This window comes from Lampetra planeri, chromosome 47 (genome assembly GCF_965212315.1).
Source record: "Lampetra planeri chromosome 47, kcLamPlan1.2.h2, whole genome shotgun sequence".
NCBI lineage: Eukaryota > Metazoa > Chordata > Hyperoartia > Petromyzontiformes > Petromyzontidae > Lampetra > Lampetra planeri.
Genome location: NC_136153.1, coordinates 3,072,599 through 3,144,687, shown reverse-complemented (window position 1 = coordinate 3,144,687; position 72,089 = coordinate 3,072,599). Strand labels below are relative to the sequence as shown.

The window sequence follows — 72,089 nt, the reverse complement described above, 5'->3', positions numbered from 1 at the left end:
ACTCACTCATCCACTCACTCACTCACCACACAGCAGGTCATCATCTCACTTCTTTCTCTCTGCCCCTTCCCTCCCACTGCTCCACTGTAGAATCTCTTCCACCCACCACCACCATCACCACCATCGTCTCTTTTGCCCCCAAGCTCAAAAAAAATAACGACAACCTTAACTCACTGCGAGAAGCGCTTGACACTAGTCCAGGCTACTACAACTTTGACGGTCACTGTTTGTTACTGGCCGGTAACACGTGGCTCGGCGTGGAGCAGCTGCCTCACATTTCTGATATGCAGGGAGGAGGAGGAGAAAGGGGGCAGCAGATACCGCGTGGTAGACAGCCAAGGGGGCTGCAGAGCGATGCGCTCACAGAATCGCAATGAAGGTGTCACGGGTTTTTAGAAATCCGCGGAAGCCCTCATCGCAATGTAACGAATCTGCGCAGCGCGATGCGATGAGCAAAAGAACACCCCCCCCTCTCTTTCTCTCACCACACCCCTCATCGATTTAAAGTAATCCGCGGATGCTCTGATTTAAGGAAAAAATAAACCCGCGTTGCGAGCTGGAGTGGAATTGCAACAAAAAGGTTCCCCACAAAAAATCCGCGTCAGCCACGATCACAACGTTCGCGTAAACACGCGAGGCGCATCAGGCTTAAGAAATCCGCGGAAGCGCTGAGCGCTGCGCGCTCATGATATTGAAGTAAATGGTCCCAAGCTTTAGAAATCCACGGAAGCCCAACATCGCAATTATACTCATGAGAAGACGTACGGGTGCATGTGGATTAGATATCCGCAGAAGCCCGAATGAGAGAAAGAACTCGCAAACAACGCGCGCGACGCGATCGCGACGCTTTCGGAATTGTAATGAACGGATCCCCAGGCTTTAGAAATCTGCGACAGCCCGAACCGCAAGGTCAACACGTGCGGCGCGAAGCGCGCTCGCTAAATCTCAATGAAGTTTTAGAAATCCGTGGACGCTCGGATATCAACCTACTCGTAAACCCACGTACGAGCACGACGTGGCGCTCGTGTGATTACAATGACCAGCACCCAGATTCAGAAATCCGTGGAAGCGTCAATGGCAATACACGTAAGCAGGGTCCATGATGAATAAACACGCGCACGTCAACTCGCCTTCCACGGATTTCTACTGACTCGATGATGAGTACGCGTCATGATATGCACCCTCCAGCCCCCCGAACCTGAGTGCACCCCCCCCCCCCCACACTCCAACCCCCTCCTTTCTCCTGTAATTGTCTCTTGAGAGGCGAGGCAAGATAGGATCGACGGAGAGGTTGGACAGGCTGCCACGCACGCGCAACAACCAAAGCCTTACATGATGGGGGGCCTCAAGGCCACGGTCATCATCATCATCCTCAGCAGCAGCAGCAGCAGCTGCGGCTGCCACGTTCTATCCACCGCTGGTTGAAAGCATCGCCAAGCCACCGGTTGTAGCTTACACGACCTCCGGTGCTTTGCAAAAATCCACCCTTAGAATCTCCCCAGATGTGTAGAGACACAGCTGACTCTGGAGGTGCATCATCTCGATAAAGACAAAGACCCCCCCCCCCTCCCCGTATAGTCTTAACAGACTGTTGGGGCAAGTGCTGTTCGCGAGTTGCGATTTTGACACGGCACACCAGGTTCTAATGATTTGAGGCTGAGTCGACCTAGGGGAATCCCAGGGCCGATTCGATTAGTCGTCACTGGTGCCGGCCGTGAGCGCAAATCGAACTCGGGTGGCGGGGTTCGTAGCGCAGCGCGCTCACCCCTAATAACGACGGTTCCCAACACACAGACACCTTAACATACTCGATACTTAATTATTATTAACTTTTGCAACAACGCACGCGCAGTGGCGAGCCGTTACGACCACATAATCGATATAATTCATCGATGCCACGTCTTTGTCACTCACGCCGCTGGATGCTCGAGGTAGCGGCATCTCGAATGGGGGGGGGGGTGCCTTGGGCGGGCCGGTCCGCCCCCCTTCCAGCCCCCCACGATTGGAGAGGAGAGGGCGGTAGGAGCCACGCATCTCAATCCCAGACGTCCGCTCACCGCTCCTTTTGACCCCACGAGGTGCAGCGCTTTGCGCTATTTCCCAAGAGAGCACGTGATCACAGAGCACGTGGGGGTCACTGATCTGAGCTGATCCCCCTCCCCCCCCAACTTCTACCCCCTCCTTCCACCACCCCCCCCTCCACCACCCCCCCCCCCCCACTCTTCCCCACTTGCCTACCTGTCAATCAAACCCTTCACTTGTCTTGAATCTCGTCGCAATGAATTCGGGTGTCAGCCACCTTCGATTAAACCGGCGTATCGAGCGCAGCGAGTTGACGATGGCCTCAGGCCGGTCACCAATGATTTAGACAGAGGCCCATCGACTTACACATACACACATACACGTATAGAGAGACCCATAGACGTACAGAGACACATATACTTACACAGAGGCCCATTGACTTACACCGAGACCCATAGACTTACACAGAGACCCATAGAAGTATACTGCACGTGTTACTATTTCTATTAAACGTATTTAGCCAGGAAAGCCTCACTCAGTCTCAAGACTCTTTTTCAAGAGGGTCCTATCGAGTATGTCTGAGGAGGTGATGTTGCTGCTGCTGCTGCTGTGTGATCACAGTTGAGTCATTGGCAGGCAATGTTTCAGCTTTGGGTTGTTTTGGGCCGATACCACGGGGAAGGGGAGAGAGAGAACACACAAACTCTACACAGAGAGCAGAACCCGAGTCGGGACTCAAACCTAGGCCCTTCTTGCTGCGTGGCACTGCGCAAACTCTACAGAGCAGTGGTGCTCATCCACTAACTCACCACACTGCAGGTCACAATAACACACTCACTCATCCACTCACTCACTCATCCACTCACTCACTCATCCACTCACTCACTCATCCACTCACTCACTCATCCACTCACTCACTCATCCACTCACTCACTCATCCACTCACTCACTCGTTCAGTCACTCACCACACTGCAGGTCACACCAACACACTCACTCATCCACTCACTCACTCATCCACTCACTCACTCTTCCACTCACTCACTCATCCACTCGCTCACCACACTGCAGGTCACAACAGCACACTCACTCATCCACTCACTCACTCATCCACTCACTCACTCATCCACTCACTTACTCGTTCATTCACTCACCACACTGCAGGTCACAACAACACATTCACTCATCCACTCACTCACTCACTCATCCACTCACTCACTCAGTCATTCACCACACTGCAGGTCACAACAACACATTCACTCATCCACTCACTCACTCATCCACTCACTCACTCGTTCAGTCACTCACCACACTGCAGGTCACACCAACACACTCACTCATCCACTCACTCACTCATCCACTCACTCACTCGTTCAGTCACTCACCACACTGCAGGTCACAATAACACACTCACTCATCCACTCACTCACTCATCCACTCACTCACTCATCCACTCACTTACTCGTTCATTCACTCACCACACTGCAGGTCACACCAACACACTCACTCATCCACTCACTCACTCATCCACTCACTCACTCGTTCAGTCACTCACCACACTGCAGGTCACAATAACACACTCACTCATCCACTCACTCACTCATCCACTCACTCACTCGTTCAGTCACTCACCACACTGCAGGTCACAATAACACACTCACTCATCCACTCACTCACTCATCCACTCACTCACTCATCCACTCACTTACTCGTTCATTCACTCACCACACTGCAGGTCACAACAACACATTCACTCTTCCACTCACTCACTCATCCACTCACTCACTCGTTCAGTCACTCACCACACTGCAGGTCACACCAACACACTCACTCATCCACTCACTCACTCATCCACTCACTCACTCGTTCAGTCACTCACCACACTGCAGGTCACACCAACACACTCACTCATCCACTCACTCACTCATCCACTCACTCGTTCAGTCACTCACCACACTGCAGGTCACAACAACACACTCACTCATCCACTCACTCACTCGTCCACTCACTCACCACACTGCAAGTCACAACAACACACTCACTCATCCACTCACTCACTCGTCCACTCACTCACCACACTGCAGGTACTGCAGCCTTGCAACCTGTACTGCAGCCTTGCAACCCTTTGGTTCTCAGTCATTCAAAACAATTACAATGTTAATAAATGTATAGGGATTCATCTTCTTGGTTCTTTCGGTAAAGTCACGTAGAAGGGAAGTAATAAAATAATAAAAATAAAACATAATAAAATAAGAAGATGAATCCCTGCAGTCACGAAAGCTTTAAATCGAAAAATATATAGGGGTTTGGTGAAACAAAGTAAGTTGGCACTGAACGTGCCCGTGTTCAATTTGTGTTGTCGATTCTTCTAATAATTAAACTTCTAATAAAATCTGGCCATCGTCTCGCACCCCCAGAAAGGGCATCTCGCAACCCCAGGGGGTGCGTGTACCCCCAGGTAAAAAATAACCACTGCTATCACCCCATAGAAACACGTGGATTTACATAGAGACCCCTTGATGGCGAGATGTTAACTATTTCGCCTGGTATACAGGAGGGCGTGGGTTCGATCGCGACCCTGACGCCTACTGTATATTTGGAGTTTGCGTGTCTCTCATTCATCATCATCACGGTGGCTAGGATATGTTAACTACCTCGTCTGGTATACAGGAGGTCGTGGGTTCGATCCCAACCCCTGATGCCTAGTTGATATTTGGAGTTTTCGTCTCTCTCTCTCTCCCCGTGGTGGCCGCGTGGATTGTTCTTCAGTTCCTCCTGGTTTTCCACTCCACATTTAGACTCAGCATCACGCATTTAGAGTGTTGGGCTGCTAAACATTTCCACACGACTTCGTTGAGCTTATCATTTGTGGCCAGATCGCTTCTTGAAAAAGAGCTTATGCAGCTCAATTGGGCCTCCTTACCAAGTAAAATAAAAAATATATAGTTTAGTTTTTGTTTTGACACGCATACCCATCCACAGCCGAACACAGAGATCCATCGAGTGTTAGATAGAGAGGCCGAGCTGGGACTAGAACCCGAGTCGGAATCGTGAGCTGACGGTTTCAGTCTGGTCACGTATTTACGAACCCCTCTGAGATACAAACAACAATAAAAACAAATTTAATACGTCCCTGCACGCGTGTGCGAGAGTGCGATACAGATAACCGAGGATTGCCGAAACGACTTTAATCATATTCCTGTCGCGGAAAATACATATTCTACCCTGATTTATCCATCCCAATTGCAGAAGTGGAACAGAAATCCATGGAAGTTCCCGCGCTCGAAAACAACCAAAATTCGCCCCCGACTTTTTGCACCGAGCAGATCTTGCTCGGCATTTGCTGAGTTGGCTAGTTTAACACGTGGCAGGCTTTCGCAACCAATATTTCCATATATAAAAGGGAAATGTGTGAATATGCGTGTCTGTTCGAAATGTTTAGCATACTTCCCAACATGCAACAAACTTGAAAATTGGCATGTGGGTAGCTTGCAGACTGTACACAATGCAAAAAGTATAAAAATGTTTTGGATTAATACACGGCCCACGCGGAGGGTGGTGGGGGGGATGCGTGACGTCAGCAGGCACACTGCGTGACGCTGCCGCATGTGGCGCCGCAGTTAGCGCACCGCGCATTGAACCTGGCGACGTGAGTTCCCCTTTTCTCGTCCACGGCTGGCATCAGTGGCGCGTGATGTCCGACCCGGTCGCGGGGTGACCCCCACCTTCATCACGGTGGCTAGGAGATGTTAACTATCTCGCCTGGTGTACAGGAAGTCGTGGGTTCGATCCCGACCCTGACGCCTGCTGCTGTATATTTGGAGTGTGCGTGTCTCTCTCTCATCATCATCACGGTGGCTAGGAGATGTTAACTATCTCGCCTGGTGTACAGGAAGTCGTGGGTTCGATCCCGACCCTGACGCCTGCTGCTGTATATTTGGAGTGTGTGTGTCTCTCTCTCATCATCATCACGGTGGCTAGGAGATGTTAACTATCTCGCCTGGTTTACAGGACGTTGTGGGTTCGATCCCGACCCTAACGCCTGTTGTATATTATTTTTCCCTTTACATTTAGAATCAACGGCTGCTACAAATTTGCACGTGATACGCCACTTGCGTTGAGACATCGTTTGTGTCCAAGGTCGCTTCTGAAGAAGAGCTACAGGGCTCAGTGGGCTTTACCTGGTAAAAAATAAAAACAACATAGCTTCATCAACCAAGCCGCACTTGACCAGCGTGGTGAAGTATGGTCAAGCAAACCCCAGGCCGTGTCGCTCGTGGGGGAGGCTGTAAATCCACGTCGCGTGAATGAAACAAACTTCCGTATTGTCCGGATGATAACACACACCTCCTTTATATAACACATTCCTCCTGCGGAGGGAGCTGGTAGGAACGTTGGGTTGCTCGGTCAATGGCCAGGGTCAACGGCGGCGTGGTGTATTCCGCAAATATGCCCGACTGTGAGGGCGGGCACAAGCCGGCGTGAGTAGGTTAAACGTTTAGGTTTATAAGGGCACCACGGGGTGACCAGCCCCTCCCCACCCAGCCCCACCCCTCCCACCCCCACCTTCCCCACCCAGCGCCTCCCCACCCAGCCCCTCCCCACCCCACCCTCCCCACCCAGCCCCTCGCCACCCAGCCCCTCCCCACCCAGCCCCTCCCCACCCCCACCCTCCCCACCCAGCCCCACCCCACCCTCCCCACCCAGCCCCTCCCGTCCCCACCCAGCCCCTCCCCACCCAGCCCCTCCCTGCACGACGGAAACAATAATCCCCTGTGGGCTGGTGTAACCAGGAGGTTCCTACCAGTAAAAGCACACGTTTGGATGCGTCTTATTATCCAGTAGGTGAGCCTCTGTGTATGCGTGCGATCAGATTTGTAATCACTTTATTGGCACCTGGCATACGATTTGGCGCTGCGTCTTACTTTCCGGAGCGTATTATAATCGGGGGGCAATACGGCAAATGATCACGTATCATTGGGAACTCACGCGACCTCTCACGCATTCTCACACACGGAGCTCAATTACCACGCACTCCAGGTCTCCATGGCAACCCTAAGCCTGCACATCGCTGGGGGGATGGGTGGGAATGGAAGTTGTGGGGGGGGGGGGGGCGCTGTGGTACGGGGGTGGGGGGCAGACGGGGAGTGAAATTGCACTCTGCACATTTTAGCGAAAGCGGTGCAAACGCGTTCATTGGCCGATCGCCCTAATTGAACTACGCGCAGACCACGTGATGCACCGGAGCAACCTCGCTGTATGCAAAGGAGCGAAGGACCAACGCAATCCACGTGGCCATCGGCCAATGAGAAATCCGCGGAAGTGATTCCCCCCCTCCAACACCACCACCACCACCAGCCGCCCACATCCACCATTGCAGGAATGCTGCCACCTTGCTGTTGAGGGTCAAGGGACCACATTGGCCCTTGACATTCGTGGGGAGAGTCAACTTGAGTGCACTTCGCGGAGGTTGAAACAACGATTGGAAGTTGCGATTGTTTTTTGATGCCGTTGTTGGTGGTGGTGGTGGTGGTGTTTTTTTTCAAATCGTCCCCGCCTCTGTCCACCACCCACAAGCAGAGTGCATGCGTCTCTGCACCCACCACACTTGTTAGTAGATTGGTTGGTAGGCCGCTAGCGGTGGGTGTCAAAGTGTGAGTAACTACCCCACCCCTTATTCTTAGGTTTTTTTCGGTAAAGTCACGTAGGTAAAACATTAAAATTTATAAAAGTAAAATAAATAAAAAATCACGACGTTTCGGAGGCAACACGAGCTTCCGTCTGTGTTGCCTCCGAAACGTCGTGATTTTTATTTTATTTTTATTTTACTTTTATTAATTTAAAATTTTTACCTACGTGACTTTACCGAAAAAACCTAAGAATATGAATCCTTGCAGTCACGAAAGCTTCAAATCTAGAACCCCACCCCTTTATTCCGATAGACGTCTGTCCAGCTTGGAAGAGGAGGCCAAAATCCCCATCTCGGGTGAGTAGGGGGGCTCAAGGTCAGTCGCGGTGGCGTACAGAGGCAATTTTCAGGGCTGCGCCTTTTAACCTTCATTGCCTTGCAACACCTCTGCGTCTGCCCGGTGGAGATTGTGGGGTTTGTTGGGTGGTTGTGGGCTGGGGGAGGGAGGGGGGTGAGGAGGCTTCCGCTGATTTCTAGCGTCAGCTGAGAGTCGATGTCTGGAACATTCTCATCTGAACCGCGTTGCTCTTCTTGCTGCGGATACGATCATTTTTATTTATTTATTGTTCCATCAATTATAGAAGCCGCAGCCACCCCCAATTTCCCTCCAACATAAAAACTCAACTCCATTGTTCAACACGAAATCATCAGAGGGAGGGCTCCCCTTTGCTTTTAGATTTGAAGCTTTCGTGACTGCAAGGATTCATACTCTTAGGTTTTTTCGGTAAAGTCACGTAGGTAAAAATTAATAATAAAAATAATAGAAATACAATTATAAACGTCGTGATTTATAATTGTATTTCCATTATTATTTCTATTATTTTTATTTTTATTATTTATTTTTACCTAAGTGACTTTACCGAAAAAAAACAGAATATTTCTCCCCTTGCCTATAATAAAGATCTGGGCAGCTCACCAGCGTCGGATCAAGCAAGCCGCCTGACACTGCTGATGAGACAGTGAATGGCGAAGCTGATTCTTCGTCTATAAAAAATCTGACAATTCGCCCAGCGCTGATGGAAGCAAGCAGCCTGACACTGCTGATGAGACAGTGAATGGCGAAGCTGATTCTTCGTCTATAAAAAAAAATCTGACAATTCGCCCAGCGTTGATGGAAGCAAGCAGCCTGACACTTCTGATGAGGAACTGAAAGTCGAAGCTGATCCTTCGTCTGTAAAAATCTGACAATTCGCCCAGCGCTGATGGAAGCAAGCAGCCTGCACTGCTGATGAGACAGTGAATGGCGAAGCTGATTCTTCGTCTGTAAAAAAATCTTACAATTCGCCCAGCGCTGATGGAAGCAAGCAGCCTGACACTGCTGATGAGACAGTGAATGGCGAAGCTGATTCTTCGTCTATAAAAAATCTGACCATTCGCCCAGCGGTGATGGAAGCAAGCAGCCTGACACTGCTGATGAGACAGTGAATGGCGAAGCTGATTCTTCGTCTGTAAAAATCTGACAATTCGCCCAGCGCTGATGGAAGCAAGCAGCCTGACACTGCTGATGAGACACTGGTGGGGATGCGTTGCTGATGGGAATGCGTAACAAAAACACTGACGATTACTTTACGTCAGGGGTGGGGAACGTCCGGCCCGCGGGCCGTATAAGGTCCGCGAAATCATTTGGTCTCTGGCCCTGCCAAGGCAACCGCAGGCGGGACTCGAAATTCAATAAATCTAGGAGCAAACCTGGAAAAGCAGTTGCGAGTTAGCAACATCATCGATATCAGCTAACATCACACGCCTCGCCCAAAGAGAAGCAGTTCCAGCCATCACATTAGGGGTGAGTTAATTTAATGTTTGACCAAATATAACAGGATAATTTTTTATTTGATAATTTTGTATGGCCCGCGAATGATGTTATAAATATCCAAATGGCCCTTGGCAGAAACAAGGTTCCCCACCCCTGTTTCACGTGCACGGGCATACTGTGGAGAGGACGGGAATTGTCCGCTTCAAATATTGCGTCCCATGCTCTTTGATACGAAAACAAACGCACCGTTAATTAGCGATTACTTAAATGTCCATCCGCGTGCACTCAACGGCCGGTGTGGTTATATCGTGGCCGCTATAGTTGTGGGCACGATGCCGCTGTAGTTGTGGTCATGATGGTTGTGGTCATACTGTGGCTGTTGTGGTCAGTGCCGGATGAAACTAGTGCGGGGCCTGTAGCATATGTTACCAAGGGGCCCTAAATTAATTTAAAAAAACACAAATATTAAAACACAAATTTAGTAACTTGCATAGTAAAGTAATTGTATTTTTTCATTTTCTATGAAGCCAGATAACACGACAAATCGCTAACCTTAAACACCCGGTCGTTCATAAAAGTTTAAGGCGGTATAGTACTATAGTAATAGAGCAAGTGCAGAATCACTGAACCGGAATTGATAGCTCGAAAACATTTAGCGCGGGGCCCTTGAAAGTTCGGGGCCCGTAGCTACTACATGTGTAGCTACTACACGTGTAGTAGCTACACGTGTAGCAGCTACTACATGTAAAGCACACACACACCCACACCACACACACACCACATATACACACCACACACACAGACCACACACCACATACATACACCACATACACACACGCACACACACCACACACGCACGCACACACACCACACACACACTCACCACACACACACTACACACACACACCACACATACACACCACATACACACATTGCACACATCACACACACCACACACACATTACACACACATTACACACACACATACATTACACACATCATACACCATACACACACACAGACAGATGATGAGCAGACACACGTGGCACATTTTAATTACCCTCTTTTGCACAGCAATTTGACATTTTCATAATCACCTGTCCTCAAAGGCCACACAAGCTTTCTGAAAGGGGGCGCATTGTAGAGGCGATGCCTTCTCAGAGAACGAAGTCAACACGTTGTGAATATCGTCAGTAAATAAATAATAACTACCTCGCCTGGTATGCAGGAAGTCGTGGGTTCGACCCCGAGCTTAACGCTTGCTGTATATTTGGAGTTTGCGTGTCTCTCTCTCACCATCATCACGGTGGCTAGGAAATGTTAACTACCTCGCCTGGTACGCAGAAGGTCGTGGGTTCGATCCCGACGCTGACGCCTGCTGAATATTTGGAGTTTGCGTGTCTTTCTCTCATCATCACGGCGGCTAGGATATGTTCACTGCCTCGCCTGGTACACAGAAGGTCGTGGGTTCGATCCCGACCCTGACGCCTGCTGCTGTATATTTGGAGTTTGCGTGTCTCTCTCTCTCTCATCATCATCACGGTGGCTATGAGATGTTAACTACCTCGCCTGGTACACTGCATGTTGTACGTTTCGATCTCGACCCTGACACCTGCTGCTGTATATTTTGAGTTTGCGTGTCTCTCTCCCTACGGTCGCGTGCAATTTTCTCCAGGTCTTCTGTGTTTTCCCTCCACATTTAGAATCAACATCACGCGTTCGGAGTATTGGGCTGCTATGAATGTCCACACGATGATATTCCACTTGTGAAACAGAACACTATAGCTCAGGAAGACCCTCACCTGGTAAAATAAATAAAAAAACACTTTCGTTTTCGTTTATATGGCGCTCTCCATTCCGTGTGTGCGTCAAACCAATGAGTCACTCCACAATCAAGCCGTATTTTTGGATAATCAGAGATGATTATCTTCGAAATGACACCCCGCGTGCGTTATATATATAGAAGATTATTACGGTTGGAGCGGTGGCGCAGTGGTTAGCAGCAGAGTCGGGCGGCTTACGGAAACCAATGTTAACATCAGCGGCGAGTGATTTCAGCAGAACCCTACCGATTAAAGTCTTTACGGTCGAGCGAGTGAAGCTTTCCTGGGTAAACACCAGCCTCGCTCAATCCAAGAACACGCGTTAAAACGTATCCATGTATAGCTTAGAGAGCGCTGTTCGTTGCTGGCCGTTTGACGTCTTGGGCCCGTGTTGTGCAAATAGCCGAGAGGGGGTGGTGGTGGCCGTGAACGGGAATCGAACCTCGGTAGCAGGGTTCGTAGCGCAGCGTGCGCTAACCATTGCACCACCGCTCCCCACGTAATCTTTTTTAAATCGCCCACTGTGCATTAACGACACCACCTGCACACGCCTGACCTGGCCGTGGTGGTGGTGGTGGCTACGCTGCACGTGACTGCCCGTGACCCCCAGCACTGCTGACGCAGCAGCAGCAGCGAGGGGTTGGTGGACCACCGCACGAATGTTGTGGAACTCGCTTCTTCTACCCGTGGGAGTCGAGGAGGTGACGTGGCCCCCTGGCTCGCCACGAGAAGGCGGTGCAGCGAAGTGTGTGGACGAATCTCCGTAAGGGGATGGAGCGTTGTTGTTGTTGTCGTTGTTATCGTTGTTGTCGTCGTCGTTGTCATTGTTGTTGTCGTTGTTGTTGTCATTGTCGTCATTGTTGTCGTTGTTATTGTTGTTGTAGTCGTCGTTGTTGCTGTCGTTGTTATTGTTGTGGTTGTTGTCTTCGTTGTTGTCATTGTTGTTGCAGTCGTCGTTGTTGCAGTCGTTGTTGCTGTCCCCTCGCGCAAGGCGTGGGGTTTTTTTCCGAGTGCTCCGGTTTCCTCTTCCCACGTGGAACAACAACAGTAACCACAAGCACTCATCACACACACGCAGGGTGCTTGCCACAAACGAACCACAACACCTCGCTTGATCTCGCCAAGGAGCAAGAACACTCCACGCGAGCTCCGATCATCCATCGCAGCAGCAGCAGCAGCCGCAGCAGCAGCCGCAGCAGCAGCAGCCGCAGCAGCAGCCGCAGCAGCAGCCGCAGCAGCAGCAGCCGCAGCAGCAGCAGCAGCCGCAGCAGCAGCAGCAGCAGCAGCAGCCGCAGCAGCAGCAGCCGCAGCAGCAGCAGCCGCAGCAGCCGCAGCAGCAGCCGCAGCAGCAGCAGCCGCAGCAGCAGCCGCAGCAGCAGTAGCAGCAGCAGCCGCAGCAGCAGCAGCCGCAGCAGCAGCAGCCGCAGCAGCCGCAGCAGCAGCCGCAGCAGCAGCAGCCGCAGCAGCAGCCGCAGCAGCAGCAGCCGCAGCAGCAGCAGCCGCAGCAGCAGCAGCAGCAGCCGCAGCAGCAGCCGCAGCAGCAGCCGCAGCAGCAGCAGCAGCCGCAGCAGCAGCAGCAGCAGCCGCAGCAGCAGCAGCGGCTTCTGGCTCAGCCGTCGAACAAAGACGGCGCTCACCGCATCGCGCGGCACTTTCAGATGCGCTGCTTCTACGGCCGTCTGGAACGCTCTTCCTTCCGATATTAGGAAGCCACTGGAGCTGTGCACTTTTAAAACACATTCCTCCTGCGGAGGGAGCTGCTAGGAACGTTGGGTTGCTCGGCCAATGGCCAGGGTCAACGGCGGCGTGGTGTATTCCGCAAATATGCCCGACTGTGAGGGCGGGCACAAGCCGGCGTGAGTAGGTTAAACGTTGAGTTTTATAAGGGCACCACGGGGTGACCAGCCCCTCCCCACCCAGCCCCACCCATCCCACCCCCCACCCAGCCCCACCCTCCCCACCCAGCCCCTCCCCACACTCCCCACCCAGCCCCTCCCCACCCTCCCCTCTCCACCCAGCCCCACCCCTCCCATTTGTGGATGCACAACGGACGGACGGACACAATAATCCCCTGTGGGCTGGTGGAACCAGGTGGTTCTTACCGGTATAACGTAGATTAAAATCTCATTTCTGTAGAACGACTTTTTTTCGTGTGGTGAGTTTCTTGTCCTTCCCCCGCACCCTTGGCTACGGGCGGTGTGAGAAAGTTGAACGTACACACATTCAGTGGCTGAAAACACCTTAAGATAAACATTAATGTAGCGGCAGCAGCAGCAGGAGGACCCACCTGAAATAAAGAGTCATACGAGTCAGCGCGTAATTCATAGCGAAACGAGTGTATTGCATCTTCACACGGTCGTCCAAGCGTGCGCTGCTCCGATTGAAGGCCCTCCTGCCACATTGCCGATTGAAGGCCCTCCTGCCACATTGCCGATTGAAGGCCCTCCTGCCACATTGCCGATTGAAGGCCCTCCTGCCACATTGCTGATTGAAGGCCCTCCTGCCACATTGCCGATTGAAGGCCCTCCTGCCACATTGCTGATTGAAGGCCCTCCTGCCACATTGGACTCCAACCCGAGGTTGCCCGGCGTTCATGGCCGAGGCAATAATTTACGATGCCGGAGGGTGGGTGGTCGGGTGGATGGATGGGTATGTGGTTGGGTGGATGGGTGGGTGGGTGGATGGGTGGGTGGGTGGATGGGTATGTGGTTGGGTGGATGGGTGGGTGGGTGGATGGGTATGTGGTTGGGTGGATGGGTGGGTGGGTGGATGGGTATGTGGTTGGGTGGATGGGTGGGTGGGTGGATGGGTATGTGGGTGGGTGGATGGGTGGGTGGGTGGATGGGTATGTGGTTGGGTGGATGGGTGGGTGGGTGGATGGGTATGTGGTTGGGTGGATGGGTGGGTGGGTGGATGGGTATGTGGTTGAGTGGATGGGTGGGTGGGTGGATGGGTATGTGGTTGGGTGGATGGGTAGGTGGGTGGGTGGATGGGTGGGTGAATGGGTGGGTGGGTGGATGGGTAGGTGGGTGGGTGGATGGGTAGGTGGGTGGGTGAATGGGTGGGTGAATGGGTGGGTGGGTGGATGGGTAGGTGGGTGGGTGGATGGGTGGGTGAATGGGTGGGTGGGTGGATGGGTAGGTGGGTGGGTGGATGGATGGGTGGGTGGATGGGTAGGTGGGTGGGTGAATGGGTGGGTGGGTGGATGGGTAGGTGGGTGGATGGATGGGTGGGTGGATGGGTAGGTGGGTGGGTGGATGGGTGGATGGGTGGGTGGATGGGTATGTGGGTGGATGGGTATGTGGTTGGGTGAATGGGTATGTGGGTGGGTGGATGGGTAGGTGGGTGGGTGGATGGGTGGGTGAATGGGTGGGTGGGTGGGTGGATGGGTGGGTGGGTAGATGGGTGGATGGGTAGGTGGGTGGGTGGGTGGATGGGTGGATGGGTGGGTGGATGGGTAGGTGGGTGGGTGGATGGGTGGATGGGTAGGTGGGTGGGTGGATGGGTGGATGGGTGGATGGGTGGGTGGATGGGTAGGTGGGTGGGTGGTTGGGTGGATGGGTGGATGGGTAGGTGGGTGGGTGGATGGGTGGGTGGGTGGATGGATGGGTGGATGGGTAGGTGGGTGGGTGGATGGGTGGATGGGTGGGTGGATGGATGGGTGGATGGGTAGGTGGGTGGGTGGATGGGTGGATGGGTGGATGGGTGGGTGGATGGGTAGGTGGGTGGGTGGTTGGGTGGATGGGTGGATGGGTAGGTGGGTGGGTGGATGGGTGGGTGGGTGGATGGGTAGGTGGGTGGGTGGGTATAAGGATGGATGAGTGAGTGCCTGGGTAGCTGGATGGGTGGGTGAATGGGAATGTGGTTGGGTGGGTGGGTGGATGGGAAGGTGGGTGGGTGGGTGGGTGGGTGGATGGGTGGGTGAATGGGTGGATGGGTGGATGGGTAGGTGGGTGGGTGGATGGGTGGGTGGATGGGTAGGTGGGTGGATGGGTGGGTGAATGGGTGGGTGGGTGGATGGGTGGGTGGGTAGATGGATAGGTGGATGGGTGGGTGGATGGGTGGATGGGTGGGTGGGTGGATGGGTAGGTGGGTGGGTGGGTATAAGGGTGGGTGAGTGGGTGCCTGGGTAGCTGGATGGGTGGGTGGATGAGTTATGTGGTTGGGTGGGTGGGTGGATGGATGGGTGGATGTATGGGTATATGGGTAGCTGGATGGGTATGTAGGTGAGTGGATGGCCACCCACCCCCTCGCGTGCCGTGCCGGCCTTCACATTTGCTCGCGAACAGCACTTGCCCCAACAGTCTGTTAAGGCTATACGGGGGATCTTTGTCTTTGTGGTGGATGGGTGGATGGGGGGAGGGGAGGGGGGTGCTTGCCTTGTGGAAAAAAATGGCCACGGGGGTATTTGACAGAATAGGACAAAAAAATGAAACGGGGGGGAAGATTGGATTTTTTTTAGTGCAGATATCCAACAAACAAAGAAATGAAAATAAAACTGAACGCGTTCGTCAACAACGAACTCTGCATTCCTCGCACACGCCGGTGCGACCACCAGCCGAGTCAGAACCTCACCAGCAAGGCCGATGCGCGACGTCTCCTTCACGAATTGAAAATCAAAGACGCGAGAGGCCACGGGTCGCGCGAGTGTGGCCCAGACTATGGACCGTGGAGTCAGCCCACCGTGGGCTACAACTCCCTGCAACGGAGCAGGGAGGAACGGCGACGCCAACTCTCTACGGCTCTCTCGATGCTGAAGCCCTCTCCTCGTAGCCAGCAGCAGCAGCAGCAGAATCTCAGCTTTGCAAATGCCCGTTCTCGACCCAGTGACGGACTAGGGACTTCCACGACTTGGGACTTCCACGAAGCAGTGACGGACTGGAACTTCCACGACTGGGAACTTCCACGACTTGGGACTTCCACGACTTGGGACTTCCACGACTTGGGACTTCCACGACTTGGGACTTCCACGACTTGGGACTTACACGACTTGGGACTTCCACGACTAGGGACTTCCACGACTTGGGACTTCCATGACTTGGGAACTTCCACGACTTGGGACTTCCACGACTTGGGAACTTACACGACTTGGGACTTCCACGACTGGGGACTTCCATGACTTGGAACTTCCACGACTTGGGAACTTCCACGACTTGGGACTTCCACGACTGGGGACTTCCATGACTTGGAACTTCCACGACTTGGGAACTTCCACGACTTGGAACTTCCACGACTTGGGAACTTACACGACTTGGGACTTCCACGACTGGGGACGTCCATGACTTGGAACTTCCACGACTTGGGAACTTCCACGACTTGGGACTTCCATGACTGGGAACTTCCACGACTTGGGACTTCCACGACTTGGAACTTCCATGACTTGGGAACTTCCACGACTTGGGACTTCCACGACTTGGGACTTCTTCCACGATTTGGGACTTCTTCCACGACTTGGGACTTCCACGACTGGGAACTTCCACGACTTGGAACTTCCACGACTTGGGACTTCCACGACTTGGGACTTCCACGACTTGGAACTTCCACGACTTGGAACTTCCACGACTGGGAACTTCCACGACTGGGAACTTCCACGACTTGGGACTTCCACGACTTGGAACTTCCACGACTTGGAACTTCCACGACTGGGAAATTCCACGACTTGGAACTTCCACGACTTGGATCTTCCACGACTTGGGACTTCCACGACTGGGAACTTCCACGACTGGGAACTTCCACGACTGGGAACTTCCACGATTTGGGACTTCCACGACTTGGGACTTCCACGACTGGGAACTTCCACGACTTGGGACTTCCACCACCCAGTGACGGACTGGAACTTCCACGACGCGGTGGTGATGGTGCTGGAACTAAAAACATTCGGCGCACCCATTATGTAAACACAACAAGGCTCACATCGCCGCGAGATCTACATTGGCCTCCGTTTGGGACTGGATCCAAAAATATAAATGGGCCCCTGGCGAGGAAGAATGTTTGGGTCCGCCGAATACGTGGGGTACTTAATGAAACAACACCACGCCCGGCCGCCTTTGTGCCCCCGGTGCTGACGTTTACACACCAGGTACTCATTTTGAGGCTGAGTGGACCTAGAGGAGGAGGCCCTGGACCGGTTCAGAATAATCGTCACGGGTGTTGCTGGCCGTGAGCGGGAATCGAACTCGCGTCGCCGGGTTCGTAGCGCCAAACCGCTGCACCACACCGCTGCACCACACCGCTGCACCACACCGCTGCACCACACCGCTGCACCACACCGCTGCACCACACCGCTGCACCACACCGCTGCACCACACCGCTGCACCACACCGCTGCACCACACCGCTGCACCACACCGCTGCACCACCGCTCCCCACACACACACACACAGAGAGAGACACACACAGAGACACACACACAGACACACACAGAGCGACAAAGATAAAGACAAAGATCCCCCGTATAGCCTTAACAGACTGTAGGGGCAAGTGCTGTTAGCGAGCACCTATGAAGGCCAGAACGGTACACGAGGGGGTGGGTGGGCCAGCACCACGCCCGACCGCCTTTGTCTCCCCAGTGGCGATGTTTACACACCGCACCAGGTACTCATTTCAGGCTGAGTCGACCTAGGGGAGGCCCAGGACCGGTTCAGATAATCGTCACTGGTGTTTGCCGTGAGCGGGAATCGAACCCGGGTCACCCAGGTTCATAGCGCAGCGCGCTAACCACTACACCATCACACACACACACAGAGAGAGAGACACACACAGAGAGAGCGACACACACAGAGACACACACAGACACACACACACACAGAGAGACACACACAGAGACACACAGAGAGAGCGACACACACAGAGACACACACACACAGAGACACACACACAGAGAAATACACAGAGAGAGCGACACACACAGAGACACACACACAGAGACACACACAGACACACACAGAGACACACACAGAGAGACACACACACAGAGACACACCCACGCACACACACACAGAGAGAGAGAGACGGATCCCGCAAGCGACACTGCCGTATCACCTCCCACTATGCTAATCGCCTCTCCCACGCTTCGGTGTTGAGTCAGGCGACACAGCAACAATTGCAGCAGCAGCAACAGCAGGCCACGTGTTCTGCTCATTGCATCGATGCATTATCAACTCCGCATTCCCCGCTGCCCCGGGAGGGGGGGGTTGTGAGGTTGATAGCAACAGCGGCGGATTTCTTGAATCCATCTGTGTGGTGCGCTCGCTGCACAGCAGGTTCACGGTGCCTCGCACCTCGCAACATGCTCGGCTCCCCCCCCCCCCACCGTCAACACCTTCCTCCTAATTCTAGATTTGAAGCTTTGTGACTGCAAGGATTCATATTCTTAGGTTTTTTTTCGGTAAAGTCACGTAGAATGGAAATAATAAAATAATAAAATGTTCTTTCGGTAAAGTCACGTAGAATGGAAATAATAAAGTAATAAATTGTTTTATTTTTTAATATGAACCTTCCTCCTACCCACCCCGCACCGCCGACCAAGAATCGGCGAGTCCATGAGGCTCCCCAATGATTCACGGTCCCTCTCCCTCCCTCCCACTCCCTCCTTTTTTTATACTGCCAAGGAGTGTTTTAATTGCAATTAAAGATCATCACACAACACAGACAACCATCGTGAACTCCACCCACACGGCCACCGTGAAGAGACACGGGGAGACACGGGGAGAGAGAGACACGGGGAGAGAGACACGGGGAGAGAGAGACACGGGGAGAGAGAGACACGGGGAGAGAGAGACACGGGGAGAGAGACACGGGGAGAGAGAGACACGGGGAGAGAGACACGGGGAGAGAGACACGGGGAGAAAGAGACACGGGGAGAGAGACACGGGCGAGGAAGATGGCTCCCTCTCCCTCCCTCCCTCTCTCGTCGTCGGCGGCGACGATGGCGATGACGACGACGATGACGACGGCGGTAGTGACAATGATGACAGCGATGGCAACGGCGATGACGACGATGACGACGGCGATGACGACGATGGCGGTGGTGGTAACGACGACGGCGTAAAACGCGTCTCGTTATAGCGCGAAACACGCTCCCGTTATAACGCGAAACGCGCCTCGTTATAACGCAAAACGCGCCTCGTTATAACGCGAAACACGCTCTCGTTATAGCGCGAAACACGCTCCCGTTATAGCGCGAAACGCGTCCCGTTATAACGCGAAATACGCTCCCGTTATAGCGCCAAAACACGCTCCCGTTATAACGCGAAACGCGCCTCGTTATAACGCGAAACACGCTCCCGTTATAGCGCGAAACACGCTCCCGTTATAGCGCGAAACACGCTCCCGTTATAGCGCGGCTTTCTAAACGGTATACGGCGAACTACTTTCTTGAGCTGCGCGGCTGAGCGGTGCGATGCAGTACGCGGAATGACGCAGTAACGTGGCAGCAGCGTGCCCTCAGTTAGTACGACTGTTACGTCCCGCCATCTTTCGGTGCGAATGCAGAAGCGCATAGTATCTCGACAAACTTTGTCGTTACATCACGTACGGCCAAATGGTTGTCGCTCAACGCGGCACTTTTCAGGAACGCATCTACCGCGTTAAACGAGGACTTGCTGTGCAGGTTTCCCTGGCTCTGAGCGAGGTTCGGTTTGTGTGATTTCGCGCATATGCGGCTAACCTAATTCTACACAAGATTCTCTACATCATGCATGTTTAATGAACTCCACATGCGGCTAAGCGGTCGAACGTGGGACACATTGATTGTGTGTATTGTGTGTGTGTGTTGTGTACTGTGTGTAGTGTGTGCGTACTGTGTGTACTGTGTGTGTACTTTGTGTGTGTACTGTGTGTTGTATACTGTGTGTGTGCTGTGTGTGTATTGTGTGTGTACCGTGTGTGTACCGTGTGTGTACCGTGTGTGTATACTGTATGTGTGTACTCTGTGTGTGTGTACTGTGTGTGTACTGTGTGTGTACTGTGTGTGTGTGTACTGTGTGTATGTGTACTGTGTGTGTACTGTGTGTGTGTGTACTGTGTGCATGTGTACTGTGTGTGTACTGTGTGTACTGTGTGTGTGTGTACTGTGTGTGTGTGTGTGTGTACTGTGTGCGCGGGAGGGGAGTACACGGTCTTTAAACTTTAAACTACTTTTTATTTTATCAGGTAAGGCCCACTGAGCCTACAAAGCTCATTTTCAGAAGCAACCTCGCCATCAATGATAGCTCAACGAAGTGGGTTACCACGTTGTAATGCATAGCAGAAGCAAAATACTCTTAACGTCCCGTGTGAGCGAAGTTGTACTAGTTGTAGTATTCTTGAACTGTTAATACGATCTCGCAGCAATGGCCAGGGCAGCCGGTCGGATTCGAACCGCGACCCTCCGCAACCCACGACCCCCTGCATGCCGGGCGAGGTGGTTAACATCTCGCCTCCGAGTCAAGGAGGTAATGGATGGGAACAAAGAACGGAACGGGAGAGGTAAGAGAGAGAACGCTTCGAGGAGGAAGCGGCGTCTGTTCTCACAGTGGGCGGGGTGAGGGGAGGAGACTCAGAGTGGGGGAGGGGGGGGCACAGACGTCACGTGGTTTGCGGGAGGCTCCAGCTGATTTACATAAAGGCACGTGGAATGTTTTCCTTGTATTTTCTGCAAATGTTACCCCAAGTTCAAGTTCAAGTTCATTTATTAGGTATAGCCCTGTGAGCCATTCGGCTCTTGAATCGGGTGCAACCGCAACAAACAAAAAACAAAAACATGAACAAAAAAAATCTTAAAGTGAATATGTGACTGAGTGCAAACAGAAAATCCAAGAAAAGACAGCAAAATATTGCAGAAAAAAACACCGTACACCAACCCTGTGCAAAAATCCCAGTGGGATGCAAGTCAAACAACCAACAACAACCACAAGACAACTTAGATTAAGGCCATCAGTCTAACTCTGTACTACAACAAACAAACATGGCTAAACCAACAAACATGGCTAAACATGGCTAAACCAATACCCAGATTTGTGTTAACGCGAAGGATTAACCCCCATCCCCCGCCCCGCCCCCCGGCGTGACGAGCTCTGTTTTTGAGGACACGTGACGTCCCAGCACACGCGCACACGACTGTACTCCAGACCACGTGTCCAAATCCACTGCTGGATGACAGCTTCTATCCACGCCGTGCGGGCCCGTGTGTGTGCGGGGCTTATTCAACCGGAATAATCATAACCGAGCACATTTTGGTATTCGCCACGCGGAGGAACATCGCCGTTGTGTTTCACAGACACAGCCTGCAGTAGTGTCACAGCGGGGGGTGGGAGGGGAGGGTGGGGGGTGGGGGATGTCACTTGCTGTGCGGAATCGCAAGTGACCAATTTGTGTCGTGATTTTTAGAACGTTGGCACATTTGGGGCGGGCAAGCCAAGGTACATCATGGCCAAATCTCGTTTTCGAACTCCGCCAAAGGCGATCTTTAACGTCGTCGTAGCAGCGGCAGTCCTGTTGATACGGTTAATATGGTCCCTGCGGCAATGACCAGGGCGGCCTGTGGGATTCGAACCACAACACGAGGCGACTGCTGAGGCTGTATCGCCGCCCCATACTTCACACCGCACGTGGAGTGACGCCGGCGGCGGCGGCGGTGATGATGATGATTGCACCATGAGTTGTGAAGAGGAGTTGATTGTTTGGGGTGTGTGTGTGTGTGGTGGTGGGGGGGGTAGAGTTATGGGTATAATGCAGTCTGCGATGTGGTGTCGTTCCCGTGGGTGTCTCTCTGCCGATCTGCTGGTCCTAATGAATAGCCATTAGATCAAGGCGGGTGACATGCTCGGGCGCTTAATGCTGCTTGCCCCTGCAGGGCGATGAGCTCAGCCGCACCGATAAAGATCCGCGGAAGCGTCGTTGCGAGCAACGCGTAGATTTTTTTTTTTCTTCCGGCGAGTTTAATTAGCAGTGGATAAATAAAAAAAATATAATATACGATTAACACGCGTAGGCTTTCGCCACCAAATATTGGGATTCGTGTGGGGGGGGGGGGAGTGGGTGGTGGAGGGAGGGTCAGATGGCGCATGTAACCGTGTGTGTTGTGAACCCTCCTCCACCCGACACGGCCAATTGGTCAAGTATCGATGAAACGGAGGCGGATGAGAGGACATGCTTGGGATGACACCGAGAGACAGAATGAGGAACACGTGGATGAGAGGACACACGCTCAGGGCCTGATGCAGGTCATCTCGCCAGTGGTCGAGACTAACATCGGAGCGGCAGTCAACGGAGGGAACAAGCCCCACGAGAGCACAAAGATACCCCGTGTAGCCTTAACGGACTTCTGGGGCAAGTGCTGTTAGAGAGTAGCATCTATGACGGTCCGCACGGTACACGAGGGGGTGGGTGGCCAGCACCATCTCCGACCACATTTGTCTCCCCAGTGGCGATGTTTACACATTGCACCAGGTACTCATTGCAGGCTGAGTCGACCTACAGGAGGCCCAGACCCATTTCAAATAATCGTCACCGCTACCGACCGTGAGCGGGAATTGAACTCGGGTTGCCGGGTTCATAGCGCAGTGCGCTATGAACTGACTCGCTACACGTGTGTAGCGAGTCAGAGACACTATTTCGGAGGCAACGTTGATTCTACACGTTACGCAACACCGTTACACACGGGTCTAAATACACCTATTCTCACCTCTTGTTACGCATAAGACCACAATACACCTTACTTCTCTTGCATACGGGATAACTATAATCGGGTCAGAGCAGCCAACGTGCTGCCTGACCCACGATGTCGTAGACGGGGACGAAGACGTAGACGCAGCACTTGGGTTCCACTTCACCTGCAGACAGCCCCGATCTGTTCTTAAGGCTTCCCTTTTTTTTATGGTGATTTCGAAAAGTTGTTTGGTTTGGCCATGTTTGTTGTTGTTTGACTTGCATCCCACTTTGATTTTTGCACACAGCGTTGGTGTACGGTGCTTTTTCTGCAACATTTTGCTGTCTTTTCTTGGATGTTCTGTTTGCACTTAGTCACTTATTCACTTTAAGATGTTTTTTTGTTCATGTTTTTGTTTTTTTGTTTGTTGCGGTTGCACCCGATTCAAGAGCCGAATGGCTCACAGGGCTATACCTAATAAATGAACTTGAACTTGTATCTCTCTCGGCGCGGCCTGGCTCCACCCTCGGCCGTGCCCTCCGTCCAGAACTTTCCCGACGGTTCCAGGCTACACTGCACCTGTTCCTTCTGGCTCCGCCCTTAACCACGCCTCTTCCGGGAACTCTCCAGACGTTCTCAGCCCTCCCGTGCCCCCTCGTTCACCTGCGGCCCACATTCCTCACCCCGGCCCATCACGTGCTTAACCCGGTGCCGGGGTGACTCGTCCCCACATGGCCCCGACCACCAGCCCCACCCCCACCCCCACCGTACTCTTCCTGTGGCCCACTGTGATGATTCCCTGCGGCGCTGGTGGAGGCTAACCCCTTCCTGTCGGTAAGACTCATCAGGGTTCATCCTGCTAGCACCCAGGACCATGCCCCTAGCGGCCCACTGAATGGTACTGCACGGTGTATTAGCATCTGCGCTTGGCGCTACGCGCCGTAGTGATCAATTTAACGTCACTGCACATGCAAGCAGACATCAGCAAATTAGAGCTTACTATCTCATGGAGTGTGTGGGTTTGTTTTCCGGCGATCTGCCCCAGACAGCGCCGTCAACAGAACGCGGCAGAGGGCGATTTTTAAATCCTTTATATTAAGTTCGCTTGCTTGCTTAGGACCGTGCAAATATTTCGGTCGTTTTTTAACCCACTTCCCGTGATCCAATCGAGCTGACATTTTGCACACAGACTCGTTGTGCGTGACAATTAATGTTCGTGAAAAAAAATTCCTAAATTTTACATTTAGGACAAAAATATATTTAATTACCAATTGCTTAATGGTGCAATGCAATCATCTGACCCATAGGTGGCAGCCATCTCAAGCCAAAGGGCTCTAGCCGCCACGCATATAACAGATTTAAAGTGAAAAACTTTGTTTTTACGGGTTTTACTTGTTTATTTTACAGAGCGGGAGAGGGTCGGGGGGGGGGTGCGGAAATGTCACTCACTCACCGCCCTCCATCAATCATTGAGAGGCTCTGCCACAAACATTTACCTACTCGCTCATCCACCGCCTCAACCACGCATAACACAGCTCGCTCTAATCCACGCTCAGTCACTCAAACCGCTCACTGAACCACGAAGCTTGTAACTGCACCGACTCGCTCAACCTCGCTCTCTCGCTCGATCAAACCACGCACTCACAAATTCACCCGCACTCACGAAATCACTTGCTCACAAATCACCCGAAGCGCAATTACTAAACTCGTCCGCTCACAAAATCACCTACCACACGCGCTAAAGTAGCTATACTCACCACAAGAGTCGCCAAGTTCAACTAAAACCATAACGCGTAAACTCCACGTACTCACCTCGATCACTCATCCAGAGTTCACAAACTCGCTCATCCACTCGCAATCAATCCTAGCACTGGATCAAACTCACAAACCCGCACGCTCACACCCAACCAACTCGCTTCACAAACCACCTCCATCGCTCCCAAACCAACTCACAGTCCGCTCATCGACTCGCTCGCTCGCCCACTCACTCACTCGCCCGCTCGCTCGCCCACTCACAAACTCACCAGGCGAAGCCCTAGCCCAGTGTTCTTCACTCATTTTCACCGGGGAAGGGGAAGTCACTTTCGCCGACAAGACACCGTCAGTGTTATGAAACCATTGGAGGGGGGGGGGGCAGGTTTGACAGAAGCACCATGATGATAATGATGTGGGGCCTTCTCACTGGGGCCGCACTAAAGGTCACCAGGGGTCGTCCGTGGGACCGTGGGCCCTGCAGTAAAGAACCACGGGCCCGAGGTGGTGGATGTTGAGACTGTCACAGTGGTCCTTCGCTGGTCGTCGACAAGCTGTATGGCAAGACGGTGGCATCACCACCAATGACCTCTTGACCTCAAGTGTCCACCAACCCCCCCCCCCCCCCGCCTGTTGCCACGAGTCGCGAAATCGCACACCGCCACACCGCACGGTAGAGAGCTTGCAGCACCTCGTTTCGTTTTTATTTCCCCCGTCTCGTGATCGTCACGACAGTGAACACCGACAAAAATCAGCCGCCAGTGGTGCACCGACAGCACAGTCCACAAACACTCGCCGATAGCGCTGCGTGTGGCCTAAAAAAAGAGGAATAGGCGACGTTCCAGGCAATAGCCCTTCTTCAGAGCACACAAAATATATATTCCGTGCTACGAAGGCGGCCCCATTGGACAAGTTGACAACGCTGCACGAGTCTGCTGATTGCGAGAAAAAACGTTGTTTGCGTGCTCTCAAGGGCCATTGCCCGAAACGTCACCAATTATATTTCTAGTTTCGCTATTAAGGCCACACAAGTGGTAATGAGAACGGTGGCGAGGAGGTTGGTTAACGTGGTGCGCGGGGGGGGGGGGGTTCAGTGTTGGGGGAATTACACAGATCGGGGTGGGTGGGGGGGGGTGATTGTGAATACTTCAGACCTCGCGAGCCACCCTGGTCGAAACACCGAGAATTCACACGCTGCACGCACCCGATGGTTGCTAAACAGCAGCCTCAAGGCGGGGGGGGGAAGGCGGGGGGGAGCGCGCTGGCTCCAATCCCATGAAGGGTATTTCTCCGTTCCGAGGCACACAGAGTGGTTTACACCACGGCTGCACGAGCCTGATGATGGAGAAACTACAGCCCCTCACGCCGACGTGGATTCAGTGAGAGATCCCGTGTGTGTGTGTTTGCTTTGTTTGTGTACATTGCGTGTTGGGGGAGCAGTAGTGTTGCGGTTAAGAGCGCAGCGCTACGAACCCGGCGACTCGAGTTTGATTCCCGCTCATGGCACACACGTAAGTGACAATGATCTGAACTGGTCCTGGGGCTCCCCTAGGTCGACTCGGCCTCAAATGAGTAGCTGGTGCGGTGTGCAAACATCGCTAGTAGGGATACAAAGGCGGCCGGGCGTGGTACTGGCCACCTACCCCCTCGCGTACCATCCCGGCCTTCGTAGTTGCTCGTGAACAGCACTTTCCCCAACAGTCATACGAGGCTATACGGGGAATCGTTGCTTTTGTGTGTACACCACGCGTGACAAAAAAAGATCACCCGGCTTCAGCTGGTGGGGGAACATGCTGTTGGCGAGTACCTATAGAGGCGGACACCACGCCCGACCGCCTTTGTCTCCCCGATGCCGAATCGACCGAGAGAAGCAGCAAGCCCAGGACAGTTGAAAATCGTCGACGCCGATGTTGGCTGGCCATTTCGGGGAGTCGAACCCAGGCCTGTGGTCGGGTGAGCAGCAGTGCGCCGACCACTCCGCCACCGCTCCACCCATGCGCACGTGACACACACACAGCCCTCCATTACATCACGTGGAACTACTGGTTTACTCATCATCGGGCGCGTGCAACTCGTAACTCACTCGCCATTACTAAACACGTGCACAGCGGTGAGTTTGCGAACCCCTATTAACGTCTACATTTATTGACTTGAATGGTTTTTAAAAAGGCACGGGCGCGGCCCTGCAATCGCTCACTCACGTCACTGCTGGTGGAAGGGGCCTTCGCGCGGACAGAGCTCGAGAGAGACAGCCACCTATTACGAGGCGGGCGGGCGGGGGGGGGGGGGGGTGTTTTGGTCTACTCTTCCACACTATGGCCCAGGACGTATTGGGGGACAGGCGAGGGGTGGGGGGAGCAGCATTCATTTCAGCTGGGAGCTGTCCGGTGCCGAGATTCAAACAAACCAAAAAACACATCTCATGACAAGTGGAACCCCTGGCGGGCTTCAGCACCCACACTTCACCCCACCACGCGTGACCCCCCCTCCCCCCCCCACTGCTCGACTTCACTGTGGCGCAACCATTTATATTGCTGTGTGCACAGAGGGAGATGGGGGGGGGTAGGAGGGAGGGGGTTGAGGAGGACGGAGGAGATGGAGGAGGGTTAAGGAGGAAGAGGCGGGGGAGGGAGAGGGGGTGAGGAGGAGTGGGGGAGAGGCAGGAGGGAGGGGGGTGAGGAGGAGTGGGGGAGAGGAGGGAGGGGGGGGGGTGAGGAGGAGTGGGGGAGAGGCAGGAAGAGGAGGGAGGGGGGTGAGGAGGAGTGGGGGAGAGGCAGGAAGAGGAGGGAGGGGGGTGAGGAGGAGACGGAGGAGGGTTAAGGAGGAAGAGGCAGGAGGAGGAGGGAGGGGGGAGAGGCAGCAGAGAGGGGGGGGGGTGAGAAGTGAGGCAGGAGGTGGTCTAATCGAATCGAACCGACCGACCTCTGGATTACAAGTTCCAGTGCGTTAGCCATCACAGCAGCCGAGCCGGACACACGCACACGCACCGCGAGCGAGCAGGTGGTGGTGGTGTGATGTAAGAGAGACGCACGCTGGGAATGACACCACAGAGCAAGAGAGAGAGGGGGGGGGGGGAGAACGCGTGGATTGGACAACACACACACACGAGCTATCGGTCTACCAACAGATTTAGAGTCGGCGCGATTCCCTGTTCGAAAAAGTATCTGGGGGTGGAATATCCACGTTCCTATGGCAGGGGAAAGTCCATCCATAGAAGAGAACCGTTGTTGAGCGATTTTCCCACAAAGCGGCTCTCATTGTATCGATTCTGCAGAGATGGACGGCTTCAGGAGCTCCCCCCCCACCTCCATCCCCCCCACCTCCTTCCCCCCCCCCCCCACCACCATTGCCCCCCCCACCACCATTGCCCCCCCCCCCACCACCATTGCCCCCCCCCCCACCACCATTGCCCCCACAACTCCATCCCCACCCCCCCCCCCCCGTCAACCAGGATTTGAACTCGTGACCTCATTCTATGACCGCCAAACCACACGCCTATATTTCACGCAATTACCGTGCCCTACATTGCAATACAGGGGTACAATGGAAGAGTGCGTGCCTCGTACCCCAGTGGTAGTGCCTTACGCCGACGATCCCTAACCCCGAGCCAGCCGAGCAGCTGTACAAAGCAAAAAGACGACAAACCCCTCGCTTCCCAGAGCCAAGGGTGTCCCGACCTCAGAGAGAGCAACAGAGCAAACAACCCAGGACAGATGAAGAATGTCTCCATAGCGGAAGAGGTGGTGGTGCTGGTGTTGGTGGGGGGGGGGGTTAAAAAGCAAAGAGATGTTTCTCAACAGGAGTCGTCCTTGGCCCGAGCTCCGGAAAATAATCGCTCACCGTCGCCGAGTCTCGAAAACCGCTCGCGAAGCACAACAGCGTAGGAGGCGAAGATTTTTGTTGCGGTAGTCGAGTGCACGAGTACGCGAGTGTGCACGTCATCCGCGTCCAAACCCCTCTGCGCGGCACGCTGCGGCCGCTGACACTCAACCGCGACGTGGCAAAGCAACAAAACGAACCGAGCGAAAAAAGTTTCACCCAACGGACACAAGTGATCCAAAATCGCAGAGCCCGAACATCTCGTCCAATCGCGATTGGTCCCCTCCTCCCACCCCCCTCACCCCCGGGAAGGAATCCTGGAACAACGCGATGACCGCAAGCCCCGAGCAAAACTCGCGCCGCCGTTGGGGTCCGCGATTTGAGCCACTCGCACCCGACTCGGACCACCAACGTTCCACGAGTTAAAATGGGGACACAACCATCGCGTTGTTTGTAAAGACGGCCGCGCGGCTAGCTGATGCATTTTTTTTTGGTACCGTTAACGTTTGACCGCTGTTGTCGTTGCTGCTGTTATTGTTGTTGTTGTTGTCGGAACAGATTTGTTCGACGCTTCATTCGAAGCTCACACTTTCCCAACCGTTGAACTTAGCCCGCTAAAAAAAACAACAACACGGGCTGCTGCTGCTGCTGCTGCCGATGCCTTCAGGGCAGATTCAACGCTTGCGGTTATAGAGGGTTTTCCCCACAGGGCACCTCCTCCACTCCCCATAGTTCACACGATAGGAGCGAAGTTACTCTGGGAGGAAAAAAAAAGATCATTACCCAAGATCTCTACTGGATGGGGGGCGGAGGGGGTGGTGGGGGGACAAGCGATCGCCACCTCTAAATTCATCGGCCAATCGCGGTGAATTCGGACGACGGTGGTGCCGACTAAAACTCCACAATAACCCACAAAATATCTACGCACGCTTGCATATCCGTCGCAAAGCTAGCCCACGCAATGCTGGGAGCATCGATGGTTTAGAAAAGAAAATCTCTCTGCAGACGGTTGTACAATTTACAAATCGTGAATTCGCTTTCATCGTCCGCTTAAACTCTGCCCACACTCAGCAAGTGCCGGCGAAACGGCACCGCCCGGCACCGCACCACCCAGAACCACCCGGGCGATTTACTGGACGATGAGATCGAGTGTCGTGGCTTATCGGGATTTTTCCAGGACACCTCTCGATTCATCACGAATAAATGACACGAGCGCTAGCGGGGCAAGCGTGCGAGTGGTTGGGCAAGCGGGCGAGTGGGCAAGTGGTAGAGTGAGTGTGCAAGTGGGCGAATGGGTGAGTGGGTGAGTGGGCGAATGGGTGAGTAAGTGAGTGAGTGGGCAACCATAAACCTCTGCCCCCCCCCCACACACTGCTGTCGTCTCCATTACTCTCAAAAGCCCCCCCCCACTCCCCCGACCGCGTGCCATCTCGGGTCGTTCCGCGAGTTCTATACGGCTGGCTCGCTCGCTGCTCTGCTGGCTGGCTCCGGCTCCTGGCTCGCTCGCGTGCTCCGTTTGGTCACTTGGCCGAGTGTTGACCTTGACCTAGAGCTTCGCTTGCTCTTTGATCTGCTCATCCGCTCGCTCGCTCGCCAGTCCGCTCGCTCCTCGTCGCGTTTGCTCGTCCCGCCGGCTCGCTGGTCTGCTCCTCTAATCTCGCTCATCGGTCTCGCCGGCTCGCTCGATCCGCTTGCCCGCTTTAATCACGCGTCTGCAATATCAGCTCGATTTCTTGGCTGGCTCAATCACTCATTCGCTCGCTCGACCGCTCGCTCTTCTGCCTGCTGGCCGTCGGTCTTCGTCTCCCCTCGCTCGTTCGTTCGCCGGCCAACCCCCGGTGTGGCGGTGTGGTGGCCGTGGCGATATGGTGGCCATGGCGACCGGTGCCCCTAGCAGCACGACGAGGATTTGCCGCTGCGGTTGAGCCTCCCGCTGCCCCCGGGCCCCTGCGCGTCGCTGCTGCTGCCCTCGAGCGACACCGTGTCCGTGTCGTCGCGCTCCGTGCCCAGCAGGTGCTCGTTGCTGAGCACGTGGCCCACGAGGAAGCGTGCCGCCTCGTCGATGTTCTTGTTCTCCTGCTCGCGCACACGCACACACGCACACACGCACACGCGCACACACACGCACACGCGCACACACACACACGCACACACACGCGCACACACACACACACGCACACGCACACACACGCACACGCACACACGCACGCACACGCACACACGCGCACACACGCGCACACGCGCCCACAAAGACAACGGTCCCCCAGTATTAGCCTTGAAGGGGCTGCTGGGGCAAGTGCTGTTAGCGAGCACCCATGAAGGTCGGGACGATACACGAGGGGGTGGGTGGCCACCACCACCACCACACCCGACCCGCCTTTGCCTCCCGAGTGGCGATGTTTACTACACACCGCACCAGGTAATAATTTGAGGCCGAGTTTACCTAGGAGAGGCCCAGGTCCGGTTCACATAATCGTCACCGGTGTTGGCCGTGAGCGGGAATCGAACTCGCCGGATTCGCAGCGCAGCGCGCTAACTGCTGCACCACCGCTCCCCACACAGACACACACACGTGCAGATCAGCAACCATTGCCCTCCTCCCAACACCAGGCATGACCCTCATGGCAAACAGAGCCACGAGACTCTCCGAGGAGGTTCTCCTGGGTGATCAGGCGTGATCTTAGCGCCAACAACAACAACGACCACCATGGAAATAGTTCCACAGCGGAGGTGCCGACCACCGACGCTCCTTTACACAAAAGTACCGGGGCGCCGAGAATCACCTGCCCGGGAGTCACCGTGACCACAGGTCACCCCCCCCAGTCACTCAAGTCACTCCAGTCGGACACCCCAGGGGTCACAGGACAGACGGAGCGGGTTTGTCGACGCTTAGTTGGGTTAGGAACCCCACCGTGGGAGAGCAGGGAGAAGAGACGTGGGGAGGTGTGGGAGGGGGAATGGGGGGGGGGGGAGTAATGGGGGGGCGCGTTCTCTCCAATATTCCATGCCAGTTCCAAAATTGGAACGTTTGTCACCCGTGGCAATTTTCAAAAACGCTCTTTAGATCAATCAACTGGAAAACACTCGAGATGTGGGGAGAATGCGGGGGGGGCGGGTGGGGTGGGAGACGGCAGAGAAACATTCGTCCCGGCTAAAAATAATTCCGGTAATTGGACCGTAAGTGCAGGTTCCGAGATAAATAGACGGCAGAGACGATGTGCAAGCTCGCTCGCGTGTGCGGTGGGGTAAGGTGCGGGGTTGTACGCCACCGACAACCAAATCGCGGTTCCCAGATGTGCACGAAGAGAATGTTGTCCACTGCAAGCAAGAGCTGCGCAACTGCTCGCAACCGGTTGCGGACACGTGCACATCGGAGCGATTCAGTTGCGTGCAACACTCGCGCAAATGCTCACAACCGGTTGCAGATACGTCCACTCTGCGAGCCAGAGACTTGCATAGAGACCCAATTAATTACAAAGAAATCCATAGACTCGGAGACACCGACTTACATTAGAAACAGAGTTACAGTCCCAGTGACTTAAGTGTCCCATAGACTTAAGAGTGTTGTCGAATAAGTCGATTAATCGAATCGGTTGCATAATCGTTTATAGAAACAATCCATATTTATTTTTCCCAGGTAGGGTCCCACCAAGGGATGTAGCTCTTTTTAAATCCTTTATATTAAGTTCACTTGCTTGCGCGCTTACGACCGTGCAAATATTCCGGTCGTTTTTTAACCCACTTCCCGTGATCCAATCGAGCTGACATTTTGACAATTTATTTTCGTGAAATTTTTTTTTCCAAAATTTTCCACTTTTTAGAAGAAAAAAAAATGTCATATTTAATTTAAAATACCAATGTGATAAAAATGAAACGCTTACTCAAGAAAAACAGAAATGAATAATAAAATAAAACCGATGCCACGCATATAAAGGATTTATAGTGAAAAACTTAGTTTTTACGCGTTAATTTTTTCAGATGCAACCTGGCCACACAAATGACGAAGTGGCTGATCTTGGTGGAAAATTTATAGCAGCCAAATACTCGAAATCTCAAGTTTCTAAAATGTGGAACGAAAAACCGGAGGACCCAGAAACAAAATCGATGGAACGGCGGCGAGAGACATGGAAACTCCAAATATACAGCAGGCATCGTCAGGGTCGGGATCGAACCCACACCCTCCTGTATACCAGGCGAGGTAGTCAACATCTCCTAGCCACCGTGATGATGATGAGAGAGACACGCAAACTCCAAATATACAGCAGACGTCAGGTCGTGATCGAACCCACGCCCTCCTGTATACCAGGCGAGGTAGTCAACATCTCATAGCCACCGTGATGATGATGAGAGAGACACGCAAACTCCAAATATACAGCAGACGTCAGGTCGTGATCGAACCCACGCCCTCCTGTATACTAGGCGAGGTAGTCAACATCTCCTAGCCACCGTGATGATGATGAGAGACACGCAAACTCCAAATATACAGCAGACGTCAGGTCGTGATCGAACCCACACCCTCCTGTATACCAGGCGAGGTAGTCAACATCTCCTAGCCACCGTGATGATGATGAGAGAGACACGCAAACTCCAAATATACAGCAGACGTCAGGTCGTGATCGAACCCACGCCCTCCTGTATACCAGGCGATGTAGTCAACATCTCCTAGCCACTGGTGGCGGATCGAGTGTTGTTGTCGTTGTTGTTTCGGCTCCCTCGCCGGTGACCTCGAGGCAGAATTCTGGTTAAGGGGAGGGGGAGGAGCTTAATTTCTTGACTCCTGGATTTCCTCTTCACTTGATACAGTAAATTCGGCTGTGACTGTCCCACCTGAAGACGGAGACTTGTGTTGCCTCCGAAACGTCGTGATTTAATCGAGTTATTTTCATTTATTATTATTTTATCATTATTATTTTTTACCTACGTGACTTTACCGAAACAAACCTAAGAGTACGTTTGTCCTTTTGTTCGGTTAGATAACGTAAAATATAAATGCGTCGTTAAACCCTCCACCACCCGACCCCACAGCTAATCGAGTCAGGTTTTGGTCATGTAAACAGAACGTTGCCCTTTGGTTCTTTCGGTAAAGTCACGCAGAAAAGTGATAACAGATCACGATGTTTCGATCGCCACACAAGCGATTGTCCTCTATGCCACCTGAGGACGATCGCTTTGTGTGGCGAGAGGTATTCCTCGATTCATCGATTAGCATCGAATCACGATTCTAGAACAGCGATTACAGTGTCACGGGATAGTTGTAGCAATTGGCGAGATGGGTGGAGGAGGTTTCTCAAATCCACCCCCCCCCCGACTTCTCTCCACACAGCAGCATATTGCAGTGGCTAGGATATGTTAACTACCTCGCCTGGTACACAGGAGGTCATGGGTTCGATCCCGACCCTGACGCATGCTGCTGTATATTTGGAGTGTGTGCAACTCTCTCATCATCATCACGGTGGCTAGGAGATGTTAACTACCTCGCCTGGTATACAGGAGGTCGTGGGTTCGATTCCAACACTGACGCCTGCTGCTGTATATTTGGAGTTTGCGTGTCTCTCTCTCTCATCATCATCACGGTGGCTAGGAGATGTTAACTACCTCGCCTGGTACACAGGTGGTCGTGGGTTAGATCCCGACCCTGACGCCTGCTGTATATTTGGACTACTTCAGCAGTGTTTTTCTTGCTGTGGTTGTGTCCCACCTGATGACGGTCGCTTGCGTTGCGATCGAAACGTCGTGATCTATTATTATTTTTCTACCTACGTGGCTTTACCGAAAGAACCAAAGAGTATGGATTCCTGCAGTCACGAAAGCTTCAAATCAAGATTAAACAGAACGTGCCACAGCCGGTGTGCATTGTGAGAGTAAACACACTGCAACGTTTGCAATCAACGACACGTTCATGTTTACGCGATCGAACCCCTAAAAAAAACTTTTACTATGGATAATATTGGTCGCGAAAGGCTCCTGCTACGACCACCACGACGTCTCAAACTCGCGGTTGTTTTGTAATCTGGCTTCCACTTGGTTCTAAAAAAAACACGGAGCACGAAACCTTGCAAAGTGCGACTTCGGGATTAGACGGCGGCGGGGCGGGTCTCCGTCCTCAGCGGCAAAAAAACCACAGCGCTGACGACGCGTTTCTCAACACCCTCGGCCACCACCACAACCACCAAAGACAAAGACCCCCCGTATAGCCTTAACAGACTGTAGGGGCAAGTGCTGTTAACCAGCACCTATGAACGCCGGAACGGTACACGAGGGAGTGGGTGGTCAGCACCACGCCCGACCGCCTTTGTCTCCCTAGTGGTGATGTTTACACACCACACCGGGTATTCATTTGAGGCTGAGTCGACCTAGGGGAGTCCCAAGACCGGTTTAGATAATCGTCACTGGTGTTGGCCGTGAGCGGGAATCGAACCCGGGTCGCTGGGTTCATAGCGCAGCGCGCTAACCGCTACACCACCGCTCCCCACCACCACAACCACCCCCACAACCATCCCCACAACCACCACCACAACCACCACCACCACCACCGCGTGTGTGATGGGAGATAAGGGGCGCCCCTGTTTCGTGCGACGCTGCCGCCGTCTGCGCTCCATCTAGCCGGATCGCGCCATGCGACACTTTTCCCAAGTGAAGTTAAAGGTGTGCATCGATTCATAAAAAAAAAACACACGTGGAGCTGGGGGGGGGGGATTTTCGCAGACGACCATCATGACTCGTGGGTTTCGGCTGGGTTTTTTGTTGTTGGTGGTGGTGGTGGCGGCGGGGTTTTTTCCCCATCGTGTGTAAAATTGAGAAAAATAAATTAACATTTTTATCAAAGTTTTGTGACGCCCCCCCCCCCTCCTCCAGCTGATAAACCAGTCAAGAAACACGTGGCAGGGTCACGAGGTGCCTCTGCACAACACACAGGCGGTGGCGGCAGGACTGAAGCAGCAACAAGTTGGCACACGTTTGGTCGACGCGACGTTTTTACCAAGTTGCTCTGGTCGGGTGGAGGAGGGGTGGACGACACGCATCTTATCCAAACCCAAAACAATTAATTAGAAATCACCGTCTTGCTCTTTTGTTAAGCGCTTTCCCGTTCTGTAACGCAGTCGTTTTTGGCGCTCCCTCCCCATTTCGGTCGTTTCAGTGCCGATTTCAATTAAATTCGTTGCCGTGACTCTATTGTAAATAAATACAAAGAAACTTCCGATTCTGATATTGGATCGTGTCCTTTTGGTGCTGACGACACGCGCATCCTGGCCACCTGAGTTTTCACCTTGGCTAAACAAAGTCCACCGTAAATCATTACAAGCCTTTCGTCTTCCAATGGCTATACTGCCGATGACTCCACACTCCAGATTATAAAGACGCTTGAAAAGGCGGCGAGACGCACCCCAAACGTGTGCCCAGTGTCAATAAAGTCACACGAATCTGCTCGCAAACAAAGATGCATGCACGCACATTCACACATGTATGCAAGACAGACTCACCCCCCCCCCCCCCACCGTGTAGCCTCTAATAGACTGTTGGGGCAAGTGCTGCTGCCGAGTAGCAACTATGAAGGCCGGCACGGCACACGAGGGGGTAGGTGGCCTGCACCACGCCCGACCGCCTTTGTCTCCCCAGTGGCGATGTTTACACACCACACAAGGTACTCATTTCAGGCAGAGTCTACCTAGGGGAGGCCCAGGACCGGTTCAGATAATCGTCACTGGTGTTGGCCGTGAGCGGGAATCGAACCTGGGTCGCTAGGTTCATAGCGCAGCGCGCTAACCGCTGCACCACCGCTCCCCACACACCAAGACACGCTACACACGTTACACACGCGCACCTTGGCGGAGGTGTGGAACCAGCCGGTGAAGCCGTGCTCCTTGCAGAACGCGTCGGGTATCAAACTCTGGTCGCCGGGTCCGAAGCGAGGCATAGCGCTAACCGCTGCACCACCGCTCCCCACACACCGAGACACGTTACACACGTTACACACGCGCACCTTGGCGGAGGTGTGGAACCAGCCGGTGAAGCCGTGCTCCTTGCAGAAGGCGTCGAGCTGCGGCGCAGCGGCGCCGTCGGGCGCCTGGTCGCTCTTGTTGGCGAGCAGCACTGCGGGGATGGGGCCGCCGTTACTCAGCATCACCTTGGCGTCGAGGTCGCTCTTCCACTTGGCCACGGCCTCGAACGTGGAGCTGCGCGTCACGTCGAACACCACGAAGGCACCCACCGCCTCCTTGTAGTAGACGCGGGTCATGTTGCCGAACCGCTCCTGGCCTGCGCCCGTGCCCGCGCATGGAGGGAAGAGTGGGTGTCAGTCGCGGAGGGTCGCAGAAAGTCGGGGTCAAAGAGCATGAGGGTCATGGAGGGAGGGTTGGTGTCGGTCACGGAGGTCAGGGTCAGAGCATGAGGACAATGGAGGGCCAGGAGGGTGTCAGTCACAGCGGGTCACGGAGGGTTAGGAAGGATCAGGGAGGGTCAGAGCTCAGGGTCATGGAGGTCAGGAAGCCAAGCGAGGTAACAGAGGCACGGAGGAGCTGGACGCCAACGTCGGCAGGAACGACCATCGATATCGTCATCGGTCAAGGTCGAGAGGTCATCACGGACAGAGCCCCGTCGACGTCACCAGCGGACGTGCTGACGCCCCCCACAAGGTCCTCCACCCCGAGCCAGGCCGCGCCTCCCAGAGGCAGAGGGAATCCCGCGGCAGGCCAGTGGGCCCCTGGGTATTGTGGCTCATCTGTCGATTGTCATCTTTCTACGATCGGCCCATAAATAGATTTGCCCCATTAGACACCACGGGGATTTTTTTTTAATTTCTTATGTATACCCCCCATTTAGGTTTGGGCAGCATTTTCGATTTTGCACGCGATGCAGTTTGTTTCGGCCTCCGATTTGCTTCATCGCTGCTATTAGTTTTTTTTGCACGGGATCCCACGGCTTTACACGGTAGTCGGAGTAGTAGATACGTACCAAAAAAAAAAGTACGCACCAAGCGAACGCGCACCAGCTCTGGCGATATTGAGACACCACCCCGGGTAATCATTTGAGGCCGAGTCGACCTAGGGGAGGCTCAGCACCAGATCAGAAGATCGCCAGGCTCGAAGCACAGTGCGCTAAATGCTAAACTAATCTCTCCACACAACAAAGACAAATATCCCCCGTATAGCCTGCACAGACTGTTGGGGTAAGTGCTATTAGCGAGTAGCACCTAGTAAGGCTGGCACGGCACACGAGGGGGTGGATGGGCTGCATCACGCGCGGCCGCCTTTGTCTCCCCAGTGGCGATGTTTACGCACCGCACCAGGTACTAATTTGAGGCAGAGTCGACCTAGGAGAGGCCCAGTACCGCTTAAAGATAATCGTCACTGGTGTTGGCCGTGAGCGGGAATCGAACTCGAGTCGCCGGGTTCATAGCGCAGCGCAAGAACCACTACACTACCGCTCCCCACACACACACCACCACACACATCCATAAAAACACACCCAACCACACCCACATAAACACTCCGGAAACTTGCGCAATTACCAACACACGCACACACAGACCACCACTACCACACACAATCTCCCACATTTTACACACAAATATCCACCATAAAGCTTTAACCGACTCTTAGGGCAAGTGTTGTCAGCGAGCACCACCTACAGAACCCGGCACGGCGAGCAAGCGGGTAGTTGGTGTGGCCGGGTCACTACACCCCACGCCCACCAGCCCGGCCGTCTTTGTATCCCCAGCGGTGAAGTTGACATACCGCACCAAGGCACTGCGCTCATTTTCAAGGCCGAGTCTACCTAGACGAGGGCCCCAAATGCGTTCAGCACATCATTCGCCACCGACGTTGGCCGTGCGCTGGAATAGATCACGGGTCGCCTGGTAGAGAGGGGGGGGGGGGTCCATAGCGCTAACCACTGCGCCACCGCTCCCCCGCATGCTCGGGCAGGAAGTGTAAATGGGAAGCGGGGGGGGGTGACGGTTGGGGCACGGGGCGAGTCACGAGACTCGGATTAGGGGGGTAGAAGGAGGGGTGGAGGGGTAGGAGGAGGGGTGGGTAGGAGGGGTGGGTGGGGGGGGTAGGAGGGAGAGTGGGTGGGGGGGGTAGGAGGGAAGGTGGGGGGGGGAGGGTCCCTCCTTCCAAAGTCATCGCTCACTGCTCAGTCACCACAGCAAGCGCCACTAAGACCCCCCCCCCCGATCCACGCGGTGTGACCCACACAGCCGTCCCGGGGCAAAGTGCTGGGTTGCTGCCGTCCGCACCGCCGCTGGACCCGGCATTCAAAATCGGTGCTCGTTCAGGGTTACGGTGCAGGACTTGCCCCAACATCCATCCACAAAGACAAAGATTCCCCCCCGTATAGCATTAACAGACTGTTGGGGCAAGTGCTGTTCTAGCGAGCAGCGCCTATGAAGGTCGGCACGGCACACGAGGCAGTGGGTGGCCAGCACCACGCCCGGCCGCCTTTGTATCCCAGGTGCCGATGATAAACAGCACCTGGTCATTCATTTGAAACCGAGGCTACCTCGGGGAGGCCCAGAATCAAACAGCCGCCGTTCGCCACGAAGTGGCGGTGACGTTACCACCGCACTCGTGCCAGGCTAGGTGCAGAAGGCTCACTGCTGGCAGGCTACGTTGACAGACGCAGGTGCCATGGGTTGACCGAGATGCACCAGCTGCGCTCCCCACTGCGCCAGCCTGCTGCGTTTTAGCCACCCGGCGCGCCGCTCGTTGCTGTGAGCGTCGCTCCTCCGCCCTCCGTTGTTGCTGGAGGGCGACTGCCTCCAACTGCCCAGCAGCGTTCTTCGCGAGCCTCCTCCACAGAGGCCCATATTGTCACCGCCGGTACCAGTCATCGGCAATTCCACTCAGCTCCACATCCCTCCTGTATCACATCAGTCCATCTTTTCTCCAGTCCGTGCCGCGCCGGCTTATCCCCCTCTATCCAGCCAAACAGTACTGTGGCGCCCTGCTTTGTCATGCGGTGGCTGGGCATACCGACCGCATGACCCAGCCAACGCAGCCTCGCCTGCCAGAGGAGCCCATTGAACGAGACCGCGTCCAGATCTTTCAGGGATCTGCGAGCTCCTTAAACAATCCAGGCTGGATCCCAGGAGGCAGGCCAGCCTCAACGTTTCAAGCCGACGCAGATGTGCTGTTAAAATGGCTCCACGTTTCGCAAAGCACACACACGCACGCACACACGCACGCACGCATACACGCGCGCATACCAGCGCACGCACGCACTGGCATGTGACGTGCAAACACGCCGAGGCATGTGACATGCGCATGGACACGCACACGCGCGCGCACATTCACACGCAACATTGTCCAAGTGAAACCCACTGGGCAGATCAGACACGAAACGAGACCTATAAACGACTCCCATTATAATCCGAGTAGAAGGCAGGCATCAACGGAATTTACATTCGAATTGCCCCAGTGGTAGATCAAGCAATGCGCATCCCCCATTTGGTATCGTATTTCATCTTAACATGTTCCAAGGCCACCACCTCCTTAACCTCCTTCCGTTCTCTCTTAAAGCCTCGCCACCTCTTCTACATCGCCCATTCTCTCCCCCCCTCCACTCCCTTCCCGTCCCTCCCCTCCCCGTTCCGTGATCCCCTAAGCTATACCTCTGTCGCTGTCACTCATTCCTCAATACCTCGTAGCGTGCCCCTTCTAACTCGTTCCATTCTGTGTCACCGTTGTGTAAGCTACGTCATCAAGAGCCTTGGGTGAAGGCGCTCTCGAAAAATATACAATTCTATTAGATGTACAGCCTTTCATTAATCCACTGCTGGATCAAGGCTTCCCCCATGCTTTGTCGATCTCGGAGTGGGGGGCGGAGGGCAGGGGTGGGTTAGACCATACTTCACCACGCTGGGCTGAAGGAGCGACCCGCGATGGGCCATTTGAGACGCTGCCCACCACTGATGGTCGGCCACGTGGGAAGGCCTCATCCAGCAGTAGAGCGACCAAAGGCTAGCCCCACACGCACCTGCCGTGCTCAATGTCGCACCCCACAAGAATGTCCTGAGGCCGCCGGTCGGCTGGACTGAGAGACGGCATCAGAGGCAGGTAAACGCGGACGCGGCGAGAGGGGGGGGCGGTGCGCTCGATGCGGTGTGCCGCCGGGTGACGGAATATTTTCTGGTTCGCCGGCGCGGACAGACGCCGTGCGTGAAAAAAAGACAACAAAAATAGAAAAAAAGACGAAAAAATAGACTAAACAAGACGAAAAAAGAAAAGACAAAAAAAATTACAACAAAAATAGAAACAAAGACAAAAAAAGACTAAAATGTAGACTCAAAAATAGACTAAAACTTTTTACAAAAAAATGACTAAAACATTGCTCCTTCATGAGCTTTCCTCTTAAAGGGGTGGGGGCCTTTTGTCCAACCCATACTTCACCACGCCGTGGTCAGCGCAAGTTGGTTGAAAACGAGAGAGTCTCGGGGGACGGGCTACGCAGGTTCAGCTACCGCTCGCCACGCCGTTGGCCATGACGGCAGAACGTCGAAAATGAACGGGACAGTCCCCCCCCCCCCCCCCCGTACCGCCCTCTCTGCGGTGAGTTGCCGTTTTCATTGCGCGGTGTGCTAACCGCTGCGCCACCGCTCCACTGATGATTACCCTTCCCTCATTAAGGGGATGGGGCTGCAGTCAGGGCAGGGATTAAACGCAGAATTAGAGCCGAGGGCAAAGTGTTTATTGTTTGGGGCTGCGATAAGGATTTACTCCTAACAAGGGTTAAGGCCAGTTTAATATTCCTTAGGATTAGGATCTAGATGGCAGTAGCTATGGTGTTGCTGCAATGCCTGGCTAAAGTCACATGACGTCGCTGTTATTATTATCACTATTATTATTTCAAATCGGTGCCAACTATGGACGTGGTCCAAACTTGAGGATTAAGCGGAAAAAACAAACATCCTAAATTTGGCCCAGATCCGAAATTCGGGATGATCCTCAAAAAAAATGTTCGTTTCGGATTTGTGCGCGACTCCACTTTGCTGCATTGGTCGCCAAATGCGTGGCTGCAGAAGAAGTGATCGTCGAGTGAGTCCCGTGGTCATGATCAGGCCAAACATCTGTGTCGGAAAGAACACTTCTCCACCCCACGCGGCCAAACAATTTAAACGGTTTAAGGCCGCGGCAATGGTTGTTGTTGCCCTCGTCGATGATGTGTGTACAACTTATATCGCGCCTTACGTAGCCAAACCACGCGAATCGGAGGTGCGATGTTTCAGCGCGCTCACCGTGAGCGAGTGGAGGGACAACGCTCACCGTTGCGTTCAGCGATTTTGGTTTCGCGGCGTTTCGCCGAAAAATCCGCGGCCCGCTTCTTCAGCTACGACAAGCTCCAGAACGTCAGAACTCTGCCTCGAAGTCACCGGCTAGGGAGCCCAACAACAACAACACTCGGTCCGCCACGGTGGCTAAGAGATGTTAACCGCCTCGCCTGGTAAACAGGAGGTCGTGGGTTCGATCCCGATCCTGACGACGCCTGCTGCTGTATATTTTAAGTTTGCGTGTCTCTCTCTCCCCCCGTGGTCAAGTGGATTTTTCTCCGAGTCCTCCGGCTTTCCTTCAATATTTAGGATCAAAGAGAGTTTGTAGTATTTGGCTGCCATAAATGTCCACGTGATAAGCCACTTCGGTTGAGCTATCATTTGTGAAAGCCAGGTCTACAGAGCTCAGTGAGGCTTTACCTGGTAAAATAAAAATCGTTTGTTTATTGTTCAAATACTGCCAATGTTGGCCATGATCAGGATTCAAAATTAGGTCGCCGGTCGGTTAAACCACAGCGCGGTTTCGCTAACTAATGCGTCAACCTCTCTACAACCACCACCAAACCGCCTCCGCCCATCCCAGACACAAGAAGATAAAGATGCCCCCCCCCTCCCCCCCCCCCATGTAGCCTTGTAACAGACTGTAGGGGAAAGTGCTGTTAGCGAGCAGCACCTATGAAGGCCGGCACGGCACACAGACAAGGGGGCGGGTGACCAGCAGCACAAGCTGATAATCGTCAACCATCCTGGTCGCGAGGGGGGACTCGAACTCGCTCCAGACACACACACCAACACCTTTAATAATTTCTGAAAGAACTTGGGGGTGAGCGGGCGGGCGGGCAAGAGGAATAAATGCACGCAGAAAAATAAATAAATAACTAATCCTAGCGACGAACCGCGATCCGCTAATAGACAGGAAATGTTTGACGGGAAGATTGTGGGTAATTTTGCCGATGGGCTGTAATTGACTTGCACGTGGATGGAGGAGAGACGCTGCAACGGTTGAGTCACCGATAGCTTTTCACTGCCAATATGGGGGAGGTGGGATGGGAGGGGGGGCGAAGAGGGGGGGAGGGCGAAGAGGGGGGGGGGGGCCCTGCCCCTATCATGCGTCGGGCATTGTAACAATACCAGTCGACGTGCATCGCCACACCTCGCAAGACTCCGAGCATTGCTGCCACTCCACGGCTCGCGGCGCTCCGTTTGAAGTCTGACGCTGGCCACGAGTGGAGCCAACATCGGAACATCGGGGGGGGGGGGGGGGGGGGTTGGGGCTTGGGGTGGGGGGATGCACAAAGCGAGACGGATCGGAACCGAGGAACAACGCAGAGAGTCCCGTGATCGCGACCGCCCGGGGAGAGACGGAGCCGCCGTCTGCGTCCGCGGGAGTCGAGTTGCGGACGAAGGACGCCTGAGTTCGATTCCAGACTCGGGCGCCGCTGAGTGGAGTTTGTTTGCTTCGATACCGGAAAAAAAGGTCCCATGATGCAGCGGCTCACCCCCAGAGCTGTGATAAATGCTCTGATAGTGCATTGTCTTTGTACTGTTCGCCTTTTGGCGTTCTCTGGTCTGACGCTGGTGGTGAGACGAGACCCTATTAGAGCACGTTCACCACACGTACTCTGCTGTGTGGTTAATGCAAACTTGATGCATTGCGAAAGGTTTCTATTTGGCGTTTGAACATCTTAACACAACTCCTGCTGTTTTACTGCCGGAATGGGTCAAAACCTCTTCTTATTTTTTCATAACGGAGTGTGTTCTCACCCCCCCACCATCACCCCCCGTTTCCTCCCATAGCTGACAGAACCCCCATAACGATGTCACCGCTATCGGCCTAAGGATCCCCAGTGCAAAAGAATATTCGCCGAAAATGACGGAAATGGGAGTACGCACCATCAGCATCACCATCACCAGCATCATCATCATCATCAGCACCATCATCAGCACCATCATCAGCATCATCAACACCATCATCATCATCAGCATCATCATCAGCGTCACCTCCCGCTCCACTACCCACCCCACGTGGCAGGACCCTCCCGAAACGGAGTCTTTGAGACTCGGCGCGAGGCTTGCCTGGGTACACAAGTGGAACACTAATAATAAGCGCGTCTAATGTCACAACAACAATATTCTCGTGCGATAATAATCATAACAACTAACACGTGTAATGTGGAGCGCAAACGTGGCCCGTTTACAGGTCGCGATGCTGTTCATATCGGGTTCTTAAAACATCACTTGATGCACCACTGCTCCTGGGGTGGACCGTCAGTGGATTGATCACGGCTAACGATGATGACGACGCTGTAAATTGACCCACGACCCCACACAAATCCCCGTGGTGTGCTGGGCTGCGGCCCCAGCGAACAACCCCTCCCCCCCCCCAAGCTCCCCACAACCACCCCACGGAGGCGGCTCCGACGCAGTTACACCGCCTGCGCACACTAGAGATGCCCCTCCCCCCCCACCCCGGGCCCCGCCCCCTCCCCGTGTAACCACGCACATGAAGCCGAACTGTGCAGGCGAGACGTTTTCACCACCTACATTGTTGTTAGTGTTCAAACTCTGTGTGTCTCTGTATGTCTCTCTCCCCCATGTGTTTGTCTCTCTCTTTATGTGTGTGTCTCTCTCTCTCTCTGTGTCTCTCTCTCTCTGTGTCTGTGTGTCTCTCTCTGTGTGTCTTTCTCTCTCTCTGTGTGTGTGTCTGTGTGTGTGTGTCTCTCCGTGTGCGTCTCTCTCTGTGTGTGTGTCTGGCTCTCTGTGTGTGTATGTGTCTCTCTCTCCACGTCTGTGTTGCGTCTCTCTGTGTGTGTGTCTCTCTCCGAGCTTGCATTTATTCACACCTGATGACGGTTGCTTGTGTTGCAATCGAAACGTCGTATTCTATTAATTTATTTTATTTTCTTTCTACGTGACTTTACCGAAAGAACCGAAGAGTAATTGTTAATGTTGTTTTTTGCTTTTAAATCCCAGCTTGAATTGTTTTATTTATCGTCTACTGACATAGTGGGGTGGGAGGCGGGCGGGGTAGGGGGGCGGGGCGGTTTATCTTATTGCACAAAAAAATCCAAGGACATACAAAAGTGGGATGCAGTGAATAGCAAACCGAGGCTCAAAGACAACCGATGCAATTTGCAGAAAGCATGTGCACGCATGGACCGTGTGTGTGTGTGGACCTTGTGTGTGTGCGCGCTTGTGGGGAGCGGTGGCGCAGCAGTTAGCGCGTTGCGCAAACGAACTCCGCTCCCCCCCCCCCCCCCCCCCCAAGTACGATTCCCGGTCTTGGGCCTCCCCCCTAGGTCGACTCGGCCTCAAATGAGTACCTGGTGCGGTGCGTAAAACATCGCCACTGGGGAGACAAAGGCGGCCGGGCGTTGAGCTGGCAACCTACCCCCTCCGGGTGCCGGTCTTCATTATGTGCTCTCTAAAAGCACTTGCCCCCAACAGTCTATGAAGGCTACACGGGGGATCTTTGTCTATAGAGTGTGTCTGTCAGAAGGCCTCGCCCGAGCAAGTGTCACCATCCGCCGCCGTGATCGATCCACTGCTGGATGAAAGCTTCCGAACCATCGCCACCTCCCAAGGTCTCGTGACGCAACAATCCATCCGGCTCCTGCACACGAGCCAATTCCAACGCTTCCCCCTCTTCCCCGCTCCCCTCCCTCCCCTCCCCTCCCTCCCTCCCCCGCTCCCCTCTCTCCTTCTTCCCGCTCCCCTCCCTCCCCTCCCCTCCCTCCCCTCCCTCCCTCCCTCCCCCCTCTCCTTCTTCCCGCTCCCCTCCCTCCCCCGCTCTCCTTCCTCCCTCCCCCTCCCCCGCTCTCCTCCCTCCCTCCCTCCCTCCCCCTCCCCCGCTCCCCTCCCTCCACTCTCGCCACGCTTCTTTGCGCATTCTTGTTCAGTTTTTTTTGCCAAAATTGCACGAAACCCAAGAGTCACATGTCCGCTAACGAGGGGTGAAAGAAAGGCCTCTTGAGAAGTGGTGGCCAGACGTACGGAGTGGGGGGGGGTACCCGCTAAGCCTGCAGGGGGGGGGGACAGTTACATGGGGGGGGGGGGTTGGGGGGGGGCTGGTGGGGAGAAGGGGAAGTACATCTTGTGCAACAATTCCCCGGCAGGGTCACGAGAGAGGGTGGAGGCGTTGCCGCGTGAATGTGGAGAGCCACAATCTGACTGCGCAAGGCGGAGTGGCCCCTACCCAGAGAGCGAAGCTCATCGCTAAAACGTCGTCATCCACGGTCGATGAAACTAAACTTTAACTTTTTTATTTTATCAAGCGACCTGGCCACGAGTGATAGCTCAACTTAGTGGCTTATCACGTGGAATGTGTAACAGCCGATTGCTCTAAACGCGTGACGTTGATTCTAAATGGAGGGAAAACCCGGAGGGACCTGGAGAAAAAGCCACACGACCACGGAGAGAGAAACACAAACTCCAAATATAATGTTTTACGTGCACAATAAAGTAATTGCATTTGTTTTATTTGCCACACAGCCAGAAAATGCGGCAAATCGCTAACCTTAAACACCCAGTCGCTCATCAAAGTTTAAGGCAGTATACTAATATATAAACACGCAGCTCTGACATTCTGAGATTAACGCGGCACGGATTCTAGATTTGAAGGTTTGGTGACTGCAAGGATTAATTTTCTTAAGTTTTTTTTTAAATGTTTTTTTACCGAAAAAACCGAAGAATGCGGCACGGATTGGTTGAAGTGCGTCACGTGACCGCGAGCAAGAGACGGATGAGTGAGAGTGAGGCAGAGCCGTGCTCTGTCCACTGCGGTGGTTGTTCGGGGTCGCCAAAGGCTGTGGTGTAGTACTATAGTAATAGAGCAAGTGCAGAATCACTGAACCGGAATTTATAGCTCGAAAGAATTTAGCGCGGGGCCCTTGAAAGTGCAGGGCCCGTAGCTACTACTACACGTGTAGCTACTAGTGCTACTACTACTACATGTGTAGCTACTACTACATGTGTAGCTACGAGTGCTACTACATGTGTAGCGTCTAGTGCTACTACTACTACATGTGTAGCTACGAGTGCTACTACATGTGTAGCTACGAGTGCTACTACTATTACATGTGTAGCTACTACATGTGTAGCTACTACTACGACAATCCGTCACTGCACTGAGCGCACCTGAACAGCCCCATTGTGACAATTGGGCTGCACGCCGCTGGCGAATGTAGCGCGCGCCTATCCGTTGTATGATTTCGAGACGGAGGGCGTCGCCGTGACGAGCCAGGTTATTGTAAATGGTAGAGCGGATAATCAGCATCGCGGCACACACCAAAGACAAAGATCCCCCCGTATACCCTTAGACTGTCGAGGCAAGTGCTGTTAGCGGGCAGCTATGAAGGCCGACACGGCACAACAGGGGGTGGAGGTGGCCAGCCCCACGCGCCTGGCTGCCTCCATCTCCCCCAGCGACGATGGTTACACATCGCACCAGGTGGTGGTGGTGCAGGGTGCAGTGTGTGTGGTGGTGGTGCAGGGTGCGGTGCGTGTGGTGGTGGTGCAGTGTGTGGTGGTGGTGCAGGGTGCAGTGTGTGTGGTGGTGGTGCAGGGTGCAGTGCGTGTGGTGGTGGTGGTGCGGTGTGTGGTGGTGGTGGTGCAGGGTGCAGTGCGTGTGGTCGTGGTGCAGGGTGCAGTGCGTGTGGTGGTGGTGCAGGGTGCGGTGTGTGTGTGGTGGTGCAGGGTGTGGTGTGTGTGGTGGTGCAGGGTGCAGTGCGTGTGGTCGTGGTGCAGGGTGCAGTGCGTGTGGTGGTGGTGGTGCAGGGTGCGGTGTGTGTGTGGTGGTGCAGGGTGTGGTGTGTGTGTGGTGGTGCAGGGTGCAGTGTGTGTGGTGGTGGTGCAGGGTGCGGTGGCCGTGCAGGGTGCGGTGTGTGCGGTGGCCGTGCAGGGTGCGGTGTGTGCGGTGGCCGTGCAGGGTGCAGTGCGTGTGGTGGTGGTGCAGGGTGCAGTGCGTGTGGTGGTGGTGCAGGGTGCAGTGCGTGTGGTGGTGGTGCAGGGTGCAGTGCGTGTGGTGGTGGTGCAGGGTGTGTGGTGGTGGTGCAGGGTGCGGTGTGTGTGGTGGTAGTGCAGGGTGCGGTGTGTGTGGTGGTGGTGCAGGGTGCGGTGTGTGTGGTGGTGGTGCAGGGTGCAGTGTGTGTGGTGGTGGTGCAGGGTGCGGTGTGTGTGGTGGTGGTGCAGGGTGCGGTGTATTGTGCAGGGTGCAGGGTGTGGTGTGTGTGGTGGTGGTGCAGGGTGCGGTGTGTGTGGTGCAGGGTGCAGGGTCCAGTGTGTGTGGTGGTGGTGCAGGGTGCGGTGTGTGGTGGTGGTGCAGGGTGCGGTGCGTGGTGGTGGTGCAGGGTGCGGTGCGTGTGGTGGTGGTGCAGGGTGCGGTGTGTGTGGTGGTGATGCAGGGTGCGGTGTGTGTGGTGGTGGTGCAGGATGTGTGGTGGTGGTGCAGGGTGCGGCGTGTGTGGTGGTGGTGCAGGGTGCGGTGTGTGTGGTGGTGCAGGGTGCAGTGTGTGTGGTAGTGTGGCAGGGTGCAGTGTGTGCGGTGGTGGTGCAGGGTGCGGTGTGTGCGGTGGTGGTGCAGGGTGCAGGGTGTGTGGTGGTGGTGCAGGGTGCGGTGTGTGTGGTGCTCGTGCAGGGTGCGGTGTGTGTGGTGGTGGTGCAGGGTGCGGTGTGTGTGGTGCTCGTGCAGGGTGCGGTGTGTGGTGGTGGTGCAGGGTGTGTGGTGGTGGTGCAGGGTGTGTGGTGGTGGTGCAGGGTGCAGTGTGTGTGATGGTAGTGCAGGGTGCGGTGTGTGTGGTGGTGGTGCAGGGTGCGGTGTGTGCGGTGGTGGTGCAGGATGCGGTGTGTGCGGTGGTGGTGCAGGGTGCGGTGTGTGTTGTGCAGGGTGCAGGGTGCGGTGTGTGTGGTGGTGGTGCAGGGTGCGGTGTGTGTGGTGCAGGGTGCAGGGTCCAGTGTGTGTGGTGGTGGTGCAGGGTGCGGTGTGTGGTGGTGGTGCAGGGTGTGGTGCGTGGTGGTGGTGCAGGGTGCGGTGTGTGTGGTGATGGTGCAGGGTACAGTGTGTGTGGTAGTGTGGCAGGGTGCAGTGTGTGCGGTGGTGGTGCAGGGTGCGGTGTGCGGTGGTGGTGCAGGGTGCAGTGTGTGGTGGTGGTGCAGTGTGCGGTGTGTGTGGTGGCAGTGCAGGGTGCGGTGTGTGTGGTGGTGGTTGCAGGGTGCAGTGTGTGCAGGGTGCGGTCCTCGTGCAGGGTGCAGTGTGCAGTGTGTGCGGTGTGAGTGCAGGGTGCGGTGTGTGTGGTGGTGGTGCAGGGTGCAGTGTGTGGTGGTGCAGTGTGCGGTGTGTGTGGTGGTGGTGCAGGGTGCGGTGTGTGTGGTGGCAGTGCAGGGTTCGGTGTGTGTGGTGGTGGTGCGTGGTGCGGTGTGTGTGGTGGTGGTGCAGGGTGCGGTGTGTGTGGTGGTGGTTGCAGGGTGCAGTGTGTGCAGGGTGCGGTCCTCGTGCAGGGTGCAGTGTGCAGTGTGTGCGGTGCGAGTGCAGGGTGCGGTGTGTGTGGTGGTGCAGGGTGCAGTGTGTGCGGTGCAGGGTGCGGTGTGTGGTGGTGGTGCAGGGTGCAGTGTGTGGTGGTGGTGCAGGGTGCGGTGTGTGTGGTGGTGGTTCAGGGTGCGGTGTGTGTGGTGGTGGTGCAGGGTGCAGTGTGTGTGGTGGTGGTGCAGGGTGTGTGGTGGTGGTGCAGTGTGTGCATGGTGCTGCAGCCGAGATATTTTTTCGCCACCGCCAACCGTTTTTGGGCACTTCGCCCATCTCCGACAGGGCCGGGTCGGGCTGCGTTCGCTCTAGATGCGTCCTGGTGATAATAATGGCATCGCTTGTGATGGCATGGGACTGTGACGGCTGCTCAGCCGCTCGCACAAAGCCAACCCCCCCCCCCCTTCAGCACAACACTGCGTGGAATAAAAATAGCGGCCCACAAGCGTCGAAAGCCGAAATTTTACGAACAAGTAGCAGCGTGATCGCGTTCGAGTGATTGTCATTCACCACCCTTCCCCTCCTCTCTCTCTCTCGTGTTAACAATTTGTCCACTAATTTCTCAACGTAATTCGATGTCCCCCCCACCCCCAACCGATCGCGCCTCGGGTCAGCGCCACGTCGTCGTCACGAGACGGAGACTCCGTTCGGAAATCTCGAGAAGAAGCGAGCGGCATCAGCCACGCACCCCCCTCCCCTCCCCTGCCCGTGTGTTGTTAGGGGGATGGCCCACGGAACCAGATATCATAAAGCGACCGCTAAGTTTGCACCTCCCCCCCCCTCTGCCCCCCACCGTTCAAGTGACACGTCTGGTCCGTACAAAACGACCCACGGAAGCGAATATGAGACTGAAAACATATTGTCCTGCGGAGGGAGCTGGTAGGAACGTTGGGTTGCTCGGTCAATGGCCAGGGTCAACGGCGGCGTGGTGTATTCCGCAAATATGGCCGACTGTAAGGGCGGGCACAAGCCGGCGTGAGTAGATTAAACGTTGAGTTTTACAAGGGCACCACGGGGTGACCAGCCCCTCCCCACCCAGCCCACCCAGCCCCTCCCCACCCCGCCCTTCCCGATCCCTCCCATTTTTGGATGCACGACGTACGGACGGACACAATAATCCCCTGTGGGCTGGTGTAACCAGGAGGTTCCTACCAGTATAAAGAGAACCTACTTGCATCTAGACGTAGACCTTTTGTTACTGCCTGCTCATGCCCGAACGTTGGTTCTCGTTTGTTGAGATTCGCGTGCGTTTCGTTTGGTGACAACAGTGCAGCCCCCTCTCGCCAGTCAGTTGGGTGATAACTCCTCAAGAACCTCCTCCCCCCTCCTCGCTGTACTCCATCAGCGGCAATATCAACGACGCCTTTCGTCTTTCTTGTTGTTGTTGTTGCGACTGCGCTAACGCAACACCGCGGTGGCTAGGAGATGTGAACTACCTCGCCTGGTCTACAGGACGTCGTGGGTTCGATCTCGACCCCGACGCCTGCTGCTGCTGTATATTTGGAGTTCGCGTGTCTTTCTCGAATCCCCGTGATCGCGTGCATTTATCTCCGGGTCCTCCGATTTTTTTCCCCCTCCACATTTAGAATCAACGTCACGCGTTTATACTATTTGGCGGTTACACATTTGCACGTGACGATGGGGCGCTTCTGAAAATGAGATCCATAGACTCAGTGGCAGAGGTCGCAAACGGGTTTTGATTCCTTACCCGTACCCGGCCGCACCCCATACCCGTACCCTACCCGATACCCGGCCGGGTACGGGTAGCCGGGTATCGGGTAGGGTACGGGTATGGGGTACCCGATTGCGACCTCTGCTCAGTGGGCCCAACCCGGTAAAATTTAAAATAAATAGTGACAAAAAACAAACCCTTGACCCCCCCCCACCCTTGACCCCTCCCCACCCTTGACCCCCCCCACCCCATTAATGGCAATTACTACAACTCAACCGTGTGTTAACTCGCTGAATATCAATAGAATAGAAAATCGAGGGGTCTAAATATATATTTGTTTTCGATGGATGCAGGGTAGGGGTGGAGGGGGAGGCCGTCAGGATTTTAGGGGGAGCTGTGCAGATTCGGATTGGGGGTGAGAGGCGCTGTGGGGGAGGGGCTGAAAGGGGGGAGGGGCTGAAAGGGGGGAGGGGCTGTGGGGGGAGGGGCTGTTGGGGGGGGGAGATGCTGAATGGGGGGGGGGGGGCTGCCCCTTGCGCGTGAGTGAGTCACGAGGTAGCGCAGCTCGTGCCGACGATCACGATTTGTTTCATTATTTCCTTACTGCCTCTCCCCTCTCTCTCCCACCCACAAGAGCCATGGTCAATCCGCTGCTGGATGAATGCGACCTCTCCACCCCTTGCAATCCGACGCGAACTCGCGATCCCCAGATGTTTCACAATCCACCTTGCAATCCGCTCAAAGCAGGAGGGTCCGGGGCAAACCAAAATAAGAGAAAAATATTTTTTTCTCGAATTCTGAAAAAAAAAAATCTAAATTTCAAGAGCCGCAATGCTCTGTGTGGTGAATACGAGACGGTGGTGGTGGTTGGTTGGTGTTGGTCCTTAATAAAAAAACGTTGCTAAATCCTAAGAAAGCCACCGAATGCGATTCAAGGGAGGCAACGGGGGCCGACCCCCAGGGCTTCAAGCGATCTCCTGCACTCATCCCTGCCTCTCCTCGCAAAACTTGGGATCTACTGCGAGCCTGACTTGACGATCGTCATCATCGTCCACTGCTAGATGATGAACGCCTCTCACACAACCAAGTCTCCCACGAGCCTACGAAGCGGCAATGAGTCACGGCCACAAGAGACTTCAACTAAAAAAAGAAACACATCCATAATAAAGGTTTAAAAATGCGGGTGAGAGCGCATTTACGCCAACCCAAAAACAACCTATATTGTGGATGATATTGGTCGCGAACGCCTACGTGTTGAACTAAAAATAATACATTTCTTTTGCCAGGTAAGGGCCCGCTGAGTGATTAGCTGCCTTTTCAGAAGCGACCTTGGTCATCACAAGTGATAGCTCCACCACGCGGCTTGTCATTGTGGACATTTCTAGCAGTCGCCAAAGACTCTGAACGCGTGACGTTGTTTCTAAAATGTGGAGAGGGGGAAAAAAACCGAAGGACTCGGAGAAAAATCCACGCGACCACGAGATGAGAGAGACGCAAACTCCAAACATACAACAGGCATCAGGGTCGGGATCGAACCCCCGACCTCCTGTATACCAGGCGAGGTAGTTAACGTCTCACCACGGGAGAGAGAGACACGCAAACTCCAAACATACAACAGGCATCAGGGTCGGGATCGCACCCACGACCTCCCGTATAGGAAGTTAAAATCTCCTAGCCACCGTGACGCACAGAGACGGACGGTGGTCGAGACTAACGACGGAATGGCAGCCAAAGGCTGGAGCGACGCCCTCCACCCTGGAGATGGAGCGACAAAATCGATTGGCGTGCGTCTGTGCGGGTCGGGGGGTGGGGACTGATCGCGTGACCACAGGGAGGGTGGTGACGATTCGAAGATGGGGGGCGGTGCAGACGCCTTCATCCAGCAGTGGATGGATCATGGCTCATGACGACGACAAGTTGGAAGGACGTGGTGGTTGGTGGTGTCAGAAACCACCCGTGGTCACACATTGGCTCGGCACCGTGCTCGTAGCGTGAGAGAGACACTTCTGCAATGCACAGTACTGTATGTACACTATTATACAACAACCACAACGACTGGGACACACACAGATAAAGATCTCCCGCGTAGCCTACACAGGCTGCTTGGGGCAAGTGCTGTTAGTGAGCACCTACGAAGGCCAGAACGACCCACGGGCGGAGTGGTGTGGTGAGAATCATGTCCGGTCACCTTTGTCTCCCAAGTTCTGATGGGATATTTTGGTTTCACTCTCGATTAGAAGAAGCGTTCGTGACTGCAGTATTCCATTCTCGTGACTTTACCGAAAGAACCAAGGAGTATATCTTTTGGTTTGTTTTACACACGGTACTCATTTAAGGTTGAACTTACCTAGTGGAGGCCCAAAACTGGTTGAGCGATCCATCACTGATGTTGGCCGTGAGCGCGAATTGGGAACTTTGGTTCGTTGCGCAAGCGCGCTAACCACTGCGCCTCCACTCCCCACGACACACAACAAAGACCCCCCCCCCCCCCACCACCGTATAGGCGTACCAGACTTTTAGGGCAAGTGCGGTTATATCACGAGGTACGGCCACCACCAGGGAAAGCCGCATTTGCGATTATCTGAACCGATTCCTGGGCCTCGCCTAGGTCGACTCAGCCTCCAATGAGCAAAACTGGTCCGGCGTGTAAAGACCGCCACTGGGTGAGACAAAGGCGTGTGTGGGTTTTGGGCCACCCACACCCTCGTGTTCCGTTCCGGCCCATCAAACGTGCTCGCTCCACACGAGAACACACACGCGCGCAACAATGTAACGCTTTAATTATATTTGCCTGCGGTGGATTGCTTCCTACAAGCCTCTAAAACGTGTGTTCACTAAATGAAGGGCATTCGTGCAAACGCTACGCGTCATGTGAAATGCTCCGAGAAGCATTATTTTATGACAAGTGCGCTAAGTAAATAAAGACCGATGTTATAATAGGGCCCATCAGCCATGGTCCATCCACTGCTGGATGAAGGGCCGCCTCGCCCCCCCCACCCCCCAAGTCACCGCCACCTCGATTATTACGAGCCATACGATCCACTTGCAGCACCCTTCCACGTGAACGGATTCACCGACACGAAACCGGAATGAATAAGTAGCGCTGGTTCGCTGTAAATGGGCTCGATTTGATCTTCATGGGTGGAACGGAGTTTTGTTAAGAACACTGACACACCGGGGGGGCGGGGGGGGGCATCACCAATCCGGTCTACGATGTCGAGGGAGGGGGGACACTGCTGCTGTGTGTACATGTGGCCCAATTATCCTGCGGTGAAAATGCAACTGCAATGGAATTTGTCAAACCAACATAGTTACCCCACCCACAGTACCACCACCACCACCACCATAGTACCACCACCGTAACACCACCCTACCACCACAACACTAACACAGTACCACCACCACCACAACACCACACTTTCACCACCACACTACCACCAACACCACACTTTCACCATCACACTACCACCAACACCACACTTTCACCACCACACTACCACCAACACCACACTTTCACCACACTTTCACCACCACACTACCACCAACACCACACTTTCACCACACTTTCACCACCACACTACCACCAACACCACACTTTCACCATCACACTACCACCAACACCACACTTTCACCATCACACTACCACCAACACCACACTTTCACCACACTTTCACCACCACACTACCACCAACACCACACTTTCACCACCACACTACCACCAACACCACACTTTCACCATCACACTACCACCAACACCACACTTTCACCGCCACAGTACCACCACCCTACCACCACCGCACTGCTCCACTGTGGAATTCCCTCCTCCCATCACCACCGAGGCTTTGCAACACAAATAGCGTCGCTCAATCCAAGAACCCCATTACACTCGTTGACGCCAGTGCCGTTTGTTGCTGGAGGCTTGGGGTTTTGTGCCTTTTGGGCCCCCTGCGCTCAGCAAACCGTGATATTACATAAATAAACATTCAACTACTACAGGAGCCTCCTGATACAAGCGGTCCTGAGACACTCAATGGAGGCGTTCCTTGACCGATAAACGGCATGACTATGAAATATTGTTGGGAGTGGAGTGGTGGCGTAGCGGGTGGCGCAGGCCACTGCCAACCCAAGCACCCGAGTTTGATTCCTGGCCACGGCCACCATGGGTGGCGAGTGATACCTGGAACCGATGTTTGGATTCCCACCCACCCACCCACATCCACCAAACGGCACTGACCAGTGTGGTGAAGTATGGTCAATAAACTCCCACGACCGAGGAGGCCTTTATCCAGCGGTGGATTAATGCCTATAAATTGAAATTGCTGTAGTTGGTGTTGCTATTAAATCACACACGGTCATGAATACCCAACGCTTAAGAATGCTAAAGTTGCCCCATAGTCTGGCTCTGTCCATCGCTCAACGCTGCTTGGCATCAGATGAAGCGCCCCCCCCCCCACCCCCGTGAGTCAGCGATGTCAATTCTAAAAAAGAACTAGGGACATTTAAATTCAGATATCGTGGCCCTGACGATGACGGGGAAAGATGCCTTCAATCCAGCAGTGGACAGAGCACATCCGCTGCTAAATCGGCAGCATGAGGTCGGTTCAGCATTGCACAAAAAAGCGGCGTCGTATTACACCCGCAGGAATTATCCAAAGTCACCATCGCTCCATCTCCTCGATGTCTCGGGGGCATCGCTCCCAGCCCCGTCTTGCCCGCCCGCTCGCCCTTTGTTCTGCCACTCCACGGTTCATGGTCTCGGACCACATCACTCGGCCATTGGACAGGGTGCTTCAAAAACACGTTCACGCTTCTGATGTTTGTTTTCTTTCTCAGAAGCAACGACACCACAATAATTGCGCTACCCTCCGGGTTCTGGGGACAACCTGGAGAAGATTCCGGGCACGCGTTGACAATGAAAGCGGACAAGTGGACACTCTGACTTGTTGAAGCTATTAACACGACATTTGTTATCATGTTACAGTGTATTATCCGTTCTTTTTCCAATAAAAACCATCGTCCCATATAAAAGTGTTAACACATTTGTTTTGAAGCACCCCGTACAATCAAGCCCCTACCGTGCGAAATAGGTCACACAGTCTGATTGCACGGCTGCGCGCATGCCACCCACGGCGTCCCCCCCTCACACACACACCACTCTTCCTGCCCAACTGTAATCGCGACCGACGTTTCGAGATTTACTCAGCGCGATGCGTTCGCTCGCTCAACGTCGACATTTGCTCTCCGCGGCGAGAAGGGTTCTCGTAGCAGTCGTAATAATAACGACGTACGGCAAAGCCCCTTTGTCAACCCGCTCGCTGCTGAATGAATGAATGTCTCCCACCCCAAAGCCACGTGGTGGATCACGTGGCGGCTGTAGGACCATACTTCACCACGCCGGCTCAGCCCCTCATACAAACCCCCCCCCCACAGATTCTCAAATCGAGGTGTGGGATTTTATGGGGGTTGTTTGACCATACTTCACCACGCATGCACACCCAACCCAAGTCGCAGCTTACAACTCACATCGACCCCCCCCCGACCCACCACCGAAATCACCTGCCTCCTCCTCCTCCCTCCCCATCCCCTTTCTCCACCACACACCCCAATTAAAAAAAACTTACCGGCAATGTCCCATAGCTGGAGTCGAACCAGGGTGTCGGCATCCCAGGTGACGACTTTGAGGGCGAAGTCGACGCCGATGGTGGCGCGGTAGTTGTGCGAGAACAGTTGGTGCACGTATCGCTTGATGATGCTCGTTTTCCCGACGCCCAACTCTCCGATCACCAGCACCTTGAACAGATACTCCTTCTTGTCTGTCGCCATGTCCTACCGACTCTCACAGCGCATGCTCTCTCTTGTTTGGTTTGCGTTTCCTGTCCCCCGCGGGCGCGTGCTCCGTTTGATGTCGCGATCTATTTTGGTGTTTTTTTTATTGTTTGGTTTGGTTTCGAGTCGACGTTACAAATACGCGGTGCTCGTCTCGTCCTGCTCCCACCGCCCAGGGCTACGCCACCAAACCAAATCAAAGCAACCACCGTGAGAGCTTGCGTCGACGATGTTGCTAGAGATGCGATTTTGGTGGCGGTGGTGGTGGGCCCTCCACAAACACAAACACGCCGGCCGGAATCTCACACGGTCCACCACCACCACGAGTTGTTGTTGCGTCTTGTTCTTGGCTGGTGTTCAAAGCTCAGATACGCCCTCCAGCAACGAGAAGTAGAATAAGAAGAATACTCAGAAGACGACCGGCTGGCTATCGGGGGGGAGCGGAGAAGAAGTTTTCGCCCGATCGTGGTGGTGATGGTGGTGGTGGCAGTACCCGTGGCAGGCGAAAAGTGGAGCGAGTGCGGAGATGGAATAAGAAGGGCGTGGAGTCGGGGGGTGGGGGTGGTGGTGGTGGATGATCGTGGGTGATGATGAGTGACGGAGGAGAGAGTGGTGTGTGTGTGTTAGGGGGGGATGGTGAACGTGGTGGTCGTGGTGGGGGTGTGGTTGGATTAAGCCAGATCAGCTGATGCCCGTGTGAGTGGGGGACGTGAAACGAAAGCGAACCGGCAGTACCGGTTGTGGGTGTTGCGGGAACTGCTGCTGCTCATGATGCTGATGGTGGTGGTCCGCCCTCCGACACTGCACTGCACCCAGTGCTTTATTTCTGAACTGCACCGAATGCGGCACGCCGCGCCGAAAACAGGGCAAACGCTTGCCCTGTTCTTGGTTCTTTCGGTAAAGTCACGTAGAAGGGAAGTAATAAAATAATAAAAATAAAACATAATAAAATAATTCTCACGACGTTTCGACCACAACGCAAGCAGCCGTCCTCAGGTGAAACGTCGTGAGAATTATTTTATTATGTTTTATTATTTTATTACTTCCCTTCTACGTGACTTTACCGAAAGAACCAAGAAGATGAATCCCTGCAGTCACGATAGCTTTAAATCGAAACTTGCCCTGTTTTTAAACTCGGACTTGAATTCGCACTGCACTGGTCAGGAGACCCCCCCCCCACTCCGTGTTGTTTGTTTGTTGTTGTTAGTACACTGAACATGTGCGTACTGTGTTATGTAAGAAAAACAAGGGGGGAGGGGGTTGTGGTGGGGGAGCGGTGGCGCAGTGGTTAGCGAAATGCGCCCTGAGCCCGACGGCCTGAATTGGGTGACCGGTCACGGTTCACATCAGTGGCGAGTGACGTGGGCGGAGCTTTTTCTGGGCCACAATCAGTCATGCCATACCCAGGAGCGGTGGCTAGGAGATGTTAACTACCTCGCCTGGTATGCAGGAGGTCGTGGGTTCGATCCCGACCCTGACGCCGTTTTGTTTATTCGTAGTTTGCGGTGTCTCTCTCTCTCATCATCATCATCATCACGGTGGCTAGGAGATGTTAACTACCTCGCCCGGTGTACAGGAGGTCGTGGGTTCGATCCCGACCCTGACGCCTGCTGTATATTTGGAGTTTGTGTGTCTCCCTCTCTCTCATCATCACCGCGGTGGCTATGAGATGTTAACTCCCTCGCCCGGTGTGCAGGAGGTCGTGGGTTCGATCCCGACCCTGACGCCTGCTGCTGTATATTTGGAGTTTGCGGTGTCTTTCTTCCCGTAGTGGCGTCGATTTTTCCGCGGCTCCTTCGGTTTTTTCCCTCCGCATTTAGGAGCAACATCGCGCGTTTGGAGTATTTGCCTGCTATAAATGTCCACGTGATGATATGAGCCACGTCGTCGAGCTATCACGTGTCGCCAGGTCGCTTCTGCGAAAGAGCCCTACAGCTCAGTGAGCCTTACCTGGTAACATAAACATTCTATTCTTGGTTATTTCGGTAAAGTCACGTAGAAGGGAGATAATAAAATAATATAAATATAAAACAATAAAAATTCTCACGACGTTTCGACTGCAACACAAGCAATCATCATCAGGTGTGAAACCCACAGCAAGAAAATGTTCTTGCCGTGGATTGCTTGTGTTGCAGTCGAAACGTCGTGAGAATTTTTATTGTTTTATATTTATATTATTTTATTATCTCCCTTCTACGTGACTTTACCGAAAGACCCAAGAATATGAATCCTTGCAGTCACGAAAGCTTTAAATAAATTTTTTTAACATAAACATTGTTTAGTTTAGAGCAGCCGTTTCATTGTCTATTCCTATCTAGAAGACCGACCTGCCGTGTTCTCTTTCCAATTACCAGTTGCTTATTCTACACCCACCTCCCACACCCATCCTGCACACACCCAACACAGCCGTTTATACTGGTAGGAACCTCCTGGTTGCATCAGCCCACAGGGGATTATTGTGTCCGTCGTACAGGGAGGGGCTGGGTGGGGAAGGAGGGGCTGGGTGGGGAGGGGAGGGTGGGGAGGGGAAGGTGGGGCTGGGTGGGGAGGGGAGGGTGGGGCTGGGTGGGGATGGGAGGGTGGGACTGGGTGGGGGGGGAAGGGTGGGGCTGGGTGGGGAGGGGCTGGGTAGGGAGGAGCTGGGTGGGGAGGGTGGGTAGGGTGGGGAGGGGCTGGGTGTGGGGATGGTGGGGCTGGGTGGGGGCTGGGAGAGGTGGGGCTGGGAGGGGTGGGGCTGGGTGGGGAGGGGCTGGTCACCCCGTGGTGCCCATATAAAACTCAACGTTCAACCTACTCACGCCGGCTTGTGCCCGCCCTCACAGTCGGGCATATTTGCGGATTACACCACGCCGCCGTTGACCCTGGGCATTGACCGAGCAACCCGACGTTCCTACCAGCTCCCTCCGCAGGAATGTGTTTTTCACAATCCTATCCAGAGTCGTCCCTCGGAGTACGGCGACGTGGGGCGACTGCCCTGGGCCCCTATACCCCCCACCCCAACCCCCCCCCCCCCCGCATGGAAGGGCATGATCCTGTCTACCACACTCGCATGCCGTGTGACAGCCTCTTGTGAACCTCTGCATGGCTGATCCTGCTTTGCCACGTGATTCCCGGCATCCATGGGAGGCGATTAATGATCACAAGCTCGCGTATCCGGGCCACGCGACCAGAACCACAATACGGAATTATCGATTTAAAAACAATAACAACAAGCACGCAAAGAGCCACATCCCCGTGTAGTTTAAAACGAGTTTAATTATCATACAAAACATCGACGCTTTTAAAACGATTCCGTTTGGCCCACGCAATCACCGACACCGTCGTCGTCATCACCATCAACGACATCATCATCACCACCGGCACGAACACATCAACGCGATGAGATTTAACCTCGAAGCAGCCCACGACGAAAGTGTGGGAGAAGGAGGAGGAGACAAATTATAATATACTTTTCAAAGAAATCTCTCCAAACATCAACGACGCGATTAAATTATGCTTATTATTAAACGTAAGAAGTTGCGGCCGCTCGTTTGTTCGTTCGCAGTTGTACATCTCGAGATAACGATTTGTTTAAATGTACGGTCAAAAGTAAAGACGCGACAATTCACGCGCACGAACACGCGCACACATACGCACGCCACTTTGCAAAAATGACCTTGTGCACGAAGTCACAGCTTAGCCATCACACCGACGTTTTGATTTATTCCTGGTTTTTTCTTCTAAGTGTTATATACAGAGGTGGGACAAAGTCATTGTTATGCAAGTCCAAGTCGAGTCGCAAGTCATCAAATTCATGACTCGAGTCTGACTCGAGTCCAAGTCACATGACTCGAGTCCACATCTCATAGGTGGGACAAAGTCATTGTTATGCAAGTCCAAGTCGAGTCGCAAGTCATCAAATTCATGACTCGAGTCTGACTCGAGTCCAAGTCACATGACTCGAGTCCACATCTCATAGGTGGGACAAAGTCATTGTTATGCAAGTCCAAGTCGAGTCGCAAGTCATCAAATTCATGACTCGAGTCTGACTCGAGTCCAAGTCACATGACTCGAGTCCACATCTCATAGGTGGGACAAAGTCATTGTTATGCAAGTCCAAGTCGAGTCGCAAGTCATCAAATTCATGACTCGAGTCTGACTCGAGTCCAAGTCACATGACTCGAGTCCACACCTCTGGTTATATATATATATATTTTGTTAAAAAACAATGTTTTCTATAGTCCACGACGTACACACACAGCTGCCCCGCTAGGTAAAGCCTAGATTGTTTTTTTTTTGTTTAAGTATGAAATACCAAAAAAAGTAAACGTTTGGAATTCTGATATGAATAAATATGTTGTATCTGGATGATGATGATGATGATTACGACAATAATATTCATGTCAATTATTTACCAACGAAAAGCTGCAACGTGGCTTTTCAGCCGCGGCCGTCGAGAGACGCATACTGGATGTGGTGTGCCGGGTGCAGACCCCACTCCGGACAGAGCCATCTGAAATGATGCACTGGGGAAACATCCCATCGTGATAAGGGTGCTTGCCACATTGGGGATATTTCGCCAATGAATTCCGCGAGTCGCCAGAGTTTGGCTCCGCGCATGGGAGGAGATAAACCGGAGGAACCCCGTAGAAAAACCCCACCACCGCCATCTCTTGGCCACCACCTCACTGCAGCCCCGTGCCGACAACACCTGACACAAGCCCCTGGTGGAAGGTGCTGGTGGTGGTGGTGCTGGTCACCCAGTGGGGAGCGGTCATGTAGCGGTTAGCGCGCTGCGCTACGAACCTGGCGAACCAGGTTCGGTTCCCGCTCACGGCCAACACCAGTGACGATTATTTGAACCGGCACTCGGCCTCCCCTAGGTCGGCTCAGCCTCAAATGAGTACCTGGTGCGGTGTATAAACAGCGCTACTGGGGAGACAAAGGCGACCGGGCGTGGTGCTGGCAACCCACCCCCTCGTGTGCCGTGCCGGTCTTCATAGGCGCTACTCGCTAACAGCACTTGCCCCAACAGTCTGTTAAGGCTTTACGGGGGGTCTTTGTCTTTGTGGTCACGCATCCGGCTACCCAACCAGGTTAAAACGCCGGCTTTGCTTGTGAAATCTGGCGAGACCGGCTGCATTCTGGGTGACTTGGTCACCGAAAGAAGTGTTGTTATTACGACTCATTTGTGCGTAACACACGCGATTTGCACAAAACGTTTGGGCAACCGGGGATGGAATTGAGCTCGTGGCGCGGTGCCTTCTCCTGTCTGCGGCCACACTGCGAAGCGAGAGAACCCCGCTGGCTGGAGGCCGCAGGAATGAGCAAAGCATTCCCTGCCTACAATCACTGAGCAGGACCCTCCTGAAACTCAGGCTCGAGACTCAGCCAGGCCATGCTGGCTGAGCACGTGTTACCATAACAACAATAACAACTAATTATACAAACCCAGGTTGACTTTAATAATGTGATGATTTGCCGAAGAAACTGCCTTGGTTTTGTCAAAACTCAAAGTAAACAATGTTTTTTTTTATTTTACCAGGTAAGGCGATGTATCTCTTTTTCAGAAGCAACTGGCCTTCACAAATGATAGCTCAACGAAGTGGCTTATCATCGTGTTGAAATGCTATCGCAGCCAAATACTCCGAATGCGTGTTTCTAAATATGTAGGGAAAAAACCGGTCGAGGGATCGATCCCAGGGGGTCGGGATCGATCCCTCGACCTTCTGCATACCAGGCGAGGTAGTTAACATCTCGCCACCGTGGTTGGTTGGTGGTGGGATAATCGTGGTGCTCACAGCTCCATGAGAATGAACGGCGTCAACGTTCATCATTGAAAATCCATCGTGCAACAAACATCATCTGTCACTCCATTGCCAGCCACTCAGACCTACCATCCACCACTCCACCACCCGCCTTGCTATCCACCACCACCACCGCTTCCACTAATTTCAGATGAAACGTAACAATTTAAAAATATATGATATATACTTGTGTTACAGCAGTGATCGTGGCGATCGTTCTGAATAATTTGTTGAAGGCGGCTCTTTAAGTGCATGGGAAAAGTTTTTGGGAGCAGCATCAAAAACCGCTCCTGACATTCATCGACCTAACCTAGGCATCTGACTCCCCTCAACCGGGAAGCCCTTCGGATGTCCGGAGAAGTTCTTCACCACCCTGCAGCTCCGGCACCACCACATCCCCGCCACCCTGCCAAGTGGCGGGGATCTTAAACGGACTCCTTTCAGATGCGAACGGGTGTCAAGACAGGCTTGTATAATCGCCCCCACCTTGATAATTGTTTTTTTACCCTTCTATCTGGCAACAAAACTGACACCTTTTTTACAAGGAGTTATGTTTGCATGGACCACAATACCTGCAGCCATAATGCAAACACAAAACATAACTCTGATGATATATGCACTGTCCTTGAAGTTGATTGGTCCACACCCGAGACAGCTTTCCTTAGAGCCTAGTCTCACATGGTGTTGGACCAGATGACGCTAAAAGGCGCATAACTCAAAGACAATGCACCATCAGAGTATGAGAGCTCGGGGTAAGCATTTACACGATTGGAACCTCATTTGCCAGTAAAAGTTACTGGCAAATGAGGTTCCAATGGTGGTGTAAACGCCCCCACCTTATTCACCATCTACACGGTCACGGTCATCCTCCCCCTCGTCCACGGTCGCCTGCCATCTGGCGCACAGCATCCGGTAACCGTGTGGACGGGAAGCTCTTCAACCTCGTACGCTTTCGGGCAAAAAAGAAGAAGAAAAATCTGACCGCAAGGGAAATCCACGACCTGCAGTTGGCGGACGACTGCTGCGTGGTGTGGCTCGCTCTGCGCGGGACATCGAGATGACCCTCGTTGTACTCAACTCTGCATCTTCTTGGTTCTTTCGGTAAAGTCACGTAGAAGGGAAATAATAAAATAATAAAACATAATAAAATAATTCTCACGACGTTTTCGGCCACAACGCAAGCAGCCGTCCTCAGCTGAAGAATGAAACACCACCAAGCTTGGAGCGTATATTTAAGCTGGGTTGGAGGGGGAAGAAGAGCGCCTTGACAAAAGAAACGTCGTGAGAATTATTTTATTATGTTTTTTATTATTATTTTATTATGTTTTATTTTTATTATTGTATTATTTCCCTTCTACGTGACTTTACCGAAAGAACCAAGAAGATGAATCCCTGCAGTCACGAAAGCTTGAAATCGAAATTTAACTCTGCACATAGGAGACTTGGCTTCACCCTGAACATCACCCAAACCGAGGTCCTCCAACCAACCGCCGAACCACCCCCCCCCCCCCAACTATGTCGACGGAGAGACCCTTCAACACGTGGAGTATTTCCCTTACCTCTGTAGCCAGGAGGAGATCCAAACACACAGAGACCCTCGACAAACTACGCCGGCGCCGGCTTCCACCACGGCGACCTCCGCGGGGCAAACAAAGCTCCGAGTTGCGCCGTTGCCACCCCAACGCTCCTCGACTGCGGCCACAGTGTGGACATATTCTTAGGTTTTTTCGGTAAAGTCACGTAGGTTAAACATTTTAAAATGAATAAAAGTAAAATAAAAATAAAATAAAAATCACGACGTTTCGGAGGCAACACAAGCTTCCGTCTTCAGTTGGAACCGTCACAGCACGATAGCTGTATCAAGTGAGAGAAATTCCAAGAACACAGTATTTGTATATATACTGGTTGAGTGTGGACAACCGACCGGCGCCGCGTCTCTGCGCTCGATCGCCGTCATCGGCGCTACCTCTGCCAACCCCAAGGGGGTCGAGTGGGAAGATCGCTGCACCGATGATGCGAGTGTCCACCTCCAAGCTGACACCACCCCCGCGCTAAAGCGATGCTTCTAAAAAAAAAAAACTCCGATGGACCGGCCACTGCATCCGCGTGCCCGAGAACCGCCATCCCCGCCAGATCCATTTTCCCCGCAGATCTCCAATGGGCAGCGGACGAGGGGAGGACAAAGGGGAGCAGATCAAGTCCTCGCTGGAAAAAATGTGACCTTCAAAACTGGGAGAAGCAGCAGGCTGGCTGGCGACCACCTCGGGGTGGCGCCCACTTGGAGACCCCCACCCCCACCACCCCCAGCGTCTCGATGTCGAAGTGAATCACCGCCAACAAGACAGAAAGGAAAAGGAAGCCGAGCCGGTCACTGCGGATTCCACTTCCATCTGGGACCGCATGTCGCCCCCCCCCCAATGCCCAAAGATCTGCGGATCCAGAATTGTACTCCTCGCCCACCTCGAGAGCTACCGCTACAACTGATGGACTTCATCCCTGAACCATGCCGAGAGACTGCCGAAGACGACGACGATGACGAACGCTCCTCAGAGTGATTTGACGACAAGTTGGTGGCAGCCACCCCTCCTCCTCACCACCATCATCATCATCATAGGCCTTTGTGTCTCGAGGGACAAATTCTTTTGCGCCTTACGAGGTCAGCTGTAGGTTTTGCAGCGCCTAGAATGACTTAGTAGGCCAATCCTTGAGTGGCAATCCTTGCCACAGCAATTAGCAAGTGAATGCGGTGGCAGCTCCAGAGGTGTTTGCTGCTTGTTCTCTACGTCGCTCCCGCTTGGTCTGCCAAGCAGTGTGTCTTTCCTCCTCGCCTCTCCTGAGGCCTGTTTTCACCCCCTCCTAGAGACGACATTATTCTTCACCGTTCAGCTTCCGTGCCGCACTGAACACAACCACGTGGGCGTCAGGGATCCTGAAGCCTGACCCAGCTTCATCCCGCACGACTCGGTGGTAACTTCTTCACACTTAACGTCCACACCTCTTTCTTAAAGTCCCCGCCTCTTCCTGAAAAGCGTCATCTTGTTCTAAAAGTCCCACCTCTTCCTTGAAGGCCACCGCCTCTTCCTTAAAGTCAACACCATCTTTGTAATGTCCCCACTTCTTTCTTAAAGTCCCCACCGATGTATTAAAGTCCCCACCTCTTTCTTAAAGGCCCCGCCTCTTCCTTAAAGTCTACACCTCCTTGTCAATGCCCCACTTCTTCATGAAAGGTCCCACCTCTCGCTATAAGGCCCCTCATTTTTTCCTAAAGGCCCCACCTCTTCCCAAAACAATTATAATTGATTCTCTCCCTGCCCATTTATTCTGCATCTATTGGCTCTATCCATGATGTTGATCATCAGCGCTCTCCACGTCACGGCGGTGTCGAGCTTTAGAAATCATCAGGCGCGCGCAGCGTGTGCACGTACGCACATTGGTCACGTGTCTCAGCGGTCGAGCGAACGACTCGCAACAACCAGGAGGATGCGAGTTCGAATCCTGCCTGGTTGGCCGTGGGGGGGGAGCGGGGCCAAACTCAACCAATCATACTTCCGGGTCGATAAAATTCATACCATTGTGTGGGAGTAGCCATCAACAGTGGTTGTTTTGCGGATAGACTTGCCCCCGTCATAGGAATGTGCAATTTCCACCGCTGGCACTGCATGGCTGTGAATGGGAAATGAGCACCGCTGCCTCAGTGCGCACGGGAGCGGGAAGCCACTTGAGTTGACAAATGTGGTCAACTCATAAAGACCGACGTTTCGGGACAACCCCCATGCCAATGATGGACAGCACAGGAGTCAGACACCTCCCGTCCCTCCAGCCCAAATCACAAAGATGAAAAACGATCGTCAATAGCGCTGTGGGCCGTAAAATGTCAAATAAATAACAGGCGACGTTTCGGGCAACGACCCTTCTTATAGCAGAGAGCTAAGAGCGAGGCCAGAGATACTGCGTGAATAATAGCTGGGGACTGCACTAATGCACCATGGGACCCTGGTAGAATAGAGAGAGATGTAATGACCAGAGAGATATATATATAGAGTGATTTATAACTTGAGACTGCACGATACACCATGGTGCCCTGATGTGAATGTAATTTTAAGAATGTTTCGAGATGAACAGTATTACATTGCCACGTGAATAGTTTACCCATGAGCAGATACATCTACTTGGCAGCCAGAACACCCTTGCAAATGAGATGCTCCATCTGATCCGCAGGGATTATCCAGCGGGTGAAATATTTGAACCCATAAATAAAATACACATATATATATTCAGTGGATATCCATCTATTTCCCCCACATTATTAGATTATTGAGCGAGAAACTCTGCCACCTTTAACCAAATCCTCGAAGGGCGACAACACAAAATCCCGGACGGCCGTGCCGTCACAGTTTGGCGCACCAGCTAACACAGGGCCAGGCAACCACCACCACCACCACAACAACAAGAGCAACAAAAGCCATTTCGTTTTTTGAATTTCAAGAGCCGCACTGCAGTCCTTAAGCTGAAATAATCTATTTTTATTTTTTATTTTACCAGGTAAGGCCCACTCGAGCTATTTATCTCTTTTTCAAAAGAGGCCTGGCCACAAATTATAGCTCAACGAAGTGGCTCGTCACGTGGACATGTATAGCAGCCAAATACTCGAGAAGCACGTGTGCAAATGTGGAGGGGGAAAACCGGAGGACCCCGGAGAAAAGTCCACGTGACCACGGAGAGAGACATGCAAACTCCAAATATACAGCAGCAGGCGTCAGGGTCGGGATCGAGCCCACGACCTCCCGCATACCAGGCGAGGTAGTTCACATCTCGCCACTGAGCTAAACAATCGCTAGGAAGTAGATGAGCTTACGACACGTGGCCCTCACACACACGCACACACACACGCCTGTGCGTCCATACAGAACATTTAAATTACGTTTCTTTTTTTTTACACAAATCCCATCGGTCAGCACGGCCTTCTGGAGAGTGCACTATTTCAGCTGCATTGATTCGGTACGAGAAAAACAACAACAACAACACTCTGCAACGGTATTGGACTCTCACACTGACTCGTTAGCAGCAGAGGCAGGCTCGCTTGAACGAAACGCTTGCGACCTGCCCACGTGTTTATTAGCACTGACTGGTTTTCGTTAAGCAGTGAATCGTCAGCAGCGAAGTCAGTCTTGCTTGAATGAGTCCTGAGTTTCGCCAGATGCTTATTATATCCAGAGACCCCTTTCTCTCAGATATGGGTCCTAGTTGGACGCATAGCTCTATATATACAGGGTGCTTAGAAAAAATGTCAACAATTCTGAGAATATCTTGATTTGAAGCTTTCGTGACTGCAGGAACCCATACTCTTTGGTTCTTTCGGCAAATTCACGTAGGTAGAAATGAATCAAAATAAATCACGACGTTTCGAACGCAACACAAGCGCCCATGTTCAGGTGAAAATCTCGATAGCCGGGATGCAATTTTCACCTGAAGACGGGCGCTCCTTCATGAGGCTATCCACATATACAAACACGGAGACAATTTCAACCGAGAAGATGGATTCTGGCTTAGCAATCATTGGAAGGATTTGATCAACCATTTCGGGTCTTAATTGATTATGTTCACGCTTACGGTGACTTTCAGACCGCATTCCATTTTCTTCTCCCCCCCTCCTCTTTTCCGAACATAGATGGACTCTTCCATCTGACCAACTGCTAAATCGCTGTCCGTGGTGCTGACGTTAGGGGAAAAAAAGACGCCACTTAAAAAAAAAAAATTTGCTGTGGATTTCACACCTGATGATGATTGCTTGTGTTGCAGTCGAAATGTCGTGAGAATTGTATTGTTTTATATTTTTTAATATTATTTCATTATTTCCCTTCTACGTGACTTTACCGAAAGAACCAAGAATATGAATTCCTGCAGTCACGAAAGCTTTAAATAAAAAAAATCGAAGCTATTATCATAACATTTGTTATCATATTACAGTGTAGTATCCGTTTATTTCCCATTAAAAACGATAGTCCCATATAAGTGTTTAAGAAGATGTGAAGCACCCTGCATATGATACACAACACAGTAGAATCGCGAGCCTTCTCTCCAGAACGATCGCTTTCTACGGACTGCTAACATCGCATTTCCACGGCCGGCAACGAATTACTCGGTGCACCGCTGGTTGGTGTTGTCTTCCCCCACCCTCCCGCACCTCCGATCAGCACTGTAGGCGACTACCCACGGCGCCTTGCGATAGAAGTTCAACGTGCACACAAGCACAGACGCGCTGGGCTCACGATGCCCCACTGTGAGCGTAGCCACTCATTAACTGCTCTAGGCCAGACCACGTGGGGTGTCGGCGCGACTCCGTCGACCCCGTTACATCATCCGATGGCCGGAGCAGCAGAGCGTGGTTTCGAGTGAGCGCTGGGCCTGCTGATCAGGCACCTCGGAGTGAGGGACCGTTCCACGGTGGCTTTTTCAACGGTTTTACTGAACTTGATTCCTCTGTTTGTCGTGGTCAAATCTTGTCATCAAAATTTCGTCCACTTCCCGTTGTCCAATCGATTGCACATTTTGCGCACATACTCAGATCCGGTGACAATGCGTGCCTGTATCAAAATCGGCATCAATTAATCAATTAATTCGCTACTTTAAAGCAATTTACATGTTGTATGGACGCCTTATTATTTATATATATATTTGTGTAGGTCAAAAACGCTGCGGTCCCTTAACTGTGGAATCGGATCGCACAAAACGCAGGCGCCGCGTGAATCTCAGGCGCCATTGACGAACTTCTCGACCGTGAGTTAAACGAAGTTGTTAATAAAATCGTTGTTTTTAAAAAACTTTTTTTAAAGGAGTTTATTTTTTGTGCCGCCTCAATGCTGCTGAAATCCCGCACTCCCCAGAAGGTCACGTGGCGCTGACGAGTTGCGTAAATGCAAAATACCGCGGTTTTTTTTTGTCGTCGTTACGTGGACAAATTTACGAATCAATGTTCACGAATGTCTGCTTATCTATTTTGTCAAGCAACTGTGCTCTCCGCAAAGACGCAAATGACGTTCGCCACCAACATCAACCGTAACGGAGGTTTGTTTTGGGTGAGATCACAGCCGAAGTTCTCACAAATCTCACGGCATCACATCTACCCCTCTAACAGGAGGATTTCTCCACGAATCTGGCTGTCGCCTGATGAAGCTGGTTGTAATTCCTGGCGACACGTCGTACTCAGATTGTAAATGTTGTGGCTTGGCTCTCCAACACACCGGTGTTGCTGTACTAGTAACGAATTGACACGTTCTGTTTTCGTGACAAACCATACTAGTTGGCTGTGTCGAGTGGTGGCAGGTTTAACGACACATTTATATTTCCACGACCTAACCCCAAAAAAAACCTATATTATAGACGCAAAATAATGATTAAATATAATAATCTTTTTATGTTTAGTCTATATTACATTTTGCTCGATAATCGGACATCAACGTCGAAGTAAAATCGAAGCCCACGTGGATGCAGCACGTGCACACACACACACGCACGTGCACACACACGCACGCACGCGCACACACGCGCACGCGCACACACACGCACGCACGCGCACACACACGCACGCGCACGCGCAGACACGCGCGTGACATCACAATAGCCCTCATCGCTCGACTGTTCAAAAAAACGTGAACATCACAAGCCGCTACGACGCCTATGTACCGGATATAAACTCACAACGCGGACGTAAGAAAAGTCGTTTTTTTTGTTTGTTTGTTTCAAGCAAGCCAGCACTTATTATTATTATTATATTAATAACAACAACAACATTAATGCGATAGCCGAGACCACATCTGAGCGAGGAGTCACGTCCGATCAGACCGCTTCTCTGCGCTCAATCGTCGTGCAACTTCAATCACCGCCCTGGCCGCCAACTTTCGTTGTCCACCGCATCTGTGAGCCAAGTGGTTACGCGACACGGACGTCGCTGCCAAGCATCGTATTTATACAAAAAAAATTGTCCGATCGTTGCAACCAATCGCTAACGACGCTAGAAACGTTGCTACGTGGTGCTGAAACGCGTCACGACAAAGCAAGGGGAGTCTGCGTCTCTCCGCCAAACAGCAACCGAGTTGCGCAACTGCTCACAACCGGTTGCAGAGGACGTTCACGTGTAGTATCCTATTCAGTTGCACGCGACCGAGTTGCGCAACTGCTCGCAACCAGTTGCAGAGGACGTTCACGTATAGTATCCTATTCAGTTGCACGCGACCGAGTTGCGCAACTGCTCGCAACCGGATTGCAATAGACGCCCACGTATAGCATCCTGCACAATTGCACGCGACCGGGTTACTCAGTTGCACGCGACCGAGTTGCTCAGTTGCACGCCCGCGTGTGGAAGTCCGCGTTACACGAGAGCAACATTTGCGCATGTCCGTCCGTTGCTTCAACAAGACAATTGAATAATAATACTATTAATAATACTACTAATAATACTACTAATACTACTAATAATACTAATAATAATACTACTAATAATACTACTAATAATGCTAATAATACAAATAATAATACTAATAATACTAATACTACTACTAATACTACTACTAATAATACTACTAATAATACTACTAATACTACTACTAATACTACTACTAATACTACTAATAATACTACTAATAATACTACTAATACTACTAATAATACTAATAATGCTAATAATAATAATACTAATAATACTAATAATACTACTAATACTACTACTAATACTACTAATAATACTACTAATAATACTACTAATACTACTAATAATACTACTAATAATACTAATAATGCTAATAATAATAATACTAATAATACTACTAATAATACTACTAATAATACTACTAATACTACTAATACTACTAATACTACTACTAATAATACTAATACTACTAATAATACTACTAATACTACTACTACTAATACTACTAATAATACTACTAATAATACTACTAATACTACTAATAATACTACTAATAATACTAATAATGCTAATAATAATAATACTAATAATACTACTAATAATACTACTAATAATACTACTAATACTACTAATACTACTAATACTACTACTAATAATACTAATACTACTAATAATACTACTAATACTACTACTAATAATACTAATAATAATACTACTAATACTACTACTAATACTACTAATACTACTAATAATACTACTAATAATACTACTAATAATACTACTAATTATAATAATAACAATAATAATTCAAACGATTACCGCGCATTGCCGCGTGATTTGTCCTCGGGGTGCTGCGGCCGTGCATCGCGAACCGGTCAAGGTGCTGAAGCTCTCCGCTGTGGATGTAGCGAGTCGTCTAGGGTTGCCACCTGTCCCGGGTTTTCTCAGGATCATCCATCCTCGTTGTTGTTGTTGTTGTTAAGAAGGCAGCTGCTGTCCTCGGACATGGGATATTTTAAAGTCCAGTTCCAGTTTTTTTTTTTTGTCAGTTGCGCAATAGATATAAATCCCACCATTCAAATGCGATGCACTCACGCGTTGGTTTTTCCTCCT

At 53.0% G+C, this 72,089-nt stretch overlaps 1 protein-coding gene across 1 annotated transcript; it reads right to left on the bottom strand.

Moving 5' to 3' along the window:
* Positions 1-30,239: 30,239 nt before the first annotated feature.
* LOC144733509 (ras-related protein Rab-32-like) lies at positions 30,240-57,508 on the bottom strand. The gene is made up of 3 exons (XM_078615441.1): positions 56,561-57,508; positions 36,466-36,740; positions 30,240-30,560 (listed from the first exon to the last, which is right to left on the bottom strand). Exons 1-3 carry the CDS (start codon positions 56,760-56,762, stop codon positions 30,375-30,377), a joined length of 663 nt encoding a protein of 220 aa, XP_078471567.1. The 5' UTR covers positions 56,763-57,508; the 3' UTR covers positions 30,240-30,374.
* Between the last annotated feature and the right edge of the window lie 14,581 nt (positions 57,509-72,089).

What these genes read in the sequence shown, in the direction of transcription:
- LOC144733509 (XM_078615441.1), bottom strand. Translation starts at nt 56,762, where the DNA reads ATGGCGACAGACAAGAAGGAGTATCTGTTCAAGGTGCTGGTGATCGGA. An exon ending in CCAGCTATGGGACATTGCCG is followed by an intron (nt 36,741 to 56,560) that starts GTAAGTTTTTTT and finishes GCACGGGCGCAG; the next exon opens with GCCAGGAGCGGTTCGGCAAC. An exon ending in GGTTCCACACCTCCGCCAAG is followed by an intron (nt 30,561 to 36,465) that starts GTGCGCGTGTGT and finishes GTGCGCGAGCAG; the next exon opens with GAGAACAAGAACATCGACGA.